At 34.5% G+C, this 72,089-nt stretch overlaps 4 protein-coding genes across 14 annotated transcripts in view; 1 reads left to right on the forward strand and 3 right to left on the reverse strand.

Annotated features, from left to right (window-relative positions):
- fzd4 (frizzled class receptor 4) overlaps positions 1–4,680 on the forward strand; it is a 12,820-nt gene extending 8,140 nt beyond the window's left edge. Inside the window, exon 2 of the mRNA NM_001305469.1 lies at positions 1–4,680. This exon is cut by the window's left edge and continues 745 nt beyond it. Within this exon, the coding sequence (NP_001292398.1) occupies positions 1–590 (590 nt within the window). The 3' untranslated portion in view covers positions 591–4,680.
- Positions 4,681–9,753: 5,073 nt separating this feature from the next.
- On the reverse strand, positions 9,754–52,784 carry cd80/86 (cluster of Differentiation 80/86). 9 transcript variants are annotated; one of them, XR_012390334.1, is made up of 11 exons: positions 52,591–52,784; positions 49,667–49,893; positions 40,507–40,580; positions 34,569–34,638; positions 27,844–27,887; positions 23,106–23,423; positions 20,815–21,099; positions 17,296–17,427; positions 17,166–17,199; positions 12,538–13,434; positions 12,268–12,471 (listed from the first exon to the last, which is right to left on the reverse strand). XR_012390334.1 is itself a non-coding variant. In XM_073922673.1 (10 exons), exons 4-10 carry the CDS (start codon positions 34,589–34,591, stop codon positions 13,413–13,415), a joined length of 858 nt encoding a protein of 285 aa, XP_073778774.1. In that variant the 5' UTR covers positions 34,592–34,638; positions 40,507–40,580; positions 49,667–49,893; positions 52,591–52,784; the 3' UTR covers positions 9,754–13,412.
- Positions 52,785–55,308: 2,524 nt separating this feature from the next.
- LOC103908881 (T-lymphocyte activation antigen CD80) lies at positions 55,309–64,613 on the reverse strand. The gene is made up of 4 exons (XM_073924106.1): positions 64,538–64,613; positions 62,798–62,844; positions 58,927–59,250; positions 55,309–56,698 (listed from the first exon to the last, which is right to left on the reverse strand). Exons 1-4 carry the CDS (start codon positions 64,570–64,572, stop codon positions 56,379–56,381), a joined length of 726 nt encoding a protein of 241 aa, XP_073780207.1. The 5' UTR covers positions 64,573–64,613; the 3' UTR covers positions 55,309–56,378.
- A 2,782-nt stretch (positions 64,614–67,395) lies between these two features.
- il1rap (interleukin 1 receptor accessory protein) overlaps positions 67,396–72,089 on the reverse strand; it is an 84,371-nt gene continuing 79,677 nt past the window's right edge. For all 3 annotated transcript variants that reach the window (XM_073924108.1, XM_073924107.1, XM_073924109.1), the window contains exon 13: positions 67,396–68,166. In XM_073924108.1, the coding sequence (XP_073780209.1) occupies positions 67,496–68,166 (671 nt within the window). In that variant the 3' untranslated portion in view covers positions 67,396–67,495. The remainder of the gene's footprint in view (positions 68,167–72,089) is intronic.

Raw genomic sequence — 72,089 nt, forward strand, 5'->3', positions numbered from 1 at the left:
ACAGCTCATACTTCCACATAGCAGCATGGGCGATTCCTGCCGTCAAGACTATCGTCATACTCATCATGCGATTAGTGGACGCTGACGACCTCGCAGGGATGTGTTATGTGGGAAACCAGAATCTTGATGCGCTCACTGGATTCGTTGTCGCACCGCTTTTTACATATCTGGTCATCGGAACGCTGTTTATTGCTGCCGGCTTGGTGGCGCTGTTTAAGATTCGCTCCAATTTACAAAAAGACGGAACGAAGACGGATAAACTAGAAAGACTGATGGTGAAAATTGGTGTTTTTTCTGTGCTATACACGGTGCCGGCTACTTGCGTCATTGCGTGCTACTTTTATGAAATCTCCAACTGGGCTGACTTTCGTCAGACAGCACGGGATTCGTACATGGCGGCGGAGATGCTGCGGATTTTTATGTCTTTGCTTGTTGGAATCACGTCAGGAATGTGGGTCTGGTCTGCAAAGACACTTCACACATGGCAGAGATGTTCCCACCGGCTTGTGCACACCGGCCGAAATAATCGCGTCAAACGGACTGCCAATGGCTGGGTCAAACCGGGCAAAGGAAACGAGACGGTTGTGTGACCTGCACCCGCAGATACTCTTGTCATGTAGCACTATCGTTCGCTCACTTTACGCAAAACGTTCTTAAAGATGATCTTACACTGGACGGTCCTGATGCAGCAGTTTTTTTTCGTGTAAATATGCACTATGCCTAACTTCAAACTCTCACTGAAGTGCCTTCGTTTGTACCGACAAGCTACTCAACCCAACCTGGTGCTGGATTCTGGGAAATGTAGTTTTTTTTTTGCTCCTCAGTGCCGTTTACCTCGCAATACGTGAACTCCTGTGACAGAACGCTTACGAAACCTGATCAAACTGCACAGCAAACATGAATTTCTCACTTCATGTTTTTGGCTTGTTCTCCAGTACAAAAGAGACAAAATCTAAATTAAATCTAATTATATTGTTTTCTTAAGTTACAAACGTACAACAAAAACTAAATATAAGATATTTGTACTAAAAAATATTTCAAGATGACTATCAAATTTTTTTTTGTTTGAAAAACATAGTAAACTTAAGTGAGTTTATGGATAAAACTATAATAAATATCAACATTTTTCAGGAAATAACTTATCGAAAATATCGAAAGTCATTTTGCTTTGAGTTTTTAACAACTATTAGATATTATACTAGAAAACAATTCAAGATAACAATTGATTAATTGCTTTCTGAAAAACATTAACTTAAGTGTGTTTATGGATAAAACAATAAAAGATATCTGACCTTTTTCTGAAAATTTTCTTAATATCGAAAGTCATTTTGCATTGAGTTTTTAACAACTATTAGATATGTGTAGTCAAACAATGTAAGTTAAATTCTTATGTATTGTTTTCTGAAAATCGTAGCAAACTTTAAAAAAAAAATACATATCTAGGACTCCAAGACTCTAAATTTTAAGTCGCCTTGCTTTTTTCTTTTCTTTTTGGAGTATTTAACAACAATTTTATATTAACAACGCAAAATGACATGGATAAAAAATGTTAAAACAAGTACAAATATCTGAAATTTAGCTTTTTAAACATTTATTCTATATTTATACTAGAAAATGAAGATGACTTAAGTCTGATATGTTTTTCATTTTAAGTCATCTTGCTTCATTATCAAAATGACTCAATATAAAGTTTTTTTCTGATAAATGTCAGATATTTGTTAATGTTTTAGCCATAAACTCGCTTGGGTTTGATAGGAAACAATGCATCTTAGGCAATTTTAATAATTTTCTAGTACAAATATAGTACAGTTGGTCTTAAAAAAAGCAAAATAAGCCATTTTAGTTTTTTTCTTTCTGAAAATTGTCAGATATTTGTTACTGTTTTAGCCATGAACTCACTTAAGTTTGATAGTAAACAATGCATCTTAGGCAGTCTTACTTAATTATCTAGTACAAATATAGTACAGTTGTTTGTAAAAAATAATAATAATTATTATTAGTTTTATAATATTAGTTTAGCCATATTAGTTTTTTTTCTTGAAAAATGTCAGCTATTTGTTATTGTTTTAGCCATTAACTCACTTAAATGCATTGTTTTTGAACATGTATCAAACCTAAGTGAGTTCATGATTAAATATAATACAAACATGCTATAGTTGTTCAAAAAAGCTAAATTACTTAAGTTTTTTCAAAAAAATGTCATATATTTGTAATTGTTTTAAGCATAAACTCACTTAAGATGCAGTTTTCAAACATGTATCAAAATTAAGCGAACTCATGATTAAATCAAGAACAAATATAGTATAGTTGTAAAAAAAGCTAAATTAGTAAATATGAAGTTTTTTTCCTGAAAAATGATATTGTGAAACAATATCAAATGAGATTTGATATTGTTTCAACCATAAACTCACTTAAGATGCAATGTTTTTAAACATGTAACAAACTTAAGCAAGTTCATAATAAATCTAGTACAAATGTAGTTTAAAAAAAGCAAAATGACTCGATATTAAGGTTTTTTACTGAAAAAATGTCAGACATTTGCTATCGTTTTAACTATAAACTCATTTAAGATGCAGTTTTCAAAAATGTATTAAACTTAAGTGAGTTCATGATTAAAATAAGTGCACATATAGTAGCAAAAAAGCTAAATTAGTCAATACTATTATTTTTTTTCCTGAAAAATGTCAGATATTAGTTATTGTTTAAACCATAAACTCACTTAAGATGCATTATTTTTAAACATGTATCAAACTTAAGCGAGTTCATAACTAAATCTAGTACAAATATAGTATAGTTGTTAAAAAAAGATAAATGACTTGCAATATTTTGTTTATTTTTTTCTGAAAAATGGCAGATATTTGTTATCGTTTTAACCATAAACTCACTTAAGATGCATTACTTTCAAACATGTATAAAACTTAGGCGAGTTCATGATTAAGTCTAGTACAAATATAGTATAGTTGTTTTAAGAAGCAAAATTAGGCAATATTAAATCTTTCTCTCAAAAAATGTTAGATATTTGTTAATGTTTTAGACATAAACTCACTTAAGTTTGATAGAAAACAAGGCATCTTAAGTCATCATACTTCATTTCTACTGCAAATATAGTACAGTTGTTTTAAATAAGCTAAATTAGTAAATACTAAGATTTTTCCTGAAAAGTTACTTATGTTTGTTAATGTTTTAGCCATAAACTCACTTAAGATGCATTGTTTTGAACATGTATCAAACTCAAGTGAGTTCAGGATTAAATATAATACAAATACATTATAGTTGTTAAAAAAGCAAAATTAGTAAACATTAAGTTTTTTTTCTGAAAATTGTCAGATATTTGTTACTGTTTTAACCATAAACTCACTTAAGATGCATTGTTTTCAAGTATCAAATTTAAGCGAGTTCATGTTTAAATCTAGTACAAATATAGTATAGTTGTTAAAAAAGCTAAATTAGTAAATATTAAGTTTATTTTTTCCTGAAAATTTTCATATATTTGTTATTGTTTTAGCCATAAACTCACTTAAATGCATTGTTTTTAAACATATATCAAACTTAAGCGAGTTCATGATTAAATCTAGTACAAATATAGTATAGTTGTTAAAAAAGCAAAATATGCCAATATTAACTTTTTTTCTGAAAAATGTCAGATATTTGTTATTGTTTTATCCATAAATTCACTTAAGATGCATCGTTTTCAAACAAGTATCAATTTTAAGCGAGTTCATGATTAAATCTAGTACAAATAAAGTATAGTTGTTGAGAAAGCTAAATTAGTAAATATTAAGTTTATTTTTTCCTAACATTGTTCATATATTTGTTATTGTTTTAGCCATAAACTCACTTAAGATGCATCGTTTTTAAACAAGTATCAAACTTAAGCGAGTTCATGATAAAAACGAGTACAAATATCAGACATTTTTCAGAAAACAAGACTTAATCTCTGGACATTCTGCTTTGAGTATTTTACAAACATTAGATATTTGTTCCCGGAAACAAGGCAAAAATACTGGGTAAGAAAATAATTGGCAGTGCTGGTTTACACTTAATGTTGGAAATGTTTTATTATTTTTATTGTGAAATGAGAATGTGAGCAGGTTGAAATGCAAGAGAAGTATATGTAGAGGTTGCTTAATAACAAGCCACTGCAGTTCTACTGTTTTAAGATGCCTCAAACTTGTGCAAATTTCCAAATTGCCACAAAAAGTTGTCAAGAGCTAAAAAAAAAAGGCTTTATAAATGACTGCGCAGAGATTTCACTATAGTTGACCTTTAATATTTAGTTATTTTTGATATGACAAAGTTATGATGCTTGTTTTGTTGTGTTTTTGTTTGCGCTGTCAGACACACTTTCACTCTGAATATGACACATGACAATCACTGAGCGGGCCTCCATAGGGGCTCCCGTAGGGTCGCTGAATGTACTGACCGAAGAAAAAAAGGTTTTATTTTTATACACGAACAATTGAAGAAGTGCCTCACATGCCGGTGGTACAGTCCTGGATTTCATGAAGGACTTCTGGATCGATTTGTACATAAACTGATGTTTGTTAGTTGTTGTTTTTGTGTTATGAAATGCTAATTTATCTTTGTAAAAAAAAAACTAAGGAAGTGAACAAAAATGAATTTATTTAAGAATGCTTTTGTATCGAATGACAAAAATTAAACGTTGAAAACAAGTTTCAAGAGCTGTTGTGCATCTTTTGTTCAATTTTAATAATCCCTCTGTAGGTTTACATCTTCAAACGCCTTGTGACCCGAGTAAATCTGTATTATGTGGCCGGGAATTAAAGGATTGTTTTGAGCATTAGGTAGCAAATCTCTCAAACTTTTTAGGTCGTTTTAAAATCCCTCCACCCAGAAGTGATTTGCACAAACAAAAAAATATATAATAAATTTCCTCCGGTCCAACTTCCCCTCTCGGGGTCACCACACCCGTCCCAGCCCGGCTCTTGTTAAGAGAGTGTCATAAGGTTTCATGGTTAGTTAAAATGTTTTAACGGTCTGACAAAACCACCATGATTAAGCAGTAAAACACTAAACACAGATATACATTATTAACGTGGGGATTTTTACGACCTCATTTCATGACCCATAACAGTTGGGTAAACTCTTAGCTTTGAGTAAGCACAGGCATTAATCTTATGACTGGATTAAAATGTGGTAAACGGTCAAATCAGGCAATTAATAATAGGATGCTGCTCCCTGCTGGTCATTTGAAGCACTGCCATTGCATTAAATAAGAGTAAAACATTTGTTTAAATCCGTGCAATCCTATAAAATCATTCAATTTTTACCATTTTCCTCAGAAGCAGTCAAGTAATATTTGGGAGGCTTGAATTGACTTCATAATTCCTAACTAAAAGCACTGACTTTGATAAAGCCTGTTATAATGAGGTTAGAAAGACTTAAGTTATGAAAGCAAAATTGTGACATTGGATCTCAAAACAAGTCTTATGATGCATGAGTATATTTTTGGCAACAGATAAAATACATTATATACAGTGCTCAGCATAATTGAGTATACACCATTTTGAAAATGTATATTTTTCTACATTTCTCAGTGAATTTGGGTAATATATGAAGAGTTCCGATGCAAAAAACTTAAATTTCCATCACATATGAATTTTTTTTCAGCCTCCTTTATTTATGTTGAGATATTTCACTTTTAAAACCAGGAAAATTACTTATTCTTTGCCAAAAAGCAATATTACTGAATATACACACAGGAGTCGGATAAAAATGCTCATTTCAGAGAAATATTTCAGATGGCATTTAGAGGTTTTTGCATCTAAACTCTTCATATATTGATGCATTTGACCCAAACAGATTTATTAAACAGATATATTTATTAAAATAATAGTTTAGTCGCAGAACATTTTTAGAAATGGAAAGATAATATATTTAAATTCATGCAAAATATTGCAAAATTACAAACTACAACATTTCAACAAAATTGTATATGTTTTTTTTTCTCTTGATTTATGCTATTTTAAACATTTTATTAATGTTTAACATATAAATTTGGGCTACTCACTTTTGAACTGTAATCATAAGTTATTTTGTTAGATTAGGTCCAGATTTGGCTTTAGTACTGACTAATCTAATGTATATGCACAAATATTGTTAAATAGTAATTATAGAAAATATTCATTTAAATGAGAGATTTGTGGGGGTGTATTCATATATGCTAAGCACTGTTAAAATTATATATATTTTTCCTTTATGGTAAATATCATTAGGATATTAAGTGGTCAGGGTCACACATATACATATATACATACATACATACATATACATACATATACATATACATACATATACATATAAATATACACATATATATATATATATATATATATATATATATATATATATATATATACACATACATACATACATACATACATACATACATACATACATACATACATACATACATACATACATACATACATACATACATACACACACACACACACACACACACACACACACACACACACACACACACACACACACACACACACACACACACACACACACACACACACACACACACACACACACACACACACACACACACACACACACACACACACATATATATATATACATATCTCAGGGTTGAACGCTAAGAATTTTTTCTATATGATTCAGATATTTACTTGCCATGGCAAACTTTTCACTGGCCCCACCCAAAAACAAAGAGAAGTAAATAGCTATTTTAGCCACATATTTTAAATAATGTGTAAAAAATAATGTCTGTGAATCTAGAATTTAAACATTTTTAAAAAGTTAATAAATGTATAATGAGCAAAAAGTGTTATGCAAACAAAAAGTGTATTATGGAAAATGTGCAGGTATTTTATAGCAGTTTGAAATTACTTAACAAAAGGTGGCTGACATGCCAAACTGATGGCAAATTGTGCAAAACATCACTTCATTTTTTTCGTTGTGTTGTTCCCACATTAATGTCTGCTTCCAAGATGCTACAAACAGACATTTTCTTTTACCCTTATAGTTTGATTTTGCCACCATGTTGCCGTCACATCACTGTACTGGTTGTTACCAGATTACGGGGAAAAAAAGGAGCATGCTCACGACGTCAATTCAGATAAGAAACCGAAAAGCAATACGGTGTTTACGACATCACAGAGAAGGTAGCGCGCACCCTGTCAAACAACCCAACAGCTGAGCGGGACTGCAAAATAAACCAAGAAACTCTGACCAATGAGAGGAGAGTTTACTCACACGTGTTTTAGCTATTTTGGTCCGTTTAGAAAATTTGCAGTGTGAATGCGCACCAAGAACAAAGAGCAACAATGTAGCAATTTTAATCCCTGTTTCGGATCAAATGAATCGATTCACAGGTGTGAAAGCACCCTTAATCAGCATATCATCATCTCAAAAACATTGCAAGAATCAGATGCTTTGTTTCCAGTGAAGATTTAGAGAAACTTGTTCATGATTTTATCAGCAGCAGGATGGATTACTGTAACGGCCTCCTCACGGGCCTTCCCAAAAAGACAGTCAGACAGTTACAGCTCATCCAGGATTCTGACCAGAAGCAGGAAATCAGAGCACATCACACCTGTCCTCAGGTCTTTACACTGGCTCCCAGTTACATTCAAAATGGAGTGTAGAGAATTACTACTTGTCTTTAAATCACTAAAAGGCCTAGGATCTCAATACATTACAGATATGCTCACTGAATACAAACCTAACAGATCACTCAGATCACTAGGATCAAATAAACTAGAAACTCCAAGAGTTCTGTCAAAGCAGGGTGAATTGGCCTTCAGCTACTAACAGCGCCAACATTAGACACATTCAAATCAAGAAAACCCATCTGTTTAGCTATGCCTTTACTGAATGAGCACTGTGCTACGTCTGACAGATCGCACATTTATATCTTTTTTTTTGCTTTTTCATTCTTTTATAAACTGTTTAACACATTTTAACCTGTTTTAAAAAAAAATTATTCTTTGTTGTTTTTATTTTCTTTCACGCGTTATATTTATTCCTGTTTATGTAAAGCACTTTAAATTACCATTGTGTATGAAATGTGCTATATAACCCCTTCTTAATCAGTCCAAAATATCACTCTCAGAAAAAAAATATTTAATCGTAATTAAAAATGAATAATAATCATTTAAAAAATCATTGACATCATATACGTCATTAACACAAACCCTAATTCACAAAACCCAGTGTGAAGACACATTGCGGTGAATGATTAAGGTTATTAAATAAACAAATAAGTAAAACCCGTGAGATTGGAGGTAAGTTAGTTACAGTAGGTTAACATTAAATGTACAATTCTGAGTGATCACAAAACACTGAAATTAATTCCTTTTATGTCATAGATTTTTTTTTTGTGTAACTTAGTGTGAAAACGTTTATTATGAAACATGCTAGCGGAGTTAGCAAACAGCGGATTAATTACATTGTTCAGATACAATTATTTGTAAACATTTACTTACAGAAATCTCTTGGAAATGATCTGGACACTCAAGAGCAGGCAAAGTAGTGTCATCTCAAGTGGATTCATCTGTCATTTGACTACTAACACACTAATATTGCTGATAGTTAAACTTGTAAACAGCGTTAAAAAAATACCGTCGACGTAAATTAGCCAAAGCCCGTTTACGTGTTGCAAACGCCAAGTTGTTGTTGATGCCATGCGCTAATTAACATATTAATGACGTCATCACGCCGCATCGACTCTTCATTTTTGATAAAATCAAATGGCAATGATGCTTTAAATTATAGTGTTTGTAAAAATAATATATGAAACACGAATATATTTGTATTGTATAAATAATATAATTATTATATAATGTAAAATACACGTTTGGTCTGAGCTATTAACATTTATTTCCTTCAAAAACTAAAATAAAAAGCTGCGTGACATAATTAATTTTATAATTATGATCATAATATAAAATATATTGCAAATGTATACAATATATTACAAATGTATTCAATTTGCTGATAAACGACTTGATATAATACAGAATAATACATAATACAAATGAAACATTACCTCACAAAATCACTAAAAACACATGGTAAACATATGTATATATATTTATATCACCCAAATGACGAAGTATTCTTGTCAAAACCTGGATAAACCCTGCTGAAAAAACAGCTTAAAACAGCCTAATCTGGTTGGCTGCTTTAAGCTGGTTGACCAGCCTGGTTTTAGAGGGGTTTTGGCCACTTCCAAGCTGGTTTCCAGCCTGGTCTTAGCTGGTCAGGTTGGAAAATGACCAGCTAAAACCACCGTGACCAGCCTGTGACATTGCTGTTTTTGGCTGGGCTCCCAGCCTGGCTAGGCTGGTCAATCTGGTTTTAGCTGGCCATCTCCCAGCCTGACCAGCTAAGACCAGGCTGGAAATGGCTGGAAACCAGCTTGGAAGTGGCCAAAACCCCTCTAAAACCAGCCTGGTTGACCAGCCAAGCAGCCTATGCTGGTTTAAGCAGTTTTTGTTTAGTAGGGAAAGTAGCAGTAAAAACGTATACTGGGTTATTTTGATAATTTTATTAGACGTGAGCTCCCTCTACTGGTTAAAACTGACAAAACTACACATCCTGAGTGGAAATGATTTAGTTAAAAATAATATTTAGATAAAATCTTCTAAATTTCAAGCAACTTAATCAAATAAACCAGCTTTACTGATCTAAATAACCTCTGACTTTGAGATGCAAGTAATGAAATCAGTCAGGGAACATCAATAAAAACAAAACGCATCATTTATTTCAACTTTATTAAGAAAGACAATAATTTAGTCATAAATTACAAAAAAGTAAACCGTACATTCAATATCAAGCAGTCAGAAAGCAAAGTGCATAAGATATTTCCAAACTGGAAACAGTTTAGACATTTAAAACTCTGTTTACTCTCACCCTGAGAACTTATTGACAGTACAAAAACATTAAGAAACGCAGCATAAATGTCAGTAAATGTTAAAAAAGATTGAGCATCATAAAGCAGGGTGGGAATATTACAGTAAACATGAGATATTTATGCAAATGACCAGCGTTTTATGTAACAAATGCAGGATTTGATTTCTGTCTATTATGTTCTTTTGCTCGTAATGAGAACTGGCTTTAAAAAAAATAAAGCTTTAAATGAAGCATCGGCTTCTAGAAGCATTGCATAGAAATGACCATTTTGACATCACATTCGTAAAATGAACATAGGCAACAGTCATCAAAACCATCATGGTTAGTTTATCAACCATACAACTGGCCCACGTCAGAATATATTCACTTTCATTCTGACTTTAATAACAGTCTAAGCCTGAATGGAAACATTCCCAATGGTTTGGAAAAGAAGAAATTGCACAATTATAACACTTTAGTCTTAAAGAGACAGTACAGCCAAATATGAACAATTTACTCACACTGTAAAAACAATAATAAATCAGTGAACTAGGATACTTCTGTATTTTGTGAATCATATTTTTAAATTTATCTTCATTTATCCTCATCTTGATGTTTAAAAGTGACTTTTATTGACAGTTTTAATAGTTTGAAGTGATATATTGTTAGATATATGGAGGGTAGGTGTGGCACGGTGGCTCAGTGGTCAGCACTGTTGCCTCACAGCAAGAAGGCTGCTGTTTTGAGTCCCCGCTGAGTCAGTTTGCATGTTCTGCCAATCTACTCCCAGTGCTTTGGTTTCCCCTACAGTCCAAACACATGTGCTACAGGTGAAATGGATGAACTAAATTGGCTGTAGTGTGTGAGTGTGTGTGTGTGTGTGTGTGTGTATGTCTTTTTTTCTCTAGCACTTTTATAATGTTGATTGAGTCTCCTCTCATATGGAGAATAAAGTCAAATGCATTGCTCAGTTGTGAGTTTCTCACAGACTTCAACAGAATGTCAAAATCTTGATGATTCTGTTGGTCTCGTCTATCAAATCTGAGCTATTTTGTGATTTATATTGGATTCGAGTCAGGGAATTGGCTTGGCCATTCTACAGCTTGATATTCTTTCTCTGAAAGCATTTGAGAGTCTCCTTGGCTGTGTTTTGGATCATTGTCATTGTGAAATGTCCACCCTGGTTTCATCTTCATCCTCCTGCTAATGTAGATGTTGGACTGAAGCAGCTGATATTCATTTACACTGAGGAAGGGCAGAGGCTTGCTGAAGAACTACTGAGAAAAATCATCTGTTGTCTGGGCTTTCACTGCCTAACTACACCTCCCTTTCTTCATGTGTTCAATACGTTTTCCTTGCATCAATTCATTCTATTATGCATAACTTAATTTTTAAACAAATTAGATTTGTTTACTTTGCATATGTGGATTGTTTTGTTTGCTATTAACATCTAGATGCAAATGATGGTATGTTCAATACTTATTTTCCCCATTGTAAAAATACAGTATATTAAAAGATACAATATATTGTTTCAAACTACTGAAATGTCAATAAAAGTCCATTTGTAAATAAGCTGAAATAACGTGTGAATCACAACATACAAAACCTTTTAATAAACTTCTTATCTAACTTTATTCTGTTGAACACAAAAGAAGATATTTTGAAGAATGTTGGACCTCAAAATTGACTTCCATAGTAGAAAAAGAAGATACTAAGGAAGTCAGTGATCACCGGTAATAACTTATTTAACACAAGGTGATATTCAGATCTAAAACAAGTGAGAGATGCAAAAACTGTAAGTTATTTTTCATCTTTGGGTGAACTGTCCCTTTAAATAATCACATATTGGCTACGGGAGATTGTGGATTATATGAAGCGATTTCTAGCCATTAAACTTGTCTGAATAAGTTTGAGAATATTAAACAGCACCGTTTCCACACCATAAAACCTGAAACGTCTGTGAATTTGAGCCTAGATGAAACAAACTCACAACTGACCCAAATATGAATGTTTAAAAAAAACAAACTCCCAATTGTTGGGAATTAAAAATCCCCATATTTGAAACACTCAACTCACTGTTGAAGCCAAAATTATTAGCCTTCCTGTGACATTTTAATTCTTTTTCAAATATTTCCTTTAGTTAACGGAAAGAATATTGTACCATCAAATTATTAAACATACTAGTTTTAATATCTCATCTCTAATAACTATATATAACAAATATATTTTGAAAGATAGTACAGTAGTACTGGGACAACAGTGGTTTGTTCTGTAAATTCGAAATTGAAAGAAAAAAAATCCTTAAAGGAACTAAAAATATTGACCAAAGCAGGTTTTACTCTTTTTTTATTCCAGCCAAATGAAAAGAAATAAGAAAAATGATTTATCAACTTTTAATACTTTTTAAGACCCCGCGGACACCCTGACTTCTCATTAAAATTTACACTCTGATGGGTAGCATATTGCGTCATCAAAATATGCTACCTACTTTTTGAATAAGATGTAGGACAATCTGACAAGGTAGGACGGTAACACTTTATTTTGATGGTCCATTTGAGTATTAGTAGACTGTCTGCTTAATATCTGTTGATACTGCTCCTACAACAGATGTTTAACTGACTATAAGAAACTTTGCAAGTACATGTCAACTTATACTAACACCAACCCTACCCCCAACCTAACAGTCTACTTCTAATGTTATGAGAATTAGTTGGCATGTAGATGCAATGTAACTGAAATTTAACAAACGGACCATCAAAATTAAGTGTAACCAGTACAAATGGACACCGGCTCAAAGTCTTGATCTTTTCCTGTGTCTATCATACTGTCCTATATATAAAAAAGCTCAATCCCCCCAATAAAATAATTATAAAAAAAAGACATCTTTCAGCTGTTTATAAAATACTCAAAAAATATCCTTGCAGAGTTTAACATCACTTAAGAAATGTTTTAAAAACTTCACAGGAGGACTAATGATTTTGTCTTCAACTCTATGTGAGATCTTGGGAGCAGTAACTACACTGAAAACAAATGATGCATTGGATTTGTTAAACTTTTTAAGGTAAGTGGTTGCAAACTATTTATATAGGCTGAATGTAAACAAACAAATTAAGTTAAACATGACTAAATTTAATTAGTTTGTTTAAATTCAGCCCATATAAATAGTTTGCAAACACTTACCTTAGAAAAAATGTAGTAAATCCAATGCTTTATTTGTTTTCAGTGTCACTCTTCAGAGAAAGTTTGACTATTTTAAAGAAACATCGACAACATAAATCTGAAATGTGTGCAAAATTTGCACCTGGACAGAAATAAACTCACTGCTGCCTCAAACCATGTGACTGAAAGGCAGAAGGTAGATGTTGTTTTGTTCATCTGGACGTCTGTCAGGGCCTGCCGGCGAACACAGCAGTGAAACCGTGTTTTTACTCAGCCTGACTGAGTTTGTCTCGGTGCTGAAGCTCTTCTGCTTTTTCTCTTCTTCCAGCAGCTGAAAGTCCGCTGGCATCTCCTCGGTTAACACATCACGTCTCAGACACTCTGTCGCTGTGAATGGCAGTCGCTAGTTAGAAATACAGGAATTTCATTGGTTATTCTTGACACTAATGGTACATGACATCACTTGAGTCTTAAAGCAGAAGTTCATCCCAAAAATGCAGTATATCTTAATTCATTCATTCATTTTCTTTTCAGCTTAGTCCCTTTATTAATCTGAGGTCGCCACAGCGGAATGAACCGCCAACTTATCCAGTATATGTTTTACGCAGCGGATGCCCTTCCAGCTGCAACCCATCACTGGGAAACACATACACACCTATTCACAGATACACTCATACAAGTCCACACAAAAATGCCAACTGACCCAGCAGGGGCTTGAACCAGCGACCTTCTTGCTGTGAGGCGAACGTGCTACATATTGCGTCACCGCATCGCCAGTATATCTTAATAATATATAATTATTAAGTATTAACATAATATAATATAATATAATATAATATAATATAATATAATATAATATAATATAATATAATATTATATAATATAATATAACATAATGTAATATAATATAATATAATATAATATAATATAATATAATATAATATAATATAATATAATATAATATAATATAATATAATATAATATAATTAGTGCTGCTGAGGGGCTTTTTCTATTCAAAACATTCTCAAGATTTAATTAATTAATATAATATAATAGAAAATACTGTGAAAAAAACAACAAATTATTCATTTATTCATTTTCTTTTCGGCTTAGTCCCTTTATACTTCTGCGGTCGCATATGTTTTACGCAGCGGATGCCCTTCTAGCTGCAACCCATCACTGGGAAACACCCATACACTCTCATTTCCACACATACACTGCGTACGAATTAGCTTAACCAATTCACCTATAGCACATGTCTTTGGACTTGTGGGAAAAACCAGAGCACAGGGAGGAAACCCAGGGACTTGGGGAGAACATGCAAACTCCACACATAAATGCTAACTGACCCAAGCTGGGGCTCGAACCAGCGACTGTGACTGAGACGATTGTGCTATACCCACCGTGCTGCCCCACAAACAAATTAATTAATTTATTACTTAATTAAATTGATTGATTAGTCAACGCCTACAAGTAATAATAAAAAAAGAACTACAAAAAATGTAATTCATTTGTTTGTTTTTTGTTTATTTTCACAGTATTTTCTATTATATTTTTCTACTGTGGAATAACTTATTTCTGTTTTGGAATAACAGTTTTTTTTTTAAGTAAAAACTGCTAAGCTCATTAATATTAGCACCCTTCAGATATGTGTTTAAATAGCTATTAAACAAACCACTGTTATTTATTCATTTATTAGTTTTATTTACTACTTTTATTATTTGTAGGTGTTGACTAGCTTAATTTTTTTGTAAATTCTATTTTCCTTTTTTTTTTCTTTTTTTTTGGTAAATTTGTCTAAATAGAGTTTTTTTTATTTCAGTCAAATTAAATTAAAATGAGAAAAAAATGCATTGACAACTAATTTGTTAAATTTTATAATAAGCTTACTACAAATTACTTTAAAAAAAGATACATCTCTTGGAAGTCTTTTTTGGATTTACAATTTATAGTTATATGTCACTAAACTACTTCTGGATTTGTTCAGCAAAGATTTGATGAAAATTGCGTATTTTACAAACAGTTGGTCAAAATAACAAAAAAGGTGCCGTGTTTTCAGTGTGTATTGATTTTTAGACAACATAATACTAATGTTTTAACTTCTGAGGAATTAAGACATCAATGTGTGGTGGAATAACGCAGATTTTTTATCACAACAAATGAAAACAATTGTTATTCTGACCAATTGTCATGTCCTAAAAATGTTATTATTATGTCATATTATGTTATTATGTATTTTAAATTTAGAGAAAATTGTATAAGAATTTTATAGAAAAAAAACATTAATTTTACTGAAACCTACTCCTAATAGTTTTAAATTTTAATTAAAATTTATTTATAGAACACAATTAAACACAACTAATTATAAATAAATCCAGAGAAACAGAATTTTCAAGTGGCCTCTTATTTTTTTTCATAGCTATATATTACATTTTACTTCCTCTGAGTATATGCATTTATAATGATTTCATAATTTCCACAGTAATGTTTAACAAAGGAAGAAAACTTTTTTTTGCAAAATGTTCTATTACGTTTCTGTTTTGGAGAAAGAGTTGTTGGTTTTACTTTGGAATAATAGCTTTTTTATGTAACAACTGTAGTATCTTGCAAAATAGCTAGTAAAATATTATGTACTGTCCTAATGACACAGAAAATAAATTAGTTACAAGAAATTAGTTACAAAAAACTAATATGTTAAAAAAAAATGCATAAAAAAACTCAACGTCAGGGGAGGATTGGCCATCTGGCAATTCTGGCAAATACCAAGGGCCGGACCATTTGTTAAATGTGGGCTAATCAGTTCTTTTTATTTTATTTATTTTTTATATGTATTGTTTTTACATGCAGATAGCTTTTATCTCTTGCAAGACCTAAATAGTATGATGATGATGATGATGATGATATTAATAATAATAATAATGTTATTTTTATTAATAACAACAATAACAATAATAATAATAATAATAATAATAATAATAATAATAATAATAATATTTTAATAATAATAATAATAAAAATATTTTAATAATAATAATAATAGTAATAATAATAATAACAATATTAATATCAATAATAAGAATAATAATAATAACAACAATAATAACGATATTAATAACAATGATAATATAATAATATTAATAATAATGTTATTATGAATAATATTATTATTAATAATAATGCTATTATGAATAATAATAATAACAATAATAATAATAATAATAATAATAATAATAATAACAATATTAATAGCAATAATAATAATATTAATAATAATAATAACATTAATAACAAAGATAATATTAATAATAATAACAATAATAATAATAATGATAATAATAATGATAATAATGTTATTATGAATAATAATATTAATAATAATAATGCTATTATGAATAATAATAATAATGATAATAATAATTTTTAATAACAATAATAATAATAATAATAATAATAACATTAATAGCAATAATAATAATAATAATAAGAATAATAGTAATAACAATAATAATAATAATAACAATATTAATAACAATGATAATAATATTAACAGTAATAATAATAATAATAATAATAATAATAATAATAATGTTATTAATAATAATAAGAATAATGTTAATAATAATAATGTTATTTATTAATAATAATAATAATAATAATATTAACAGTAACAATAATAATAATAATGTTAATAATAATAGTAAACATAATAATAATAATGTTAATAATAATAATGTTATTTATTATTAATAATAATAATAATAATAATAATAATAATAATAATAATAATAATAATAAATGTTTGAGAGGGGCCTGGAATCTGGCAAGAATGTCTAACAAACATTAAATGCAACACAAACAAACTACCTAAGATGGACCATAAAAAAAGTCCAGCCCTGCTCACCGCTTACAATACTTGAGAAGTATTTGATTAATAATTAAAATGGAGAGCGAATCATTTTGTCAATAACTGTATATGTGAGCGTCAGCCTATTTTATGATAACTGCATGGGAAAACATGGACTCATAATCCCGCCTGATTTATCATAAATGTAAAGTAACGTCATTTTTGGGTGAAGTATTGCTTTGAAAGTGATATGAGACAATGAGAAGATACCTACTCCAAAGGAATATGAGCACCGTCCACCTGATGATCTGCAAAGAGATCATAAAAAGCATGATCAGAAGATGTTTGATGAAGATTTGAAGATGTTTTGGTGATTTCTGATCAATCAGTGTGTGTTTGTATACCTGCGCGATATGGTTGTGGTCTTTGTCTTCTACAGAAGAGCATCATGAAGAAGGCAAGAACTAACAGCATGACAAACACAAGCACAAACACAATGGCCACAATCACCTTCAGAGGAAAAGATTCAGCTTCACCTGAAAAAACAAAACAAAACACAGAGCTTTTGAAAGAGACCTACTGTATTATGCCCCTTTTTAACAAGATGTAAAACAAGTCTCTGGTGTACCTAGAGTGTGTATGTGAAGTTTTAGCTTTAAAATAGCACACGGATAATGTTTTCTAACTCTCTCAAACTGCCCCTTTTAGGCTTTGATCCAAATTGTGGCGTTTTGGTGACTGTCGCTTTAAATTCAAATGAGATTGTTCAAAACAGGGCGGAGCTACACATGCCTATGTGTCAGTATAGTGGCATATTCAAAAACAAGACTAAAGTCACTAGTGGGCGGGGCTTTCCTCCTCTGATGACACGTACAAAGGGAGAATGAAAGTGTTTCTGCAGACAGTTTTTAATCAAGTGTGATTATACAAAAATAAAATAAATACATTTTTACTATTAGAAGCCGCTTATACTCACAGATTGTTGCCACACAACTATGTTTAAACGCCTTATAAAAGTGATTTTCTCATAATAGCTCCACTTTAAGTTTCCCCCTTCATGTTTTCCCTTAAACTGGAAACTGTAATGCTGAGTTCACACCAGACGTGGTTAAGTCAATGCAAAGACGCAAATAGACATCCTGCAGCGTGATTCGTGTGAATGGAGCAGCTCTAAGTACATCATTTGGGCGAATGAAGTGGCACGAGTTGAGAGTTTGACGCGTATTTCAGGCGTATTTCATCGCTTGAGTTGGAAAACCTGAACTTCAGTGGACATTCGTGCCGCAATAACTAACTATGAGCGTGTTTTTGTAGGGGTGTGATTATGACTGTCTGTTGTTGGTGTCCTGAGGGGAAATCCTGCTGCTGAGACCGGACAACAGCTCATCAAACTGAGCTCGGCTCAGTCTGAAGCCCTGCTGAAATCCTCTATCATCCAGGTACAGTTTCTTGAGGAGTTTATGAGCTCACAGAGCTGGCTGCACCTCTAAAAGGTAGACTCTAGTGGACTCAGACACGGCGCCGAACGAATCTATGCTGTTTTTCAGCCTTCCTAAAGCACATAAACACAGCTATTGTCTCAATAAAATCCATGTTAGTCATTTAGCAATGAAGCTACAGTTACCGGTCAGACAGAAGCCCCGCCCATGATGCGAATCTGCATCTATTATGAAGTGAATTTCACAAGCAAATTAAGCGACTTTGACACGAATGAAGCGAGTACAGGGTAGATACAAAAATCAGAGATTGAAAATTTAATAGCTTACCCATTTTTAAGACTCTTTGCATACATTTTAAGACCTCATCACCACATCAGGTTTCACCCAGGAACATTGCCAACATTTTAACTTGCAGTTTATTCACTAAATACTGATTGCAAGAAACGAATCCTAAACTAAAACTGTATTCATATACTAAATAAAAATGTTAATCCAGCAGGTGGCGCCTTTACAACAGCAGGAATAACAGTGTTTCCCTGGTTACTGCAGTAAACAAAGCAGGTGATGTCAAATCTAGCAGGATTTGTTTGATTTTATAAACTACACAGCATTCAAAGATTAAATTCAGGCAAACTTTAGCGTACTGATACCAAATTTAATACCTTGTAACATACCATTTTAAACTTTTTAATACTTTTTAAGGGCCTTAAATTTCTCTAAATTGATTTACCAATTTGTAAAACTTTTTAAGACCCTGCGGACACCCTGGAGTAAACTCATACTTTACATGTATGGTGTAAACACGGCATAAGGAAGTCCATGGAAAATTTGAGGGGGAAACATGTACGTATAAATAAATAAATAAATAAATAACATTTGCAATGTAAAATAAATAGAACAAAAAAAAAACTATTATTATTTAAAAAAAAGAAAACAATACTAAAGTGGAATTGTGAAAAATATTGTGAAAAAAAGATTAATAAAGAGCTCCTGTTATGGGTTTTTGAAAATGAGCTTCCATGTAGTGTGCAACACAGCACTAAGTGAATGAAAACATCCAGCTGAGGTTTAAATCCAAAAGTGCAGCATGTTTAAAAGTATTGATTCATTAACGAAATAGTCAACTCAGAGTCGAATAAATGAATCGAGTTGGGTTCGGATCTTTTGCTTGAACGCATCGACATTGATACGGTACATCATCAAATATGTAGTTCTAGATCCGGTAAAATGTGAATTTGCCTTTCCCTTCAGACACTAGCGGAGCGTGGGGGATCACAAGACTGAACACGAGGCGAAGATAAAGTAAAGGGTTAAAGCTGATTTTCACAACAACACCACAGTATAACCAACCGTGTGCTGTGTTTGTTGCTGTCATTTTTCTGATGATTGATACAATAACCTACACTGCAGCGTGGGATTCGTCGGCCGTTTGCTATTAAAGGAAAGAGCAGCAAAGACTATTATGTATGGGATTTTGTCAGACTTTGACAGGAACTTTGTGAGTAACTTTTAAAGTCCAAATGGACCAGTTTCTTCTTCCTCCGGATCAGAACATGAAAGTGTAATTAAAAGTGTTGTCTCCTTGATTTCTGTAGTTTGCAAAATATCTGTTTATTTGTGTGTTATAAGTTGTAATCGCCCCGCGCGGCTTGTAATCACTTATTTATTATAGATCAGTGCTTGTAATGCATTTCTCAGGTTAAACCTTCAAGGGACTATTCACATATTGCATCTAAAACAATTCTGAAAATGTGACGCGTGCTTCTTCCTTTATCAATTTAAATGCGCTTCTGAACTCGCGATCCTCTGCCGTTTGTCTTTGCGATAGCCAGCATCAGCTGTTCTTACACATGTGCTGCTCTATCAGTTTTCAAAATAGTTCAACCTTTGCCACTGTGTGGATTAATACTGAATGTGTCGTTGTTATTACCTGGGATTAGGGTTAAGAGTACAGTAATATGGTGGTTTTTACCTGCATTGCTTTATTGCATTCCTGCATTGGGCTCTCACATACTCTCTGCTACTACATAGCCGTGGTGGGCATTTCTTTCAATCTCACGCTGAATGCAGTCAACCAATCGTAACAGATTGGGTCATCGGACCAATCAGAGCAGATTAGCTTTGCACTAAGAAGGGGTTTTGGGAACGAATCATACGGGAGTCGTTGGGATAATCAGGTAAAATAAATGCATATTATAAGACAACTAGAGTGTTTTTTGACCTTGCCTGCATATCAGCCTGTTGTTGAAGACCCCCAAAACCAAAATATGACCTTTTATAATGCATAATAGGGGCTCTTTAAACAATAAAATATATTTTTTTAAACCAGTCACACTTTATTTTAACGTACACAATGCATTAGCTAAAAATGTAGCTCAATCAACTCCCAATTTGCTGATTATTAATAGTTATTAGGGTAGTAGTTGTGTTTAGGTGTTGAGTAGGATCGGAGATGTAAAATATGATCATACTTTAAACACTTACATATAGTGATGGTGTGGGAATCAGAGCCTCCTATGTCACAGCTGACATTGATGGGATGCTCGCAGGTGTAGTTGATGGTCTGGTTGACACTCCATGTTTTGGATGTTGAATTTTCTGCAGTCTCGTTTTGAAGGACTCTTATTCTGCTCTGGTTGAGCCCCAGCCATTTAACGTCACTCACCGGGTACCCGCCCGCTGCCGAGCAGCTCATCTGACAGCTCCGCCCCTTTTTAGCACCGTCATTCTCGCTGCATTCGGACTTCAATTCAGGAGTGGTGAATTCGGCTTTAAAAAGCAGAGAAAACAGCAGAATAAGTGACATTTAAGAGATCTGCAGAGGTTTCCAACCTAGTGTTTCACTTCCCTATAAAGCGCGGTACATATGTCTGAGTCAGCAGTGAGTTTCCAACAAGCACACGCAAGCGTGCCCCCGCAGACAGACGTGCGTATGCCAATAAAACAAGTACTCATTCGTGAATATATATAAATATATGCAAATTATACTTCAGATCTTAATCGTACTAAAATACACTTGAGGGATATGCATCACTGACAGCCGAATTCATATAGAGAATTGCATTTGAGTAAGTTTTAAGGGGTGGAGAAATAAAGGAAGTAAACGAAAAGGAGAAGTGTATTTTTTTATATGTAATGCTTTTAATGTTTCAGTATGATTATTTACTCATGCACTTCTCAGACATAATTCTAATTTACTATGTACAAGTTTGGCAAAATGTGTTAGCATTCTTCAAATGCATTCAAATATGTCCTATTATTATTATTAATTTTATATCAATAATTGTATTTCAAGTGCTACACTGACAAAAAAAAGATTAATTGGATTTACTTAATTTTTAAGATAAGTAGTTGTGTAGCGGAGGTCAGCTAGTGAAGTGTTGTGCTGGTAAACCTCACTCCTCTGAACTCCTCTGACCTCCTTGTTGGAGCAACTGACTCCCATGCAAAGAGTCTCCGAATCGATTACCACTCGAAATGGGTTGGGTGGGGGTTACATTAGTATCGTGACCCAGATATGAGTGAGTTTTAGGGGGGTGAGTGTAGCAAAGGCCAGCTAGAGATGTGCTGTGCAGGTAAACCTCACTCCTCTGACCTCTTACAAAAGGTGCTCTAGCAACAAACGCTGGAGGCAATTCTCTTTAGCCTCCTTGTTATCCAACGAGTTGCCGGTTCAATCCCAGCTCAAAGCGGGTTGGGGGGTGTAGGACCAGCAATGTTACGGCTCCTTGTAAGTGGAGCCAACTCCCATTCAGAGAGAGGACGGTTCAATCCCAGCAAGGAGCTTGTTGGGAGGTGTAGGACCAGTAGGGTTGCATTGGTGCTGTGACCCGGATGGGAGTGAGGTAACAGAGGCCAGCTAGTTGTTGTGCAGGTGAACCTCACTCCTCTGACCTCGAAAGGAGCTTTAGCGACAGACGCTAGAAGCCATGGTCTTTAGCCTCCTTGTTAGAGCAACTGACACCCATGCAAAGAGTTGCTGGTTCGATCCTAGCTTGGAGCGGGTTGGGTGGTGTAGGACCGCCGGGGCTACACTGGTGCTGTGACCAGTATGGGAGTAAGGGTAGCGAAGGCCAGGTAGTAAATTGCTGTGCAGATAAACCTCACTCCTCTGACCTCTAAAGGTGCTCTAATGGCAGACGATAGATGCCATGGTCTTTAGACTCCTTGTTAGAGCAACCAACTCCATGTGCAGAGTCGCCAGTTTGATCTCAGCTCACAGCGAGTTGGTTGGTGTAGGACAAGCAAGGTTACATTTGGGCCGTGACCCAGATGGGAGTCAGATTTAGGGTCAAAAAGTTGTTGCAAAAAAAAAAAAAAAGTAAAAATTGTGTTGTTTCAGCTCATTTTAAGTGAAGCTTAATTTTAAAGTAATTTCGAGAGGAGCAATCGATCAATTTCCCCACGCCCAAAGAGGGGAGCCCTGGGCCCAAGGATCCCCTGAGCTCAGGGCTCTCTCCCGGGACAGCACACCTAACAAGCTATGTATAAATCATGAGCTAAGTGTGAACTCTTGAAATAAGTAGATTGAACAAACAGATTTACTCAATATTTTTTTAAAGTTACTAATCTCTGTTTACAGTGTTGTTTTGCATTTTTATAAAAGTGTCCGTAAGTAGTTTGCTGAACGTTTATTGTGTTATTTAAAAAAATGCAAAAAGTTAAAACTAATTAATCTGCATTTATCGCTGTTGTTGATTTCTAAAGGTAAAATTAAGTCAGCATGTCAAGCTTTTAAGTCAAAATTAAGTCATCTGTTCACAATGTTTTCATACCTGTGACTTTGAGATTGATCTGGAATATATCACGACTGCTTGTTGAGGAAAAAACAACACATTTATATGATCCTTCATCAGAAAGTTTGATGTTTGTCATCTCCATGCTGAGCTCCGCTTGGTTCACTTCTGTTCTGTCCTGGTACTCTGGAGACACTGGTAGCTTCTTGCCATTATTAAAACCATTTATGAACAGAGGCTGATTTCCAAGTTTCTGAATGTACAATCTGTAAACAGGAATACTGAGGTTCCAAGGACATCTGAAGGTAACACTGCGACCTACAACAGCCGAGATGTTTTTCGGTTTATTGTTGTCACCTTCACAAACACAAGAAAGAAAGAGGCACATTTCATTAATAGCAAATAACATTCATTACTGTATACAGATGGATCTTAGTGTAAACCATAGTACTCAAACTCCATTCCCAGAGAGCCGCAGCTCTGCACAGTTTTGCTTCAACCCTAGTAAATCACAGCAGATCCAACTCATCAAGGTGTTCCAGACTACCAGACACTATTAAGCAGGTGTGAGTTGAACATGGTTGGAGCTAAACCATGCAGAGCTGCGGCCCTCCAGGAATTGAGTTTGAGATCATTGGTGTAAACACTAGCATACTATTTTAAAAACAGCATATAATGAAGAATAAAATAAGAATTATTTCCTGTTTTCACCTGGGTGAAATGAAAGATAATGTATATTTATATAATGCACACCACACACAGTAAAAAACATCAATACTACAAAATAATTATACTATATTTATGCAACCATTTCTAAAATAAAAACAAAAAAACTTAATTACATTCCTAAAAATCTGAATTTTATAATCACTCATTTTAGAAATGTCCAATTAAATTAAAATAAAGTTTTTTAAAGGTTAGTATCAGATATCTTTAAGCTAGTGCGCTCCAAAAGAGTGACTAAATTTGCGTTTAGAAGATATAAACCTGATATAAACATGTAAAGCTTGTAGTTTTTGTCACTTCCGCCTAAATGGATCAATAGTTTTATTCACATCACCTCGCTTTTCAGTTTCTCATTACATTATAACCAATCAAATGCTCTTTAGTATCTGACATGCCCCGCCCCTTCTTCTCATTTGCTTTTCATTTGATGTGCTTGAGCTGAACTACTCTTACTGGCAGATCGCTGATAAAACAACACACTATTGTTTTATTTTTTTAATGTTAAGAATTCTACTCCATGCCTCAGTTTCAGTTGAGATTACGTCAAACAATCCAATTAAAAATCACATTTTGGAGCTCTAGGAACATTAATATTTTTAAAATCACTCATTTGAGAGTTTCCAGAATTTCAAAATCATGTCTATTAGACATTTTGCAATTCTGAAACGGCTCTTTAAAAAACTTTTAGAATAAAAACTCTAGTTTTAGGAAAAATATTCAATTCTATTTATTAAAGTAGAGGCTCAGTGGTTAGCACTGTGGCCTCACAGCAAGAAGGTCGCTGGTTTGAGTCCCGGTTAGTTGGCATTTCTTTGTGGAGTTTGCATGTTCTCTCCATGTTGGTGTGAGTTTCCTCCAGGTGCTCTAGTTTCCTCCACAGTCCAAACACATGCGCTATAGGGGAATAGGTTAACTAAATTGGCCATAGTGTGTGTGTGTGTGTGTGTGTTTATGTGTGTGTGTATGAGTGTTTCCCAGTACTGGGTTATGGCTGAAAGGTCATTTTAAGGTCAATATTATTACCCCGTTTAAGCTATATTTTTTCAATAGTCTACAGAACAAACCATCGTTATACAATAACTTGCCTAATTACTCTAACCTGCCTAATTAACCTAATTAACCTAGTTAAGCCTTTAATGTCACTTTAAGCTGTATAGAAGTGTCTTGAAGAATATCTAGTCTAATATTATTTACTGTCATCATGACAAAGATAAAATAAATCAGTTAAAAAAATAAACAGGGGGGCTTATAACTCAGGGGGGCGAATAATTCTGACTTCAACTGTATGTGCATCAAATAAAGTTTACAAATGTGACTTAATATACACATGATATGTCTAATTTAAAGTTTCAAATAATAATTCAGAAAACAAGCTGTCAAAACATTGCTGAAATAATGCTCCACTGTCATTCAGTAAAATCAATTTTTAAACAAAATATTACAACACTGTAAAAGATATCCGTAAATTAGCAGTAGTTTTCTATATTTTGTGATTCATGTTATTATTCCTCCTAGTTTATTTCTGCTTTTGATTTGCATTATGGCACTTTGATCTTTCCAACAGCATCTTTTAACATTGATAAGTTGTAAAAAGTGACTTTTATTGTCATTTTTATTAGTTTGCAGTGCCATATTGTCTGGGTTGGTGTTGTATATTAAGCAACAAAAACCTGCCAGCGTCAGGACTCCTGGCTGATCGGCTGGTTCTATCTGTTCTGTTTGTATTAGCCACATGTTCCTTTGTTTGTGCTGCTGACTGTTTCTCTCCACCCCCTCGTTCTCATAATTTTAGTTGATTTGCTTCACCTGTCTTTGCTTACTTTCTCCTCATCAGCTCCCCTATTTATTCTCTTGGTTTCTGCTGTTCAGTGTCAGATGGTTGTGTGCTTCTGACCCTGCAACATCAAATATAGGTAACCTGAATGTTTTAGTTAACCTTTTTCTGTTTGACTCCATGCAGGACTCTCTCCTTACCTTCCCAGCCTTTCTGTCTAGTTCCTGGCTTGCCCGAAGTTTTTGCTCTTGTGCTGCCTGAATTTATGATGTCCTGGACACTGGCGTGGTTCTGACAATTACACCTGCCTCTGTTTCTACTGGCCAGTCTATTTTTTTTTTGTTCCTGGTTATTTCCAGTCATTCTCTTCCCCTCAACTATTCCAGCAAAGTCTGCAAGTGTGTTTTTATTTTATTTTTTTTTTGCCATTTTTCGTTTATTTTTTGAACTATAATAGTTTTTGTTCTTTCTTGATCAGGCTGAGAGGACTGCTTGCTGAAGAGCATTTTTTTTTTTCCATTTGTCGAAGTGAGGTTTTTCTGTATTTTTCCCCTGAGACTGAGACATTGCCTTTAAAAGATTTTTTTTTTTTTTCAATTTTGCATTCTGGCTTATGAACTGATCTGTTAGAATTTTTACCTTCTACAATAAATCATTGTCTTCACCTGCATTTGGGTTTTTTCTGTTTACTGGCCCTGACAGCCAGTACATTTAATTAACAGATTTCAAGAGTTCACACTTAGCTGATAATCAAAGCATATTTGGCATGCTGTCCCGGGAGAGAGCCCTGAGCTTGTACTATCCTCGAGCCTGGGGCTCCCTCCCGTTAGAAGGGCGAGAGGGGAATTCGAGGTCAGGTAGATCTCGAGAACTCCCCTGCTTGTCACCGTGAGAAGTGTAAACTCAGGTTGTATTGGGTGATAATTTGTTTTAGTCGATTGGCTATGGTTTATGTTTTTGGACGGTGGGAGGAAACCGGGGAACCCGGGGAAAACCCACGCGAACACGGGGAGAACATACAAACTCCGCACAGAAACACCAACCGGCCCGATGGGTTGGACTGTCGGTTTTCTTGCTGTGAGGCAACAGTGCTAGCCACTGGGCCACCGTGTCGCCCGATCAGAAAAAGTGGGAGGATGTAGGGGTGGAAAGGGGCGGAGCTTCAAGACGAAGATAACTGGAGTGAAAAACTCAGGTTATTTATAATGCTTCCGTAATCATCTAATAGGGCTGATTACGGAGCTAACACGGAGCCAGCCGTGTTGATTATAAGCACGTGATCCTCTCGAAATTAGTTTATGAATAAACCACACTTATATCTCAAACTACTTAAATGCCAATATGAAAGCCACTCTGTTTATTTTCCACATCAAAATTCAACAGAGCAGAGAAAAACATCCCATAATGCAAATCGCTATCGTAAATAAACAGAAAACATACACTACGGAACTTGTTCATTGACAAAGTGTTTCTCAACCACATTCCTGGAGGACTACCAGCACTGCATGTTTTAGATGTCTTTGTCTGTCACACCCATTACAGCTCAGTCTCTGCTACTGAGCTAATGATCTGAATCCGATGTGCTTGGTTAAGGACACATGGAAAATGTGCAGAGCTGGTGCTCCTCCAGGAATGTGGTTGAGAAACACTAAATTAATATATCTTTTACAAATGAGTAAACCCTGTGGTGGTAAACCCTACATATATTGGATAGTAGCAAAGTATACACATTTCACATGACAACTAATGAGTATTTTGGGGCCAAACTGTGATCTTAGATTCTATTAATCTGTCAGTATTATTAAATATGATTTTGTTTTGCTATATAAACTGTTTAATTTAACTGAAAAACCCCATTTACCCATAATAGATCTTTCTAGGAATATTTTTAATCATATTTCTTGTCTTTATTCCATTATCATAGATTTCTGTGGTATGCCCCATGTGTGTATAATTGTGTGTGTGTGTGGGTGTGTGTGTTTCAATCAGGGTGCTTCTCTGTGACTTATCTCAGCGGTTTAACAGTCCTTTTCTTACTGTCCGAGTTTTACTTCCTTGTTCTTTTAACATTTTTTGCTATAGGGAGGTGAATCCCCCACCTACACTCATTTCTAGTAACCCAGCCCTAAATCCACACTCATCCACAAAGCTTTTCTTTCCATCTTCACCAAACCAGAAGCTTTAAGACGTTCAATATGCGTGCAGCTTTATAGCTACTGACCATTGCAAGTTAAATGTGAAATGCGCAAAGATCAAACAGTCAGAAGGTCTGCTTACCTAGCGTAGTGGACACAGGAACCAAAGTCACGACCAGGGCCAAGCTGTCAAAAACACACAGGAGTGAACAATTACACACAGTCATGTGCATTAGCATATTGAAAATTTCCCATGACTCATGTATTGTGCTTTAAAAAAATAGATGCAAAATCAAGGCCTCGTTGCAAGCTGATTGCCTGATCTGCATAAAGTGTTTGATAACAGTATATTCACTGTAAAACCCAAAAAGTTAAGGTAACTCAAACCATTTGAGGAAACAGATTGCAACAAACCATTTAAGTTCAAAAACTAATCCTAAAGAGTACTGTGAACTTAATCCATTTGAGTAAATGAAGCAATTTGAGCAAGTAAAATCCAATAAATGAAGAGAACTCAAATTAACTGAGTACTGCAAAACCCAATAAGTTAAGGCAACTCAAACCGTTTGAGGAAACCGATTGCTACACACCATTTGAGTTAAAAACTAATCTATATGAGTGCTGTAAACTTACTCCAGTTAAGTTGAAGTTATGAGGCATTTAGTTAACTCATTACCTTCAACACTGAGTTGAAAACTCTTTTCAAATGAGTAGAATTACCTTTTAGTAAATTTTAAGTTAACTACACTTATTTCATTTGATAAAGTTGTGTTTTGCAGTGTAGTTATGAAGAACATTTCATGGAACCTTTTGATTTGACAAAAGCTCTTTAGATTTTTAAGAAGTTTTAGAATTTCAAATGCACTTCTAAGAGCTTTTAGAATATTGAAATCTTAGTTTTTAGAACTTTTAGAATTTTGTAATTCCTTTTAAAGAGTTCTTAAAACTTAAATGTTTTTTGGAACTTTTAAATTCGAATTCTAAATGACACTTTTAAGGTAGCTGCTTTTAGAATTTTCATTTAAGATATTTTAAAATTACTCATTAGAACTTCTACATTTTAATTTAAGAGACTTTAAAATTACTTTTTTTAGAACTTCTACATTTTAATTTTAAATTAAAATCTGTTTTTAGAAGTTTAACATTTCTCCTTTGAAAGCTTTTTAGAATTTTTTTTAGAAAAATATAAAAAATTAAAATATGAAAATTTAATAATATAACATTTAGATTTTTAAAATTCCTCTTTTTAAAGTTTTCTAAATTTTTAAATCACTTGTTTTTTCAGCTCTTTTAGCTTTTAAATGTAAATTTTTTGTAGAACTTCAAATTTTAAATTTTAATTGAAATATGATTTTTGAATTTTATAATGTCTGCTTTAAAAGCTTTTCAGAGTTAAAATGTTTGTTATAGATTTTAAATAAAAATATACAGCTAAATCCACATGTTTTAAATAGCTGAGATTATTTCTTTTAAGAGATATTAAAAAGCACTGTCCTTAGAATGCTTAGATTTTAAATAAAATGTTATTTTAAATTTCTTTAATATTTTAGAATGCCTTTTTTACTTTTAGAACTCAATCCATTGTGTTTTAATTTTTTTTAGAACTTTTAAATAAAAAAAATGTAATTGCATTTTTTTAAAGTAGCTGGTTTAAGAATTTTATTTTAAGAGACTCTATAAAGTCACTCTTTTTAAAGCATTTAGAATCTTAAAATTACTCTTTTTAAACTTTTCAGAATTCAAAAATCACCATTTTATGAGTTTTACAATTTTAGAACGGCTTTTATGCACTATTAGAAGTCACTTTTAAAAGTAAAATGTTTTTAGAACTTCTACATTTTAATTTAAAATTAAAATATGGTTTTAAAATGTTTACATTTCTGCTTTTTATAGAGCTATTAAATTGAAAATTTAATCCAATTTCTTTGAAAGTTTTTGCATTTAGATTTTTTTATTTGAAGAGACTTGAAAAATCACTCTTTTACTGCTTTTAGATCCTTGAAATTCATCTATTTATCATTTTCAGAATTCTGAAAAAAATGCACAAAAAGCACACACATCACTTTAAATGGGCAAACATATATTTTCAGAAAGGCAGCAACACCAAAACTCCAAAGAGTTCTAAAATCACTATTTTAAGTTTTACAATTTTAAAATTGCTTTTCTAGAACTTTTATAATTGATAAGTGTCTCCTTTAAGAGCTTTAAAATTGAAATGTGTTTTTAGAATTTGTTTCCAGAGAGCTTTTTTTTTTACCTTTTTTTGAATATTTAGAACTGTGAAATTTCTTTTTTTATTGTTTTAAATCACTCTTTTATTTATAGTTCTAAAATAGCTGCTTTTAAAATTATAAATTGTCTCCTTTAAGACTTTTTAAAATGTTTTTTTAGATGTTTTAATTAAATTAATGTTTTTTTAAATAACTTTAAGAATTTAAAAATGCCGTCTTTTAAAACTTATTTTTAAAGAGACAGTTCACTCTAAAAGGTTATAATCATTAACTCGAGTAGATAAAAAACTGTACGTGTTTTTTTCTGCTGCTGCAAATTAAAATACATTTTGATGAAAGTGTGCAACCAAACAATTGCTGCTGGAAGCATAGACTTCCAGCAAATATAGAAAAGCCTTGGAAGTCGGCAGGGACCAGCAATTGTTTCTTTTACAAACACTGTAAAATTACTTGTGTGTGTGTGTGTGTGTGTGTGTGTGTGTGTGTGTGTGTGTGTGTGTGTGTGTGTGTGTGTGTGTGTGTGTGTGTGTGTGTGTGTGTGTATGTGTGTGTGTGTGTGTGTGTGTGTCCATGTATTCATATGTGTGTGCTTGTGTTCCTCATGTTGTGGAGACAAATTGTCCTCAAAGTGGGGATTTTTTATTTTGTCCACATGAGTAAAATCCCACAGAATTAACTATTTTGAAGATGTAAAAACGCTGATTGTTTCCTGTGAGGGTTGGTTTAGGGGTAGAGTTGTGGTATGGGGGAAAGAATATAACCTTTGTTCAGTATAAAAATCATTACGTCTATGGGAAATCCCCATAAAAATAGCTGTGTGTGTGTTTAATGAGGAATCGCACTGATTTGGAAAGCAATCTGTAAAGTATTCAGTAGTAATCTGTTAATTTTTGGGTGAACTATCCCTTTAATGATGCAATTGAGGTATACGTTGGTTTTTTTATTCGCACCTTTGTTCAGTGACCACTTGTGATTTGCTCCCTATATGGTACTTTGAATACTGGGTCTGAAATAGCATGCAAGTATGACTTGAAACAACATTAACACTATTCATTTGACTGTGAACAATGTAATACTTTGATAGTCATAGATTGTACTATTAGGAATTTGCAAATAATGACATTATTAAACAGAAAGCCCCAATGTGTGAATATAAAACCAACTTCACCTCAATACAAAATAATGCATGTTGTTCAGAAGTCAATGCATGTGTTTATTTAATCCATTTCACTTCCTCAAACGTAAACCTACAGTCTAGAAACTAATACGATCAGTATTATTAAGAGGATGTCAGCGGTATGCATCATGCACGTCTGAATATTAAGTGTTTTGTTTCTTTATTAGCATTATGAAATGACGCAAAAATCAACGTCAATGCAGTGAAATGTTGAACTGAAACAGAAGGTCTGTGTGTACGACTTCGGTTTAAAGGAAATAATCAGTCCTCTACTACACTAGCGTCCTGATGTGACCTTTAAAAGTGCAACAAACTCCCTTACATCGATGCAAAAGGTGCTCACTTTTCAGCTTAGAAATATGCCTGAAGCAAAAAGATTTCCTTGTGCTCGTGGACGGATCTAAAAATAAGCCGAAATGCAAACACAAGCTCACCAGACACACTTCAACATCAACTTCCCCCTTAGTTTTATATTCACACATTCGTTCAGTGACAACTTGTTACATGCTCTCTATGTGATACTTTAAATATTGGGCCTGCAATTACATGTAAGACTGACTTCTAATCAACATTAGCACCATTTAATTCACTGTAAACAATGTGCTTTGATAGTCATTAGCTGCTAATATAACTTAAAAACAACATAAGCACTATTTATTTGACTGTAAACAATGTGCTTTGATAGCTATTGGCTGCTAATATGACTTGAAATAAACATTAGCATTATTTATTTGGCTATAAACAATGTACTTTAATAGCCATTGGCTGCTAATATGACTTGAAAACAACATTAGCACTATTATTTAAATGTAAACAATGTGCTTGATAGCGGTTGCCTGCTAATATAACTTGAAATTAACTATAATTTGGCTATAACAATGTGCTCTAATAGCCATTGGCTGCTATTATGACGTGAAAACAACTATAGCACTATTTATTTGGCTGTAAACAATGTACTTTGTTAGCCATTGGCTGCTAATATGACTTAAAATAAACATTAGCCCTATTTATTTGGCTATAAACAATGTACTTGAATAGCCATTGGCTCCTAATATGACTTGAAAACAACATTAACAGTATTTATTTGACTGTAAACAATGTGCTTGATAGCGGTTGGCTGCTCATATGACTTGAAATCAACATTAGCATTATTTATTTGGCCATAAACAATGTACTTTAATAGCCATTGGCTGCTAATATGACTTGAAATCAACATTAGCACTATTATTTAAATGTAAACAATGTGCTTGATAGCGGTTGCCTGCTAATATAACTTGAAATTAACTAGCACCATTTATTAGACCAAAAACAATGTGCTTTGATAGTCATTGGCTGCTAATATGACATGAAATCAACTAAAGCACTATTAATTTGGCTATAACAATGTGCTCTAATAGCCATTGGCTGCTATTATGACATGAAAACAACTATAGCACTATTTATTTGGCTGTAAACAATGTACTTTGTTAGCCATTGGCTGCTAATATGACTTAAAATAAACATTAGCCCTATTTATTTGGCTATAAACAATGTACTTGAATAGCCATTGGCTCCTAATATGACTTGAAAACAACATTAACAGTATTTATTTGACTGTAAACAATGTGCTTGATAGCGGTTGGCTGCTCATATGACTTGAAATCAACATTAGCATTATTTATTTGGCCATAAACAATGTACTTTAATAGCCATTGGCTGCTAATATGACTTGAAAACAACATTAGCACTATTATTTAAATGTAAACAATGTGCTTGATAGCGGTTGCCTGCTAATATAACTTGAAATTAACTATAGCACCATTTATTAGACCAAAAACAATGTGCTTTGATAGTCATTGGCTGCTAATATGACATGAAATCAACTAAAGCACTATTAATTTGGCTATAACAATGTGCTCTAATAGCCATTGGCTGCTATTATGACGTGAAAACAACTATAGCACTATTTATTTAGCTGTAAACAATGTACTTTGTTAGCCATTGGCTGCTAATATGACTTAAAATAAACATTAGCACTATTTATTTGGCTATAAGCAATGTACTTGATAGCGGTTGGCTGCTCAAATGACTTGAAAACAACATTAGCATTATTTATTTGGCTATAAACAATGTATTTTAACAGTCATTGGCTGCTAATATGACTTGAAAAAAACATTAGCACTATTATTTGAATGTAAACAATGTGCTTGATAGCGGTTGCCTGCTAATATAACTTGAAATTAACTATAGCACCATTTATTAGACCAAAAACAATGTGCTTTGATAGTCATTGGCTGCTAATATGAATTGAAATCAACATTAGCACTATTTATTTGACTACAAACAATGTACTTTAATAGCCATTGGCTGCTAATATGACTTGAAATCAACATTAGCACTATTATTTGAATGTAAACAATGTGCTTGATAGCGGTTGCCTGCTAATATAACTTGAAATTAACTATAGCACCATTTATTAGACCAAAAACAATGTGCTTTGATAGTCATTGGCTGCTAATATGACTTGAAATCAACTAAAGCACTATTAATTTGGCTATAACAATGTGCTCTAATAGCCATTGGCTGCTATTATGACGTGAAAACAACTATAGCACTATTTATTTAGCTGTAAACAATGTACTTTGTTAGCCATTGGCTGCTAATATGACTTAAAATAAACATTAGCACTATTTATTTGGCTATAAGCAATGTACTTTAATAGCCATTGGCAGCTAATATGACTTGAAAACAACATTAACAGTATTTATTTGACTGTAAACAATGTGCTTGATAGCGGTTGGCTGCTCATATGACTTGAAATCAACATTAGCATTATTTAATTGGCTATAAACAATGTACTTTAATAGCCATTGGCTGCTAATATGACTTGAAATCAACATTAGCACTATTATTTGAATGTAAACAATGTGCTTGATAGCGGTTGCCTGCTAATATAACTTGAAATTAACTATAGCACCATTTATTAGACCAAAAACAATGTGCTTTGATAGTCATTGGCTGCTAATATGACATGAAATCAACTATAGCACTATTAATTTGGCTATAACAATGTGCTCTAATAGCTATTGGCTGCTATTATGACATGAAATCAACATTAGCACTACTTAATTCACAGTAAGCAATGTACTGTGATAGTCATTGGCTGCTAATATGATTTTACTCTTCAAACTTTGCTATAAATACTTGTCTGAACCAGCATTATTAAGGAGCAAGTCCCAATGTGTGATTATAAAACCTCAGTGTTCGACAAACAACTGATCCGTCATCCATAGAAAGATACCATTTTGTACACCAGAAGCTGCTAAGGTCACAAACTAAACTCACGTTTCTCTCAAAAACACGTGCCAGTGACTGGATTTAAAGACGTTAGATCATCAGGATTGTCTTCAATCCTGCACACAATGCTGTATCTGTGGCTGAGAGTGTGTATTTAAAGTTTTAAACAGCTGAAAGACTTACAGAAAGCAGGCTGTGTTCTCCATCTTCTCCTCATCTGTCTGTGTTTGATGTATGAAAGAGGAACATACGTCTAGAAAGGGAGAAAGAAGGTGATGTCATGCCGTTTTCATATCGATACTGAGGGAAATCCCATGGGACACACCCACTGACACACACACCTAAACTGTTTCTCGAGTAATACTCTGAGTGAAAGGAAACTGATTGTAGAGAGTCGACAGACAGCGTGACCGTCAACAAACTCCTATGTTAAGAACCATTAACCAACAATAAGCAATACTGTATGTGTTTATCTCTGTCAGTAGTTAATAGTAGTAAGAAGTTCATAAAAGAGTAGTTAATTAGTAAAACAATGATTAATTATTCAGTTATCTCTGGTTTACGCTGTAAAATATAAGCGTAGATTAGCAGTTTTTCCCTATTTTGTGATTTATGTTTACATTTTTTTATTTCCCCCTGTTTATTTATGCATTATGAGATCTTGATCTTTCTTCACGACACCTTTTAACCTTGATTAGTTTGAAAAAGTGACTTTTATTCATGTTTTTAATAGTTTGCAGTGCTGTTATGTTACGTTACGTTACGTTATGTTATGTTATGTTATATGTTATGTTATGTTATGTTATGTTATGTTACGTTACGTTATATGTTATGTTATGTTATATGTTATGTTATGTTATGTTATGTTATATGTTATGTTATATGTTATGTTATGTTATGTTATGTTATATGTTATGTTATGTTATGTTATGTTATATGTTATGTTATGTTATATGTTATGTTATGTTATGTTATGTTATATGTTATGTTATATGTTATGTTATGTTATGTTATGTTATATGTTATGTTATGTTATGTTATGTTATATGTTATGTTATGTTATATGTTATGTTATGTTATGTTATGTTATGTTATGTTACGTTACGTTATATGTTATGTTATGTTATATGTTATGTTATGTTATGTTATATGTTATGTTATGTTATGTTATATGTTATGTTATATGTTATGTTATGTTATGTTATGTTATATGTTATGTTATATGTTATGTTATATGTTATGTTATGTTATGTTATGTTATATGTTATGTTATATGTTATGTTATATGTTATGTTATGTTATATGTTATGTTATATGTTATGTTATATGTTATGTTATGTTATGTTATGTTATATGTTATGTTATGTTATGTTATGTTATATGTTATGTTATGTTATGTTATGTTATGTTATGTTATGTTATGTTATGTTACGTTACGTTATTTTATATGTTATGTTATGTTATTTTACAGACTTATTTCTCTATCAATTTTTATTTCTTATACATTGTATTGTCCCAAACTACAAAAACGTCAATAAAAGTCACTGCAGAGTTGAAGTTTTGAACATGTTAAGTCGACAGAGCAGAGATCAACATCCCTTAATGTAATGCACAACTGAAAAAAAAACAAAATATAGAAACTGTTCATTAATTTTAATGCTAATAATGTTAATTATGAAATAATGTTAGCAGAAGGAGTTTTGGGTTTAGTAATTAGTGCCGTCAATCAGTTAATCACAATTAATTGCATACAAAATAAAAGTTGCCATGTGTGTACATAATTTTAAGTGTTTACTGTAAAAATGTTTGTGATTTTAATGGTAAAAAACTGTAAAGATGCTATGGTAAAAATCTGTAACCTGGTTATTAGTAAGTTTCACACATATATATTCACACACTTCACTATTTATGACAAAATATGGTAATTTACTGTTAAAATTGTGTAATTAGCTGCAGATTTTTTTTTACCGTAAATCTGTACAGTGTCCTCTGTAGTTTTATTACACTGTAAATAAAATTGCTGGGTTGTCGTAACCCAATGTTGGGTCAAAGGTGGACAGTCAACGGTAGGTGAATTTTTTTTTCCTATTAAATTTAAATTACACTTTCGGTTTATCCATTTTTGACCCAACACTAAGTAACAACAATCCAGCATTTTTTACAGTGTATATACAGTACATAAACTAAACACACACAAACACATACACAACAAAGTTATAGAAACAATCAAATGTGTAATTCTAATATTTGAATATATATATTGGGCTTAAAATGACTATACATTTGCATACAGTGCATGTGGAAAGTATTTATTGCGCTTCACCTTTTCCACATTTTTTGTGTTACAGTCTTATTCCAAAATAGATTAAATTCAATTATTTCCTCAACATTCTACACACAATCCCCCATAATGACAATGTGGAAAAAGAGTTTTTGAAATTGTTGCAAATTTATTAAAAATAAATAAGCTGCAAAATCAGATGGACGTCAGGATTCACAGCCTTTGCTCAACACTTTGTTGATGCACCTTTGGCAGCGATTACAGCCTCAAGTCTTTTTGTATATGATGCCACAAGCTTGGCACACCTGTCTTTGGGAATTTTTGCACATTCCTCTTTGCAGTACCTCTCAAGCTCTATCAGGTTGGATGGGAAGCAACGGTGTACAGCCATTTTCAGATCTCTCCAGAGATGTTCAATAGGATTTAGGCCCAGGTTCTGGTTGGGTCACTCAAGGATATTCACTGTGGTGAAGCCACACTATTGATATTTTGGCGGTGTGCTTTGGGTCATTATCCTGCTGGAAGATAAACCGTCGCCCCAGTCTGAGGTCAAGAGCACTCTGCAGCAGGTCTTCATTCAGGATGTCTCTGTACATTGCTGCATTCATCTTTCCCTCTATCCTGACTAGTCTTCCAGTTCCTGCTGCTGAAAAACATCCCCACAGCATGATGCCAACACCACCATGCTTCACTGTAGGGATGGTATTAGCCTGGTGATGAACGCTGCCTGGTTTTTTTTCCAGACGTAGCGCAGAACCACCAAAGAGTTCAATTTTAGTCTCATCAGACCAGAGAGTTTTGTTTCTTATGGTCTGAAAGTCCTTCAGATGCCTTTTGGCAAATTCCAAGCGGGGGGTGGCTCCCGTCTGGCCACTCTACCATACAGGCCTGATTGGTGGATTGCTGCACAGATAGTTGTCCCTCTGTAAGGTTCTCCTCTCTCCACAGAAAAAACACTGGAGCTCAGACAGAGTGACTATCGGGTTATTGATCACCTCCCTGACTAAGGCCCTTCTCCCCTGATCAATCAGCTTAGATGGCCGGCCAGCTCTAGGAAGAGTCCTGGTGGTTCAAACATCCTCCACTTACTGCTGATGGAGGCCACTGTGCTCATTGGAACTTTCAGAGTAGCAGCTTCCCCAGCCTTGTGCCTCCTGTCTTGGAGGTCTACAGACAATCCCTTTGTCTTCATGCTTGGTTTGTGCTTTGACATGCACTGTCAACCCTGGGACCTTATAAAGACAGGTGTATGCCTTTTCAAATCATGTCCAATCAGCTGAATTGACCACAGGTGAACTCCAATGAAGCTGCTGAAACATCTCAAGAATGATCAGTGCAAACAGAATGTAGCTGAGCTCAATTTACAGCTTCATGCCAAAGGCTGTGAATACTGATGTACATCTGATCTTTCAGGTTTTTTATTTTTTAATAAATTTGCAACAATTTCAAAAACTCTTTCCTCACATTGTCATTATGGGGGATTGTGTGTAGAATGTTGAGGAAATAAATTAATTTAATCCATTTTGGAATAAGGCTGTAACACAAAAACGTGGAAAAAGTAAAGCGCTATCAATACTTTCCGGACGCACTGTATATATTTGATTGTACATGTGTGCACATTTGTAGATCTAAATATAAATACAGTTTAATTTTGCACATGATTAGTTATGACTAATAATAACACTATTAATACTGTTAGTACAAACACAGGTATAACGCAACCCCAACCACTTAAAACTTGTTATTTAAATTCAATTGAGAAAAGTTTTAAGGGTGTCACGGTAGTGCAGTGGGTAGCACAATCGCCTCACAGCAAGAAGGTTGCTGGTTCGAGCCCCAGCTTTTATTATTTATTAACTAACTAAACTGGTTGTAACGATTCATGACAGAGGAAACTAAACAGCACAAACCAAACCATTGCGTTATGACAACCTAGCATTTTTTAAGAGTGTAGCGTGTGTTCAGTGCTTTGTTTTCATTAAGTTCGAGTTATGACCACTCAGGAAATTGTTAAAAAACTAGTTGCACCAGCTAGACCAAAAGTAAAAATCTAAACTAAAGACGTCCGCTTCACTGCACTGCATTTACTAACAAACTAAACTGGTTGTAACAGTTCATTAGATAAAACTAAAGTACACTATATGGATAAACCAAACCGCTGCTTTACAACAACCTAGCTTTGTTAGAGTGTGATTACGGTGCTTTATTATTACAGATGCCATAAATAGAGTTAACTTGTTAACAAAGGTTCAGCAGTGAGACCACTTTTGCCTCCTTTACCAATCACCTACTGTACTCCCTAAAACCTTTTTAAGGCAGACCAACCCTCCAGCACTGCTCTCGTTCTCTCGAACCCGCCCTCCCTCTCTCTACTTACTAGCTTCTCATTAACAACCCTCATAACCCTCTCTTCCCTTCTACACTCTCAGAAATAAAGGTACAGGAGCTGTCACCGTTTCAAAAGGTACACATTTGTACTTGAATGATCCATATTGGTACCTCAAAAGTATATGTTAGTACATTTTAAGAGGAACAGAATTTTTTTTTATTTAATAATGATATTTGTAGGAGTTATTAACCTGTAATGGATAGAATATTACAGGGAATGGTTGGGAACAGAGAGAGGGGAAGGGCTGGCAAAGAACCTCGAGTCGGGAATCAAACTCGGGTCGCCATGAGCACCATGGTTCTATATGTTGACGCACTTAACCACTAGGCTATAGGCGCCAACCACATTTGTACTTTTTAGGTACTACTAATATGTACCCTTGAGGTATTAATATATATCTTTTAGGTACAACTGCGTACCTATTGAAAAGGTACCACCCCAGTGACAGCTCGCATACCTTTATTTCTAGAAGTGTAGGTTGAATTGGGGGGGGTCAAATCACTCTACCAAAATATCACAGAGAGTCTCTGGGCATCATCGTAGGATGCCCGATCAACCTGTTCACTGTTTATCCTCTTACTCCCTTTACCCTTCATGCCACTGTTCTCACCATCCATTTCATCCCTACAATAAAGTCTAGCTCAATGTGTGGCGTGCCAATGGTGATGGAATCTAAACAAAGCTAAGCTAGAGCATTCAAACTAAACCAATCTATTGCAGTTGGATTATAATAGAGTTTAAAAGCTTTACAGCTGGCATTTTAATTAACACTAAACTAAAAACTGCTGCTTTAACACAACGAAAACAAAAGTTTCATTTTTACTGCCGAAAGCAGCATTTGACTAATGTAGAAGAATCTAAACTCATGCAAATGATCTACAAAGACCATTCGGATAAACTTACTTTGTTGCTGCCTTATATTTAATTAAATTGAATTTAATTTAATCAAATTAACGTTCCTAGTCATCTCAACATCTTCAAACTAAACATATTAAACTGTGTAGAACTTAAAAAATGCAGTTGAAGCCTGATTAACTTACTAAAATGAGTTAAAGTAACATAAAAAACATTTGTCGTCGTGACTTTTTGTGTATCATTTTAATTACAGTTTACAAAATAAACTACAATTTGGGCTCGTACAATGAAACCAAATGCTTTACAAATAATCTACATATAACCGAAACTGTTGTCAGATCTCCCATTAAACTCCAACAGAAAGCAAAAGAAACAGACAAACTTATTATTATAAATCAAACCCCACCAAAAGTCTGACACGCTTCACGCCACACAATCAAAGACTGAAGAAACCAAAACCACTAAACTGCAAGTCAGACCGTGCCGCAGGTAAAAGTGTGTGAAAATGTCTGTTAAGGATGAAAAACAGGAGTAATAAGATGAAGAGATGTGTTAGGAGAATAAGGAGGGAGAAATAAAAATAAGAGAGCACTTACTGAAAGTTGTTTGTCCTCAAATGAGCTCCAGATGAAATGAAACACCCTCAACTGAACAGTTCCTTAATATGAAACTGAGTGAGCGAGACAGAGAGAGAGAGTGAGAGAGAGAGAGAGGAAGTGTATTTATTAACTCAGATCATGTTTCAGAGAATCTCTACACAGCAATGAACACAAAGCTGTTTAACAATATCACATAGCAGACTTTAAAACAAACTAAACTGTGTGAAAGTGAAGTGCACTTAAAAGGGGAATTTCTCCAGACGAGCTGCTTTTGAGGAATGTTGGAAACCAGACCCACTGGCTTTCTTTTGGATGAAATACTTTGGATACTTATGGAATAGTTTGGTTCTTCGACATACAGTATATATCTTATGTGTGTTTGAGCTAAGGAAAAACTCCATACAGAGAGTGAATGATGCGGAAATGAAAGTAAATGCTTTACACTGTCAACTGAACTGAGCTAAAGTTAGTATTGAGTAAAGCTAGACTGAACTTGTTGTTTTCCGGTGCAAATCTGTAAACATTTTTAGATATTTTAGATATCAGACTTTAGAGAAACTGTGATTTTTTTGTATACTCTTATGTGAAAAATAATGTAAAAAAAATGTTTGGACATTTTTACAATTTTAATGAGGAAGCATTGTTTTGGAGTAGAGGAAAGGGATACAGTATGTACCCTTATACATAAATAAATGAATTAATTAATATTTAACAAATATAAAAAAGTGTATATAACTATAAATAAATAAATACAAACAAAAACAAACAAATGAATTTATAAATAAATAAAAACACATAAAATAAATAATTAAATAGATGATAATAATAATAATAATAATTCAAATATTATAAAAATGAATAAAAATAAGTAAAAAAAACAAAAAAATTATTAATATAAACAAATTAAAAACAAACAAAAACAAACAAACAAATAAAATATATAAATAAATAAAAACATATAAATATAAATAAATATACAACATATATAAATATAAAAAAACTAATAAATAACAACAAATTAATAAATGGTACATAATAATAATAAATAAAATTAAATGAAATATATAAATAAAATAAACAAATAAATAAAATATATTAAAATATATAAATAACAATAAATAACAAAAAATAAACAAATACATTGTAAATAATTTTAAAAAATAAACAAAAATAAATTGAAAGAATTAAAATGAATGAATACAAATAAAACAAACAAACAAATAAAACATATTTAAATAAAAAAATAATAATTAATTAATAAAAATAAATGTAAAGTGTAAAAAAATATTTTTGTTGAGATAAAGGAATTAACTTATTAGTTTTCACTAATTTAAGTGGATTGCACTTTGCCAGCCCCCCAACCCCCAATGTATTAAAACATTATTTCAACATCAAATAAATATAATACAATTAATATAAATTTAAATAAATAAAAATAAACAAAAACAAACATTCATTCATTCATTTTTTTTCAGCTTAGTGCCTTTATTAATCCGGGGTTGCCACAGCGGAACGAACCGCCAACTTATCCAGCACATTTTTACGCAGCGGATGCCCTTCTAGCCGCAAACCATCTCTGGGAAACATCCACACACTCATTCATACACACACTCATACACTACGGACAATTTAGCCAACCCAATTCACCTGTACCACATGTCTTTGGACTGTGGGGGAAACTGGAGCAACCGGAGGAAATCCACGCGAACGCAGGAAGAACATGCAAAACACAGAAACGCCAACTGAGCCGAGGATCGAACCAGCGACCTTCTTGCTGTGAGGCGACAGCATTACCTACTTCGCCACTATGTCGCCTATTATATTTTTTTAATCCAGAGAAAGTCTTTTACCTTGGTTTGCATTAAACTTAAGATACTTATATCCAAAAATGACTTACAATCAGTGATGGGGAAAGTTACTTTTAAAAGTAATGCATTACAATATTGAGTTACTCCTCAAAAAGATAACTAGCTGCATGATGTGTTGTTACTTTTGAGTTATCATTGAGTTACTTTTCCTTACCTGGCAGAGGCTTTACCACTATCAGAATTTGCAGGGGCTTTCTTTTAAATTAAGGAGCTCTGATGTTGCCACATGTGAATATCAGCTTCAGAAGTCATTTACAATAACTCACTTAATCAAACAACAACTACAGCGTCACTAGGGAAATCCCGTATGAAATGTAAATAAATGTGTGTGAGATGGCTTAAGTAAGATATGACGTTACATGACATGCCTGAGCAATGATTGTTTATTTTCTTAGATACCGAGCAAACAGCGTGGATATGAAAACATTCCTTCTCATCATATCGCATTTTCACAAGAACTGCGACACCCACACATTACTGACAGCTGATGTGACATATTGTTTCTATATTAAGGAGCAAGTTTGAAGGGATAGTTCACCCCATCAAAAATGTTATGAGAAAATGTCGAATGAGAGTGTATGGGTGTTTCCCAGTACTGGGTTGCAGCTGGAAGGGCATCAGCTGTGTAAAACATATGTTGGATAAGTTGGCAGTTCATTCCGCTGTGACAACCCCTGATGAATAAAGGGACTAAGCCGAAAAGAAAATGAATGAATGAGTGAATGAACAGACTACTGCTACTGTCTAATGAGCTGATGTGCTTTTTTAAATACTCACTTGCAAGTCACTTACAGTAAAAACACCTGCTAAATGAATAAATGGAAATAGACCGCTATAGTAAAAACTTCAGTTTCATTTTCCCGTTTATATTTAAGGTCTCCGATTTCAAGTTTATTATTTCAGCATTTCAAGGTTAATTTGACTGGCATCTAAACACACCTGAGATGTTACAGTAATGCCATGAATTTAGACTCACCCACTGTACACTTTCTGTTCATCTGTCTTTTACGGGATGTGTGTTAGTGTGATTCTACTTCCTGCTTCATAATATCCAGGATATAATTGCAAATGTCACTGAGGAGGAATGTGGTCAGATGGAAACCTGTTCTAAACTGTGAATGTAAACTGCACTTTAAAAAACTGCTGTAAAATGTACAGTTTTACTGGCAAAGTTTACCAGTGTGCTGTAAATTAACAATTACAACTGTGCTGTAGTTAAAATATTAAATAAAAAGTGAAGATTGTAGTTTTACAGGACAATTGTATGCATTCATTTACATTGCGCTTGTAAATTTTACACTATTACTGGCAATTTTTATAGTATTACTGACCATTTTACAGTATTATTGGCAATTTTACAGTATTATTGGCAATTTTTACAGTATTACTGGCAATTTTACAGTATTATTGGCCATTTTACAGTATTATTGGCATTTTACAGTATTATTGGCAATTTTTACAGTATTACTGGCAATCTTACAGTATTATTGGCCATTTTAAAGTATTATTGGCCATATTTACAGTATTATTGGCCATTTTACAGTATTATTGACAATTTCTACAGTATTATTGGCAATTTAACAGTATAATTGGCTATTTTTACTGTATTAATGGCCATTTTACAGTATTATTGGCCATTTTACAAAACAATTGGCAATTTTTACTGTATTAATGGCCATTTTACAGTATTATTGAACATTTTACAGTATTATTGGCAATTTTTACAGTATTATTGGCAATTTTACAGTATTATTGGCCATTTTACAGTATTATTGGCAATTTTTATTGTATTACTGGTCATTTTATAGTATTATTTGGAATTTTACAGTATTACTGGCCATTTTACAATATTATTGGCCATTTTTACAGTATTTCTGACCATTTTACAACATTATTGGCAATTTTTACAGTATTTCTGAGTATTTTACAATATTATTCACAATTTTTACAGTATTACTGACTATTTTACAGTATTATTGGCAATTTTTACAATATTACTAACATTTTTAATGTATTACTGACAATTTTTACAGTATTATTGGCAATTACTACTGTAATACTGGCAATTTATACAGTATTACTGGCAATTGTCATAGTATTACTGGCAATTTTTACAGTATTACTGCCAATTCTAATGATATTACTGGCAATTTTAAGGTATTACTGGCAATTTTTACAGTATTACTCTCACTTTTAAAAAGTATTATTGGCATTTTTTTTACAGTATTACTGGCAATTTCTATGATATTACTGGCAATTTTATAGTATTACTGGGAATTTTTATCATATTACTGGAAATTTTATAGCATTACTGGCAATTTTTATGATATTACTGTAAATTTTATAGTATTACTGGCAATTTTTATGATATTACTGTCAATTTTATAGTATTACTAGCAATTTTTATGGTATTACTCTCAAATTCTACAGTATTATTGGAAATTTTCACAGTATTACTCTCAATTTTTACAGTATTATGGACAATTTTTACAGTATTACTGGTGATTTTTACAGTATTATTGTCCATTTTTATAGTATTACTGGCGATTTTTATAGTATTACTGGCTATTTTTACAGTATTACTGGCAAAATGTATAAGCACACTGTACATAACAATTACAACTGTGCTGAAGTTAATATAATACATAAACGTGAACATTGTAGTTTAAATTAACAATTACAACTGTGTTGCATTCTTACAGTACAAGTGTAATTGTTAATTTATGGTGCGCTTGTAAATTTTATAATATTACTCCCAATTTTTACTGTATTACTGGCCATCTTTACAGTATAACTGGCAATTTATACAGTATTACTGGCAAAATGTACAAGTACGCTGCAAATTAACAATTACAACATTGTGAACATTGTGGTTTTACAGCACAGTTGTAATTATTAATTTACAGTGTATTTGTAAATTTTAAAGTATTACTAGCAGGTTTTACAGTATTACTGGCAAAATTTACAGGCACATTGTTAATTAACAATTACAACTGTGCTGTAGTTTTACAGCAGACTTGTATTTGTTAATTCACAGTTTGATTGTACATTTTACAATATTACTTAAAATTTTTACAGATATTACTGGTAATTTTTACAGTATTACTGGCAAAATTTACAAGCGCACTTTAAATTAACAATTACAACTGTGTTGTAGTTAAAATAATAAATAAAAAGTGAACATTGTAGTTTTACTGCACCGTTGTAATTCTTAATTTACAGTGCGCTTGTGAATTTTACAGTATTTCTGGCAGTTTTTACAGTATTACTGCATTTTTATAGTATTACTGGCAACCAAAATTGCAGTAATATTTTCAATTTTACATTTAGCAATTTAACTGTATTAGCATTTTTTTGTTGTTGGACTAAAGCTGCTGTGTGTTGACAACATTTGTGGATTTATTAGCATTGAAAACGATTGATCTTCATGTTCAATAACAATATCTGAAGAATATACTTACTTATTTTCCATATATAAATCTGTTATAAGATAAATGATATATGCAAATTACGTATATGAGTTTTTATTATATATAAGTTCACATTTGGATTTCAAATATATGTCAAATTTGCAGTGCATATTTCAAAATGGCCCTTTACATATATAAAATTAGAGCTAATATGCATAATACATAATCTGTACTGGTTACAGTATGATGTCGGCCCTTTTTTCTTAAATGGGTCTCTTGTGATAAAAATTATCCAAAAAACTTTTTTTAATAAATGATCAGGGACATACAATATTGCAAATAATGTTACTTACAGATTTCTGTTTTATCCACAATTTTTTTTTCTGATTTATCGACAACTTTCAAGTCAAACTGATACAAGAACTGATACTGATATAAAAACAACAACTGATACTTCTTCAGAAATTATATATAGAAAACTTACATTTGGATATAGGACTTTTAAGTGACAATATATTTTCATCCATTCATTTCAGACAATGCTTCACGTTTATTACCTATATCCACATTTGTCGCTCTAAAAAGGCTGGCTTTTACAGATTGGTATCTTATAAAAACTTAGTTCTGGAATTTTTTAGCTTACTTACTGTACACCATTTCACACGGCAGCTCTTGGGCACTGTTCTGTTTTTTTGTAATAAGTCAGGAATCACAGGGAGGCAGCTTCCCACAATAGAAAATCGATAGAGTTGGATTGTTTTTTCCCTGGTGTGGGTGTGGCCTAAACACACTGTCTTTATACTATATTTATGCACTGCTTTTAACCCATTTAAGTGCATACAAATATTGGTGTGTAGTGAACATTCGCTGAAGAACATTTACATTGTAAACACACAGATGTTGGTATTGGTGGTTTACAAGGACTCTTAATAGGTATAATGTATTTTATACAGTGAAATGCTAACTTTTGTGTGTAAACAGTGTTACTGGGAAAATTTACAAGAGCACTGTAAATCAACAATTACAATTGTTCTTTAGTTTTACAGTACAATTATGATTTTTAATTTACTGTGCGCTTGTAAATTTTACAGTATTACTAGCCATTTTTACAGTATTACCAACCATTTCACCACATTACTGGCCATTTTTATAGTATAACTAGCAATTTTTAGGGTATTATAGTACACTCGTAATTATTAATTTACAGTGTGCTTGTAAATTTTACAGTAAAACTGGCAGTTTTCTACGATATTACTTGCCATTTTTACTGTATTACTAGCCAGTTTTACGGCATCACTGGCAATTTTACAGTATTACAGTATTATAGTACAATCATAATTATTAATTTACAGTGTGCTTGTAAATTTTACAGTAAAACTGGCAGTTTTTATGGTATTTCTTGCCATTTTTACAGTATTACTGGCCATTTTTAGGGTATTACTGGCAATGTTTACAGTATTACAGTATTACAATCTTAATTATTAATTTACAGTGAGCTTTTAAATTTTACAGTATTACTGGGTATTTTTACAGTATTACTGGCAATTTTTACAGTATAACAGCTGAGAATTACAAGCACAGTGGAAATTAATAAATACAAGCTGTAGATTTGCAGTATTGCAATTTTTACAGTATTACTGACAATTTTTACAGTTTAACTGCTGGAATTTACAAGCACAGTGTAAATGAATAATTACAAGCTGTACATTTACAGTATTACTGGTAATTTTTATGGTATTACTGGTTATTTTTACAGTATTACTGGCAATTTTACAGTATTACAGCTGAAATTTAAATGCACAGTGGAAATGAATAATTACAAGCTGTACATTTACATTATTACTGGCTAGTTTTATGGTATCACTTGCAATTTTTACAATGTTACAGTATTATAGTACAATTGTAATTATTAATTTACAGTGTGCTTGTAAATTTTACAGTAAAACTGGCAATTTTTACGGTATTTCTGGCCATTTTTACAGTATTACTGAATAGTTTTACGATATCACTGGCAATTTGTACAGTGTTACAGTAATATAGAACAATTGTAATTATTAATTCACAGTGTGCTTGTAAATTTTACAGTAATACTGGCAATTTTTACGGTATTACTGGCCATTTTCACAGAATTACTAGCAATTTTTAGGGTATTACTGGCTATGTTTACAGTATTACAGTATTATAGTACAATCTTAATTATTAATTTATAGTGTACTTGTAAATTTTACAGTAATACTGGCAATTTTTACAGTATTACTGCTGAAATTTACAAGCACAGTGTAAATGAATAATTACAAGCTGAACATTTACAGTATTACTGGCAATTTTTATGGTATTACTGGTGATTTTCACAGTATTACTGGTAATTTTACAGTATTACTGCTGAAATTTAAATGCACAGTAGAAATAAATTATTACAAGCTGAACATTTACATTATTACTGGCTAGTTTTACGGTATCACTTGCAATTTTTACAGTGTTACAGTATTATAGTACAATTGTAATTATTAATTTACAGTGTGCTTGTAAATTTTACAGTAAAACTAGCAATTTTTTACGGTATTACTGGCCATTTTTACAGTATTACTGGACAGTTTTATGATATCACTGGCAATTTTTACAGTGTTACAGTATTATAGAACAATTGTAATTATTAATTCACAGTGTGCTTGTAAATTTGACAGTAAAACTGGCAGTTTTAACGGTATTACTGGCCAGTTTTACGGTACCACTGGCAATTCTTAAAGTTTACAGTATTATAGAACAATCGTAATTAATGATTTACAGTGTGCTTGTAAATTTTACAGTAATACTGGCAATTTTTATGGTATTACTGGCCATTTTCACAGAATTACTAGCAATTTTTAGGGTATTACTGGCCATTTTTACAGAATTACTAGCAATTTTTAGGGTATTACTGGCCATTTTTACAGAATTACTAGCAATTTTTAGGGTATTACTGGCTATGTTTACAGTATTACAGTATTATAGTACAATCTTAATTATTAATTTGTGGTTGTAAATTTTACAGTATTACTGGCAATTTTTACAGTATTACTGCTGAAATTTACATGCAAAGTGGAAATGAATAATTACAAGCTGTAGAATTACAGTATTACTGGCAAATTTTACGCTATCACAACACAATTGTAATTGTTAAAAGAAAGGATTATACTTTCTTTCACTTTTTTTCTTGCCACTTTTGTCCTCTTTCCCTGCAAGTTTTTTTTTTTGCATTATTTTGCTCGTATAAATTGTATATAATTTGTCTTTTGTGGTTATTTGTTGTTATCTATGTTATTTTTCTGTTATTACAATTTATATACTACAATTTTAAGACTATCTTTGATTTTAGTATAATAAAGTCTCTTTTTGACTGTATTTTGGTTGATGCATGGTCTTCTACCCTCATATTACACAAAATTGTCACAATAAATGTTACTTACTTCAGTCCCTAGATTAACACCAAGAAATTAGAACATTCACTGTGGATGTTTCTGAAATGTCTGCAAACATATTATGGTGTTGTTATGCTTTAGAAGAGTCACAAACTCACATACAGCAGCTTTAAATACTTAACTGGATAACCAGCTTATCCAGCTTCAATTCTCAATACATTGTCATATAGTTGAGCTAGTGGTTAAAATGGTTGTCAAGGCATTGGTATGTTGTTGCTAAGGTATTCCAGGTGGTTCCCTGGCTGGCAGCTAGGTGTTTTCTTACTGTCTAATGAGAAAGGATTCCTCCTCTGAACATCTGAATGTCTGCTATCTAGATCTTTATCTTGAAGTGTAAACAACAACAATAGCACACTTACCGTAGTAAACACCACTAATAGACTGCTTCTCTCTACTGTACAGGAAGTAGAAGTGTGTTTACCAATAGTCAAACACTGTACGGTGGATCTCCACCTTTCACATGATTAGTCAGAGGCAGCAGGACGACGAGCTTTACTGGAACACACTCAAATGTTAGGGCATTTCCAGATCACTTCTTCTCAGCGCACTTCTTTTCCTTTTGTTGGTCGATAACTTTCTCTTCTGGCTGCGGCTCACTCCTGACGCTCGGCTCTTGCTTCCCTCAATTCCACAGTGTGGTCTCCATAGCTGACATTTAGACACAACCTGGGTTTATGACTCATTTTGCTTGACACACACACACACACACACACACACACACACACACACACACACACACACACACACACACACACACACACTCTCTCTCTCACACACATACACACTATTTCTCTCTCTCTCACACACACACAAACACAATATTTCTCTCTCACACACACTTACTCTCTCATTCACACAAACACTCGCGTGCACTCGCATTTTTCTGTCAAACACCCCCCCCCCTCCCCATCCTATCCCTTCTAGCTCTCTCTCTCTCTCTCACACACACACACACAAACTTTCTCATACACACAAACACCCTCATGAACACAATATCTCTATCTCTCTCTCTTACACACACACACACACACACACACACAAACTTTCTCATACACACAAACACCCTCATGAACACAATATCTCTATCTCTCTCTCTTACACACACACACACACACACACACACAAACACAAACTTTCTCATACACACAAACACCCTCATGAACACAATATCTCTATCTCTCTCTCTTACACACACACACACACACACACACACAAACTTTCTCATACACACAAACACCCTCATGAACACAATATCTCTATCTCTCTCTCTTACACACACACACACACACACACACACAGACTCAATCTTTCTCACACACAATCCATAAGGGTGTGCCCTGCCACCTTTCTCACAAACTCATTTCGGCAGCTTGTATCTGATGTCTTGACCCAAAGCTCATGACCATAGGTGAGAGTAGGAAGGAGTAGGAGTAGATTGACCAGTAAATCGAGAGCTTGGCCTTTCGGCTCAGCTCCTTCTTTACCACAACGGATCGGTACATCCACCACATCACTGCTGCCGCTGCACCAGTCCACCTGTCAATCTCACACTCCATCATTCCCTCACTCGCGAACAAAACCACAAGATACTTAAACTCCTCCACCTGGGGTAAGGACTTTCCTCCAACCTGAAGATAGCAAACCACCTCAAGTCAGAGGGATTTTTATATAATTATTATTATTAATAATAATAATAATAATAATAATTTATATTAGAGTGATTTCTGAAGGATCATGTGACTTTAAAGACTGGAGTAATGCAGCTGAAAATTCATCTTTAAATCACTATAATAAATGATTAAATTAAATTATAAACTACTTTTGAACAGTTATTTTAGTGTGCAATAATATTTCACAATTGTACAATGTGTACTGTATTTGTGATTAAATAAATGCTGCCTTGGTGAGCAGGAGAAGCTTATTTTAAAACATTTAAAATCCTACTTACCCTAAACTTTTGACCAGTAGTGTACTTTTTTCCTAGAGAGGCTAGAAAAATCCTGACGTTTATTATTATTATTTTTATTATTATGTTTGAATTTTGTATTTTTTAAATGGTCAACTTCTGACTGAGGAAAGTTGAATGTGCTGGCCAGGGGTTTCCGAAAACCATCGTTAGCCAAATAAGGTCGTTTTCCACCGAACATTTGCAAACTGCAGCTGTAGTTATAAACATAGTTCCTGGCTGTGTTCTATTCCCAGTTTTCCACCCCTATGCCCTATTCATTTAGAACATTCTAATATTTAAACTTTGAATGACTGAAAATAAAAAAGCATTAAAGTGATCACTCTTAGGTGTTTTTTTCTTTTAAAGTATTTTACAGTTCAGTTTTAGAGATCTCCCTTCGCAGTGCACTATGAAAACATTGATGTCATTTTGAACACAGCCCACAATCAGTGGCTCATGACGAAAGCTATAGGTGACCTATTATTTAAAAGCGGAATTTATGTTACGTCTCCAAAGCTTGTGAAAACAAAAAACATAGCATACGTTATCGCCTGTTGGTTAGAACACTTCTAAAGTGGTTTACATGTGTCAAACTGTAAAATCAAATAAATAAACAAACAATATCCTATCTAATAATAATAATAATCTTCATTATCATCATCATTATTATTACTAATATTATTATTAAATTAGTTTGTTTAATAATAATAATAATAATCCTCATTATCATCATCATTAATATTACTAATAATAATCCTCATTATCATCATCATTAATATTACTAATATTATAATTAAATTAGTTTGTTTAATAATAATAAAAATAAAAATAATAACAATCCTCATTATCATCATCATTAATATTACTAATATTATTATTAGATTAGTTTGTTTAATAATAATAATAATAATAATAATAATAATAATCCTCATTATCATCATCATTAATATTACTAATATTATTATTAATTAATAAACATGCATTTTAAAAATAGGTATTGTTTTCATATTTCTTTTTTCGAAATCTTTAGGAAATATTTTTGGTACAACTGTTTATGATGACCATCCGACAAGCTAATCCAGCTAAAAATTGTGTTTAAAAAGTTAATAAAATTCAGCATTTAAATATCTTAATTAAACATAAACTGAGGTGAGTAACTGCAAAAAGGCCAAATGTTTGAGAGAAAAAAAAGAATCACCCCTTTGACCAGGCTGGCTACAGGGCTACAGGCCTACAGGCCTGTATACAGGCACACAGGCACACACGCACGCACGCACGCGCGCACACGCACACACACACACACACACACACACACACACACAATTTCAATCTCAATCTCCTTCTCTTTCTTCCACATACACACAAGCACTCTCTCTTTCACACACACTCATACACACCAGCAGTGATATCTATCCTCTCCATTTCTGACATCATGAATCTTCTAGGGAAATCCTTCCTGATCTCCTTCATATGTCCCTCCGACATGCCTTCATACTGAAAATGGAAGAGTAGAGGGATTTTTGGGAGTGTCATATATGGCCAACACACAAACAAACACACTGATCTCTGAACACGAGCGGAGACTGATCTCACAGAATGCGCGTTTTTATTTTTTTAAAAATAAGTTTTACTTCCTGATACACAATTAACATGACGTCAGACAGCACGGCTTTCCCGAGAACCGTAAAATAACACACCACATTCAAACACACACACCCTGTGGCATTTGTAAAGTTCAGTCAGTCCTGTAGTCCTCCTGGGAATAACTGCGCATGCGCTCGAGCGGACAGACTGAAACACTCCGTCCTCTAGTGGCAGAACAACATACCATACTTGCATTTGTGTACGGTCAAAATTAACAGTCCACTAGTGAAACGTGATTGTTTCTAAGTTATTTCCTAATGCTGATTAACTTTTTTTCAACACATTTTTTAGAACATAAATGTTTAAATAAGTAATTTGCCATGATGACAGTACACAATATTTTGGTTATAATGCATGATAGTATTCAGCTTAAAGTGGCATTTAAAGGCTTAACTAGGTTAATTAAGTTAATTACATTTACGTCAAGTACGTTATGTTAAGTACATTTTACAAATAACACTACTGAAAGTAGTATTACAGTAATTTTACTGTTTTATTATACACAGCAACTACTGGATAATTGTTGCCAGTGAGTTACTGTTAATTTGACAATTTTTTATTTTTTTTTACAATGTATGGAGAATTTAGTTCATCAATTCAACTATAGCACATGTGTTTGGACTGTGGGGGAAACCAGAGCACCCTGAGAAAACCCACACCAACATGGGGAGAACATGCAAATTCCACACAGAAATGCCAACTGGCCCAGCCGGGCAGGGGCGGACTGGGACAAAAAATTCAGCCCTGGCACTGTAGCCACACCAGCCCAGTGAGCCCACATTACCACACACACCGACTCAGCCCCACCCACGGACATGCACATTCACTTATATTGGTGTACAGATGGTAAAATAATATAAGCAGTACCATATGTAATGGATATTTACGGTCTATTTCGGTCTATCTCTGACAATTAGCTTGTGTTGCACTTACAGTTTGTTTGACATTTTTAGCAGATTTTGATTACATCCGCTTAACCTCTGATTGGGTCAGCCCATCTGGAAACCAGCCAGCTATAATAATAATAATAATAATAATAATAATAATAATAGTAATAATAATAATAATACTATTATCATCATCATCATCATCATATTCACATCTTGCAAGAGATAAAAGCTGCGTGCATGTAAAAACAATACATATTAAAAAAATAATAATAAAATAAAACACCTACAGGCCCACATTTAAAAAATGGTCCGTCCCTTCTGGCATTTGCCAGAATTGCCAGATTCCCAATCCGCCCCTGCAGTTGGGACTCGAACCAGCAACCTTTTTGCTGTGAGGCCACAGTGCTAACCATGCTGATGCCTGGGTGATGAATGATACACATAACTATGCCCATGATTACACATTTAATTTTCAGTTAATTAAAACCATAGAAGTAGACATTTTACTTGCATTTAATATGCATTTTGGTCCACAACAATGTATCTGCCAAAGATTCAAACAGAAGTGAAGAAAGACCAGCTCTGCACAAGAAAACTTTACTATATAAACATAACATGAATTGAATTGAAAGCAGAAAATGAACTGATGGAAAAATGATTTTATTGAATAATCTTGTGAAAAATTTAACACAAAAAGAAATTAATTGAACAATTAAACCACATTCAACAGCAATGGAAATTAATGTGATGTTTAATATGCAAAGACAGCAGTATAAGGCATTAAATTAAAAGTAATATAATATGTATGATCAATAAATGAATTAATAATAAAAAAAGAGTGTTACACTTTAAAATGTATTTGGACAAATAGCTCTTGGGTTTAAAAAAAGTGTAATTTAAATGTAATTAAAAGAATTAACCCATATCTGACCCATATTTGACATATATATATATATATATATATATATATATATATATATATATATATATATATATATATATATATATATATATATATATATATATATATATATATTATATGACAGTAAATAATATTTTAATAGATATTTCTCAAGGCACTTCTATACAGCTTAAAGTGACATTTAAAGGCTTAACTAGGTTAATTAGGTTAACATTGTATAACGATGGTTTGTTCTGTAGACTATTGAAAAAATATATAGCTTAAAGGGGCTAATAATATTGACCTTAAAAGGGATTTAAAAAAAATTAAAACTGCTTTTATTCTTGCCGAAATAAAACAAATAATTGATATTTAAAAAATATATTATCAGACATACTGTGAAAATTTCCTGAATCTGTTAAACATCATTTGGGAAATACTTAAAAAAAGAAAAAAAAATTAAAAGGGGGCTAATTATTCTGACTTCAAATATATATATATATATATATATATATATATATATATATATATATATATATATATATATATATATATATATATATATATATATATATATATATATATATATATATATATATATATATATATGTCAATATATATATATTTGTCTATATATATATATATCCAAATTTTTGTAATTTAATTTTCTTTTTTTTTTTGGATAATATATAACATATTTAACACAGTATGTTGATAGTTTTCACAAATTAATTCCATTAATTTTGAGACGCTGCTTACTGCAGAGGCACTTGGACTCCAAAGGGGGAATTATTTCCTACAATAATCAGATGATATGGCATGATGTGTGCACTTATTTGTGCTCACAAACCATTCAAGTTTCCTCCATTTCCCAGGTGAGTGAAGTTATATAGATATACACCATCTCTATAAATGTATTTGTTTTATTTAAGATCATTTATCATTAATATTTTTCTTTAGAGCTGTAAGGAACTCCAGAATCTGACAGATTGATTAGCTGTAAGCTATAAAACAGTCATCTGCAGGGGCATAGCAACCGGGGGGCTATGTCCCCCTCACTTTTAGAGACAGACCGTTTAGAAACAAGTAATTAAAAATCCAAAAAACTTTTGGATTTCAGTTTTAAAATGGCCACTATGCCCCTGGTCATCTGAAACGTTGTCATACAGTCAGGGCCGGTGCGTCCTAGGGCGACAGAATAAAGAGGGCGGCGTCTACGACACCTCTCTTATCACCCGCGTCCTCAGTTATATCCGCGTATAGGGCGGCAGAAAAGAGAGGGCAGCATGATCTTCCTTTGCCTAGAGCGGCAGTTCAGCTTACAGTGCTCCGGCAATGCATACAGTGTTATGCCTGAATTTCATGAGTATCCTTGCATTTACAAACACAGAATATATATATTTGGAAGTAATTCGCATTTTTCTGCTATCAGGGATCTTTGCTCTTGTGTGGTCACCCCCGGTCGGTGCGATGACACGCAAACAAAATGGTAACGGTTGGCCGTGCCTACTTGTAGCTTCATTTGCGATCTTCAGAAACCTATGGGTGACGTCACCAATACTACGTCCATATCTTTTAGTCTATGGTTTTAATGCGTTCACTCATCCCACCCCTAACCCCAACCCCCAGTGACATCACTAGTAGAAGAAGTGCAGCAAGGAGAAGCGAGAGCTCAAGCTCCTCCTTGCTGGAGCTCAGCTCTGCCCATGTGGCTCTGCAGTGAGTACCACGTGTTAATTTCTGCTCAAAATCACAAACAAAACAAATCAAATCCCATAGCTGACTTGCATATAGTGATGGTTTGGGAAACAGCGCCCCCTATTTCACAGCTGACATTGTCCGGACGCTCGCAGGTGTACTTGATGGTTTGGTTGACGCTCCATGTTTTGGATGCAGGATCTTCCGAAGAGCTGTCGTCAAGGACGATCATCATACTCTGGTTAAGCCCTGCCCATATGACATCACTACGTGGGTACCCGCCCCCAGCCCCGCAGCTCACCTGACAGCTCCACCCCTTTTCGGGATTGTGCTCGCCGCACTCGGCCTCCACAGATGGAGTGCTGAATTCAGCTATAAAAACAGGACAAGTGAAATAGTTTAGTAACTTATGATTTAGTAAATATTTAGAGTTTCAGATGTAAACAACAAAAGGCAATAATTGATGTTGTTTGACTCCAAATGGGGTATATGCACACAGACTTTTAATGTCAGTCCACCAGCACCAGGGCTACCGATGAATTGTTATCCCATACAAAATCGTTGCATTTAGGATCTGATTTCTTTAAGAAACAGTGATCATCACTGTCAGGCTGAGATACTGTACGATATCAAGTCGAGTAAAGAGGTCGAGCCTTCTCATTTAAGGCTCCTAAACTCTGCAATAGCCTTCCTGATAATGTCCGAGGCTCAGACACCCTCACCCAGTTCAAAACTAGATTAATTAGATCTTTTCAGTAAAGCATACACTCACACAAAGCGATGTGATGCATGAATGTGCTACACACATCTGGTTTATATACACAATGAACAGCAGCTACGCTAATTATTCCCTTTATTCTCTATTTACACCTGGGGATACTCATTCTGAGGCCCGCAAAGATTATGCAGCACCACTGAAGCGATCCAAGACCAGCGACGAGATGATCCCAAAGTTTCCACAATCCCGGACCAGGCCGTATCCTGAGCAGCTGCTGTGGTGGTCATGGAGGAGTAGAGAGCTTGAGTCTGTTTCCTGTGACGCTCCAGGAACAGACGAGACTTCGCTGACGTCCAGCGTTCTCCAGCCCCAAGTGCCTAGACTGCAGCTCTGCACAAGACATTTGGCCAGTTGAGAAATTGTTGTGCCCAACTGAGCCTGGTTTCTCTTGAGATTTTTTAATTTTTCACTTTCGCCAATTGGTGGAGTTTTTTCCTCGCCGCTGTCCCCACTGGCTTGCATGATTCGGGACCTGTAGAGCTGTGCATTGATGGATTTACTCTTCAGTGTTTGAAATTTCAGCAGTGAAAATTAAACCACACTGAACTGAACTAAACTGAACTCCAACTCTGAAAACTGGACTGACACGGTTTTAAATCACTATAATCGTGAAGCTGCTTTGACACAATCTACACTGTAAAAGCGCTATACAAATGAGAATGAATTAAATTGAAATTGAATATAAAGTGGGTATCAGACCAAACAAGAAGCGCTACATTAAATTATATTTTTTCGCACCATGTCTTTAAATTATGGAAATTATTTTACATAAATAAAAAGTATTTTCAATGGAGTTTCTGCGCTAGCCTGCTGCTACTGACGGCTCCTGTGTTTAAAAGGTCTTTTGTCTCTTTTTTTTTGCTTTAACAACCAAATGGATGCTTAAGTCTATTTAGCTGATTAAATTTAAATTACATTACAACATTGATGCTGTAAAAGCAACCATTTGAAATTGAAAATAGTCACATTAAGATTTCACCGGAAGTTTATCAATGGTTAAAAAACACTAGCTGTGCATATAGCCCATTGAATTACCGTTAAATTCACACTTACGAGCTGAAAAAGAGTCGTCTTTGTATCATACCTATGACCATGAGATAGATGCTGGATATTTGAGGACTGGTTGTTGAGTGAAAAACAATACATTCATACGACCCTTCATCAGACACTATGACATCTCTTATCTTTAGACTCCTTGTTAGAGCAACCAACTCCATGTGCAGAGTCGCCAGTTTGATCTCAGCTTAGAGCGGGTTGGTTGGTGTAGCACAAGCAAGGTTACATTTGGGCCGTGACCCAGATGGGAGTCAGATTTAGGGTCAAAAAATTAAGTAAAAAAAAAAACCCTTAAGAATTGTGTTGTTTCAGCTCATTTTAAGTGAAGCTTAATTTTAAAGTAATTTCGAGAGGAGCAATCGATCAATTTCCCCACGCCCAAAGAGGGGAGCCCTGGGCCCAAGGATCCCCTCTCTCCCGGGACAACACACCAAACAAGCTATGTATAAATCATGAGCTAAGTGTGAACTCTTGAAATAAGTAGATTGAACAAACAGCAAACCTAATTTTTTTTTGTACATTAGGTTTACTCAACTTTTGTAGAGTAAGGTTACTAATCACTGTTCACAGTGTTGTTTTGCATTTTTATAAAAGTATGTGTAAGTAGTTTTCTGGACGTTTCTTGTTTTATTCAGAAAAAAAATGCAAAAAGTAAAAACTAATTAATCTGCATTTATCGCTGTTGTTGATTTCTAAAGGTAAAATTAACTCAGCATGTCAAGCTTTCAAGTCAGAATTAAGTCATCTGTTCACAATGTTTTCATACCTGTGACTTTGAGATTGATCTGGAATATACCAGGACTGCTTGTTGAGGAAAAAACAAAACATTCATATGATCCTTCATCAGAAAGTTTGATGTTTGTCATCTCCATGCTGAGCTCCGCTTGGTTCACTTCTGTTCTGTCCTGGTACTCTGGAGACACTGCTAGCTTCTTGCCATTATTAAAACCATTGATGAACAGAGGCTTCTGAAGTTTTCCAAGTTTCTGAATGTACAATCTGTAAACAGGAATACTGAGGTTCCAAGGACATCTGAAGGTAACACTGCGACCTACAACAGCCGAGATGTTTTTCGGTTGACTGTTGTCACCTTCACAATAACAAGAAAGAAAGAGGGACATTTCATTAATAGCAAATAACATTCATTACTGTATACAGATGGACATCAGTGTAAACCATAGTACTCAAACTCCATTCCCAGAGAGCCGCAGCTCTGCACAGTTTTGCTTCAACCCTAGTAAAACCCAGCAGATCCAACTCATCAAGGTGTTCCAGACTACCAGACACTATTAAGCAGGTGTGAGTTGAACGTGGTTGGAGCTAAACTATGCAGAGCTGCGGCCCTCCAGGAATTGAGTTTGAGATCACTGGTGTAAACACTAGCATACTATTTTAAAAACAGCATATAATGAGGGATAAAATAAGTATTACATTTACATTTACATTTACATTTAGTCATTTAGCAGACGCTTTTATCCAAAGCGACTTACAAATGAGGACAAGGAAGCAATTTACACAACCAAGAGCAACAATGAATAAGTACTAAAGGCAAGTTTCAGGTCTGTAAAGTCTAAGAAGGGAAGTGTTAGTAGTTTTTTTTTTTTTTTTTTTTTTTTTGTACAATTAGTGTGATATTCAAAGAGGCAATTGCAGCTTAGGAAGTGAAGTGGAGACTAAATAGTTGAGTTTTTAGTCGTTTCTTGAAAATAGCGAGTGACTCTGCTGTTCTGATGCAGTTAGGGAGTTCATTCCACCAACTGGGCAGATTGAGCGTGAGCGTTCGCGAAAGTGATTTTTTCCCTCTTTGGGATGGAACCACGAGGCGACGTTCATTCACAGAACGCAAGTTTCTGGAGGGCACATAGATCTGCAGAAGTGAGTGCAGATAAGAAGGTGCTAGGCCAGAAGTCACTTTGTAGGCAAACATCAGAGTTTTGAATTTGATGCGAGCAGCAACTGGCAGCCAGTGCAAACGGACTAGCAGCGGAGTGACATGTGCTCGTTTAGGTTCATTGAAGACAACTCGTGCTGCTGCATTCTGGAGCAGTTGAAGAGGCTTGATAGAGTTAGCTGGAAGCCCAGCTAGTAGAGAGTTGCAGTAATCCAGTTTGGAGAGAACAAGAGCTTGAACAAGGAGTTGAGCTGCATGTTCAGATAAGAAGGGTCGGATCTTTCTGATGTTATAGAGTGCAAATCTGCACGATCGAGCAGTTCTAGAAATGTGGTCAGAGAAGTTTAGTTGGTCATCAATCGTTACTCCAAGGCTTTTCACCATTTTGGATGCAGTAATGGTTGCCCCATCCATCTGGATTGAAAAGTTATGGTGTAGAGTCGGGTTGGCAGAAACTACAAGCATTTCCGTTTTTGCGAGGTTCAGCTGAAGATGATGATCTTTCATCCAGTGTGAAATATCCAACAGGCAGGCTGAGATACGAGCTGGAACCGAGGGATCATCAGGATGAAAAGAGAGGTATAGCTGGGTGTCATCAGCATAGCAGTGGTAGGAGAATCCATGTCTCTGGATGACTGGTCCTAGAGATGATGTGTAGATGGAGAAGAGAAGTGGCCCAAGAACAGAGCCTTGAGGTACCCCAGTGTTTAGATGCTGTAGGTTGGACACCTCTCCTCTCCAAGACACCCTGAATGACCTGTCAGAGAGGTAAGATCTAAACCATTGTATAACAGTGCCCGCAACGCCCAGTGACTCAAGCGTAGATAGCAGGATCTGGTGGTTGACAGTGTCAAAAGCAGCTGACAAGTCCAGCAAAATGAGGACTGATGATTTAGAGTCTGCTTTAGCCAGTCTGAGATCCTCCACGACCGAGAGCAGGGCAGTCTCAGTTGAGTGGCCTTTCTTAAAGCCGGATTGCTTGTTGTCCATGAGATTGTTTTGAGTAAGAAAGTCCAGGACTTGATTGAACACTACTTTCTCCAGAATCTTGGCCATGAATGGAAGCAGGGATACTGGTCTGTAGTTTTCAAGTAGCGTATGGTCCAGGTTGGGTTTCTTTAGCAGTGGGGTTACCCTAGCCTGCTTAAATGTAGTGGGGAATAAACCAGAGTCAAGAGATGTGTTAATTATGTGAGTCAGTGTTGGTATGACTGCAGGAGAGATGGCTTGCAAGAGATGAGAGGGAATGGGATCGAGTGGACAGGTGGTTGCATGGCTAGATAGCACAAGTTTGGACACCTCAGACTCAGAGAGCTGAGAAAAAGAGGTGAGTGTGTGTGGTGTTGGTGTTGTATCTTGCGTGTTTGTTGTAGGTGCAGCAAATTGAGCACTGATTATTTCCTGTTTTCACCTGGGTGAAATGAAAGATAATGTATATTTATATAATGCACACCACACACAGTAAAAAACATCAATACTACAAAATAATTATACTATATTTATGCAACCAATTCTAAAAAAAAAAAAAAAAAAAACTAATTACGTTCCAAAAAATCTGAATTTAATAATCACACATTTTAGAAATGTCCAATTAAATTAAAATAAAATTTTTAAAGGTTAGTATCAGATATCTTTAAGCTAGTACGCTCCAAAACAGTGAATAAATTTGCGTTTAGAAGATATAAACCTGATATAAACATGTAAAGCTTGTAGTTTGTCACTTCTGCCTAAATGAGGACAACTGAACGTAACACTGCGACCCAAAACAGCCACACACAAGGCAGAAACAACTCATAATTAAAAAGCATTTTTGATAACTTAACCGTTTATCTGATTACTACAATAAGCTGTACTTCAGTGAGCACACTACACTCTCACTTTCACTGAGGCAGCACTTTCTCAAAAGGTTCATGTTTGTACTTAAAATGTGCATATTGGTACATCAGAGGTATAGTATAGTAATTTTAAGGGGTATATTTTTGAACCTTAAATAGTAACACTCACCGGCCACTTATTTAGGTTCACCTTCCTAGTACTGGGTTGGACCCCCATTTGCCTTCAGAACTGCTTTAATCCTTTATATATATATATATATATATATATATATATATATATATATATATATATATATATATATATATATATATATATATATATATATATATATATATATATATAAGTTTTATTTCGGCTAGAATAAAAGCAGTTTTTAATTTTTTTAAAAGCCATTTCAAGGACAATATTATTAGCCCCTTTAAGCTGTATTTTTTTCCGGATAGTCTACAGAACAGACCACTGTTAAACAATAACTTGCCTAATTACCCTAACCTGCCTAGTTAACCTAATTACCCTAGTTAAGCCTTTAAATGTCACTTTACGCTGAGAAGTGTCTTGAAGAATTTCTAGTCAAATATTATTTACTGTCATCATGACAAAGATAAAATAAATCAGTTATTAGAGATGAGTTATTAAAACTATTATGTTTAGAAATGTGCTGGAAAAAAATCTGCTCTCCGTTAAACTGAAATTGGGGAAAAAATAAACAGGGGAGCTAATAATTCAGGGAGACTAATAATTCTGACTTCAACTGTGTGTGTGTGTGTGTGTGTGTGTGTGTATACTATATATACTATAAACTGTATATAGTTTAACAAAATGACTTCTGATGACATTTTCATTTAAGCAGACTAAATGTACTTTGGGAAAAATTGCTTGGTAAATGATTGGACACATTAGTCCCTCTTACCATGTGAAGCTGAAACCAGAACCAAGGTCAAGAAGACCAAGGCCAATCTGTCAAAGACACACAAGAATTAATCACGATTATGTGCATTAGCATACTCCTCTTAATAAACCCCATGACCCTTTATAGTGCAATATTGCTGTTTGAATTAAGCACAAAATTCACACCAAATCACCTAGCTGATGTGCTCTGAATGCCACTTATACTTAATTTCAAACTTAATTTCAAAACACACACTGTAAAAATACTCAGTAATTAACAGTTTCTGTAATTTGGTATTCCCAAGTTTTTCTTCTTTTCATTTATGGTTATAAATTGTATGCTCAATCTTTGCTATGTCAATTTTTGATGCTCTGGGCACAATACTCCCGGCCGCAATAAGGAGCAAGGACTGTATGGCATGATTTGCTGATATTTTCAGACCAGAGCATCTGTCTTTTTCAGGGCTCTATTTTTATGATCTAGGCTCAAAGTCTAAAGCGCATTGCGCTTAACCTGCATTAAACCAATCAGAGTCTCATCTCACATTCCCTTCAAGAGCCAGCTGTGTCACACCATGGTGCATTTACTAGGTACATGGCGACTTTGTAAGTGTAAAAACTGAACACTTCACTAGCAGGAAAACAGTTAAACAGAGCATCTACAGCGCGAGGATAAAGAACCAGCCTCATACATTCAGCTCTTTACTCCTTTACTTTGGTGGAGCACGGAATAGGTGTTGTACTCACTCCACTGAAGACATCCATTAGCCTACATATTTAATTTTCTTTGTTAAGCGCAAAGATTTGTGCCAAAACTAGTTTTAAATTCAGTTCTAATTTCCAGCTAAGGAATAAATGAACAATAATAATTATATTCAAAAGGTATGTCCAAACACACATCCCATTTCTATGACCACATATGGCATATACTCTCCAAAACCGACATCTGGACAAATCTAAACTTGTTTTTATAAAAACAAATATAAATATGCATAATTATTACTGATAAATGCTTCTACTAAAAATAATATTATACAAATGTAAACTGTCATGAATAAACAGACTACAAAAGAGCTGGATTCCAAACCTCTCGATGTTAAGGAGGAGGTCGTAGTGTTTTTTTGTTATGTTGAAAATAATGATTTTTGAAACATTTTAATCATTTAATTGTTTTCATCTGTAAAGATATTTGTGTATTCCTGTACATTCTTTGTGTTTTAAGCAATGTGTAAGCGTTTGGACCTATGCGCTCTGTGCTGGATTACACAATTAATCAACAATTAATCAAACAAAATATTCTCACTAATAAACACAAAAAACAGCACAACACAATGCATTAAAAAACTAAAACTGCTTTCCTTAGATATCATAACTGAATAAAAGTCATTTATACATAAACTACATTAATCTGTATGCCACATATACATTAATTTGACTTACTGTAATCTGACTTTATATAACTATAAAAATAAGATAGAAACATGATAAATTTGGTTTATATATATATATATATATATATATATATATATATATATATATATATATATATATATATATATATATATATATATATATATATATATATATTAGTCTTTTTTACAATTCAGGAAATATGTCTGACAATAAATGACTTCCTGATGCAATATTATAATAAAACACACATAAACACAATAATAACATTGACTTCATACGTCAATCATACTTCAAAGTGTATTTCAGTGTTATTTAAAAAACATAAAGCATTTCACACACAGTATTTTACCTGTATCTGTAATAGCAGCGCTGTTTTAAACTCATGCTGACAGATGTGAGTGAGCAGCAGAAACACCTACAGTCTCCAGACTGGCCTCTTCATGTTTTTTTTTTTTTTTTTTTTTTTTTTACAAGCATCAAACAGGAAATATGTACGCCCTTTTTTTAAAATGGAAATATCTTAGTAAACAACCTTTGCAAAAAAAAAAAAAGGCATGGCAGTCAGTAGCTTTAAAGCTGGTATAAAAGTAAACAAATTACACAAAAAAAAAAAGACAATCGATGGCAGGCAAATATTTAGAACATTTAGCAATAGACGCACCATCAAATTTATTAAAGATAATTTTTTACAAAGGAGGAATTTTAGCATTTATGAGTAAAAAAAACTGCCATTCAGAATGAATAAAGTTGGCAAAAAGTGCAGTGTTTGGTTTATTGCTCATAACAAATGATATCCCTCTCACTTAGCTGTATTACTAAATTAGTTTTGACAGAAAAATATGAATTAGTAATATGGCTTTTGCAAAATGTCTTGACAATCAGAAAACAGATCAGGCGGTGCATAATGTTTTGGGGTCCTCAACTCAATGCTATTTGCAGGGCACTTCTCTTTGTGTTGTCAGTGTTTTTTTATTTGCATGTGTTTTTTTAACTTTTTTTTTTTACTGACAAAAGTCTTGTTGTCTATTCAAGTTTTAGGAACAGCAAATAATAAGTGGACTTCTAGTTGATCATTTGGTATCAGAAGTGTCTTATATGAAAGGTAAAGGCGTCTAGATTACACTTATTTTACCATAATAAAATCTGATCATGCCTTGATTATTAATGATTTGATTAGGACAGTAAGGTCTGACTCTGCTTAGACTAAAGTCTCATCACTGAACAGAAATAATGTCCAGTATAGAATATAAAGTCCTGCTGCAGTGGAGACAGAATGAATATTGTGTCTGACTCCATCATGAGCTTGGAGGACTGCATCCATACATCTCTGACATGACTCAAATCACTCATTAATAAAGTCATCTGGAACGGCAGAGAAAGCGTTCCTGCAGGACTCCCAGAGTTCATCAAGATTTTTTGTGTTCATCTTCAACGCCTCCTCCTTCATCTTACCCCAGACATGCTCAATAATGTTCATGTCTGGTGACTGGGCTGGCCAATCCTTGAGCACCTTGACCTTCTTTGCTTTCAGGAGCTTTGATGTGGAGGCTGAAGTATGAGGAGCGCTATCCTGCTGGAGAATTGTCCCTCTCCTGTGGTTTGTAATGTAATGGGCAGCACAAATGTCTTGATACCTCAGGCTGTTGATGTTGCAGATCTCTCGCACGCCCCCATACTGAATGCAACCCCAAACCATGATTTCTCCTTCACCAAACTTGACTGATTTCTCTGAGAATCTTGGCTCCATGCTGGTTCCAGTAGGTTTTCTGCAGTGTTTGTGATGATTGGGATGCAGATCAACAGATGATTCAGCAGAAAAATCTGACGCTTTAGCAAATGACCAACTAGAAGTCAAGTTATTATGTGTTGCTCTTAAACTGAGACAGACGACAAGACTTTTATTTCAGGTATTGAATATTACAATATTATAATTAATAATACACTTCTGGTAGCAGTTTTTTAGCTCGTCAGAATAAAAGTGAAAGAAATGTTACTTGTTCAATTGTCATTTCTGGTGAAAATTCCTGCTTGGGTTAAACTTCCAAACCGTTAAATCTGTGATTGTGAAAGACAGTATACACACAGTGCAGTGACAGTCACAAAACCTCAAAACAAAAGATTCATCCACACTCAGGATGAACAACATCTAAAGATGACTATCAGGTCAAAGGTCAGCCACTGGACAACGGCACCAGTGAGCTCACATCACACCAGCTGTTGGTGGAGTGGAGAGACCATGATACAGCCAATTCAGTGGATGAGGATGATTAGGAGGCCATGATGGGTAAGATGATGTGTTTAAATGAGTTACACCCCTACTCTTTGCGAGAAGTGCCATGGGAGGTGAAGAGGGTTGTGAGTGCTTATGATCGCCCAAAGGTTGGTGACTTATTTGGCAGAGGTGTTCAGGCTGAGGCGAAGTATGGTGGCGCCAAATGAAGACTGGAGGACGGGGGGTTGTTTGGGTGACCACACGTGGGCCCCCCGCATCCACTACACCACTGCAGAGCTTATTGCCATGGTCACCATGAGGTGTCGTCCCATTGGCTTCTACAGGCTAATGCAAATGAGTGTTCCACTGAGCAGCAAAGACTCCGCCCCAAATTAAATGACTTTCTTTAAAACTCACACAGATCGCGCAGACACGCCCCTTTTGCTATATTGCAAGGTAGGGGGGGGAGATGAATTGGGAGGGTGGGCTGTGGCAGTGTCGGCGGCGTTGTTAAGGCTGAGGTGAGGTATGATCGTGCCAAATGAAGATCGGGGGGAGGGGGTAGTGGATGACCATGACCACGGTGGCCCGCAGGCGTGCCCTTTGGGCTTGTCTGCTACACCACTGCAGAGCTCATTGCCATGGTCAACCTTAAGGTGTCATCCCATTGGCTACTACAGGCTGATGCAAATGAGTGTTCAACTGAGCAGCCAAGGCTCCGCCCCAAATTCGATGACTTTCTTGAAATCTCATACGGATCATGCAGACACACGCCTTCTGCTCACGATCGCGTCAGGCCCACCTTCAGACACGCCCACTCTCAAGCGTTGACGCTGAAGCCCCGTGTGAATGGAGCGTCACGACTAGCTCTGATTGCGAATTTTTACTGCGTCGATTGATGAAACAATGTATTTGCAACTTGCGCATTACAAATAAATTATTATGCAATAAACTGCAGCAAATGCAAACAAGACTCAGGTCAAAGGTCAATCTGGCGTTTTTAATATTGTTTATTGAATTAATATGTTAAATAAGTATAATTACACGGGTCATTGGGAACATTCACTGGTTGGTGTGTCCAGCAGTGTGTGCTTGTCAACAGTGTGTGGTTTGCAGGTTGTTTTCTATTGGTTCACAAGGGCAGAGCTCGTTGCCATGGTCACCATGAGGCATTGTCCCATTGGCTACTACAGGCTGATGCAAATGAGTGTTCCACTGAGCAGCCAAGACTCCGCCCCAAATTCGATGACTTTCTTGAAAACTCACACAGATCGCACAGACACGCCCCTTTTGCTCACAGCCATGCCCATTTCTGTCACGCATGCCCAGATGCTTCATTACGACTCGCTCTGATTGTGAATTTTTATTGCGCCGATTGACCATCTGTGCTTGCGTGAACTTCGTAGCCATCGCTGCCAAATCCGAATGTGACGAAGTGCTGTCAATGAGTCTCTTTCCCATCGACAGAGGACGCAAAGGCAAGGCGAGCCGCAGAAGTTTCCAGAAGCGAGAGTTTGTGTGTTCGGAGCGCGAGTCGTGCCAGCGGATGGAGGTGGAGTTGTTGCGCAGTTCTGCGATGTCGCTGCAGGGGGCGCTGAGCGTGCGGCGCCGGACGGTGATGATGGGAGCGCGGGATGTGTGGTGGAGATACAAACACAGACGGCACTCCAGCAGACTGACGCTTTTCTCACACAGACAGTCTGAGCTCAGCACCACCAGCAGCCTCCGACACGCCTGCATACACCCGAGCACCGACTCCAGCAGCGCTGAGACACAGAGACACACACATAGACACAATCCGATTAGGTATTTACGACATGCCTGTCTACCCTGATGTTTTTCCAGAGATATTTCTGTATTTTAGCATTCTATTCAACCGTTATTCTCATACAGTGGGAAAAATAAGTATTAACACGTGATGTTTTTTACTGGGAATAATATTTCTAAAGGAGCTGTTGACCTCTCGTTTTCACAGTCCTCAACAGAAATGTCAATGATGTCTCTGTCGGTCTCGTTTATCAAATCTGAGCTTTATTTTGGATTCTCTAGTGCAGGGGTGTCAAACTCAATTCCTGGAGGGCCGAAACCCTGCACAGTTTAGTTCCAACCCTGCTCCAACACACTTACCTGCAGGTTTCAAACAAGCCTGAAGGATTCAATTAGTTTGATCAGGTGTGTTTAATTAAGGTTGGAACTAAACTGTGCAGAGCTGCGGCCCTTTTGGAACTGAGTTTGACACCTGTGCTCTATTGGATTCACATCAGGTGATTGGCTGGGCCATTTCACAGCTTGATTTTCTTACTCTGAAAGCATCTGAGAGCAGGGGCGGACTGGGACAAAAAATCAGCCCTGGCACTGAAGCCACACCAGCCCACATTACGACACCGACATAGTCCCACCGAAGGGGGACTTGTCGGCTTAGTCCCTTTCTTAATCTATATTAATCTTTATAATGCCGGGGTCGCCACAGCTATATATTCTATTCCTTTTGGGGCTATTGTTATTACTTAATTGTATTAATGTGTATTCTGTGTTTCCGCAGGGTCTTAAAAAGTCTTAAAAAAAAAAAAAACTAAATATTAGGCCTTAAATAGTCTTAAATTCACTGAATTCAGTTTATAACAGCTGTTACATTATTTTCAGCAAATTCTCCAAATTAAATTCCCTAATCATGGAAGGAAAACTAAAGCAACACATCCCTTTACATGATCTTCCATTAATGCAAAAACTATTTACCAAAGTTACCAGACCATTAAAAAAAATCATTGGTGTTTAGCCTTGTATAAGTCTAAAATTTTATTCATAGTGGTCTTAAAAGGGTCTTGAAATGTTTTAAATTTGATTTCATGAAACCTGCAGAAACCCTGGTATGGGGTATATGCCGAAGCATGCTAATAGGACTTTTAATTTGCCAGTAACCTGGGTTAAGCGCTTCCGGCGAATTGAATGGCAATGCAAAATCCGGTGCGTTTAAGGACTGTTTTCTTTAAAAATCAGCGATCTCCACTGGCTGAGTGATATCCGATATAAAGTGGGTCTCAGATTGTGCAAGAAGCACTGCATTACATTACATTTTCCCCGTCATATCTTTATAATATGAGCATTTATTTTACCCCAGTATATTTAATGGAGCTTCTGCGTTAGCCTGCCGATTATGACGGGCGCGTGCGAGTAAACAGCTTTTTGTCTCGTTTTACGCTTGAGCAACCAAATAAATGCAAAAGTTTATTTAACTAAATGTATTTTAATGACATTACAACATCGATGCTGTATAAGGAACCGTATAAAATGGGAAAAAATATTCACAATAAAAGGTCACCGGAAGTGTATCAGCATGGGAACAGCTCTAGCTTGGCATATACCCTATTCAGATATTAAGAGCAGTCAGTAAGAAAACATTTTGCTGCAATCTTTACATCCTATAACTTCATATCAGTGCTGTGAGAAAGGATGCTACGGTTGGCCTAGCAGAGATAGGGAGGTATGTGGTAGAGGTAGAAAAAACAAAAAACATTACACATGGTACTTTGGGTTTGTAGTTAGCTCTAAAGTAGAGGAGAACACGACACAAAATGTAGTTATGTCTACATAGTTACATTTGAACTTAACAGTAGAATAGGCCATGATTATTATAATTTATTCTTTAGGTCACCTATAATTGTTTCATGGGCACGTATTCAAAACTAGAATGAGTCAAAGTGTCCATTTGTGCGTAAAGGTGTGTGTGTATCTGTGTGCAGGGGCGGACTGGCCATCTGGCAATTCTGGCAAATGCCAGAAGGGCCGGACCAATTTTTAAATGTGGGCCGGTCAGTTTTTTTTTTATTTTTATGTGCAGGCAGCTTTTATCTCTTGCTAGGTGTGATATTATGATGATGATAAATAAAAAACATAAATAATAAAAAAATAAAAATAAAAAAGAAGAAGAATATTAATAAATGTTAAGCATTTGGCCCAATCGGCGACTGCCGCCTAATTTCAAGATAGGCCGACCCAATCCGAGGTTACCTGGACATAATCAAAATCTGGCAAGAATGTCATATTATTTCACCATCTTTACACCAAAATAAATAGTGAATGTGCGTGTCCGTGGGTGGGGCTGTGTCGGTGTGGTAATGTGGGCTGGTGTGGCTACAGTGCCAGGGCTGAATTTTTGTCCCAGTCCGCCCCTGTCTGTGTGTGTGTGTGTGTGTGTGTGTGATACACATTCACAGGTTACTCCTATAATAAATAGCAGACAAATGGTATAAACAGACAGCATACGGACTCTACGAGATTCACATATTATTTTAATTTAGTCTTACTGTTTGTATAAATTTATTATAAACAGGTTGTTTTTGTTCCAGTCAAATACATTAAATGTTTAAATATCTATTACATATATGATACTGCTTATAATTTTTCACCATCAGGACACCAATTTAAGTATTACTGGCATGTCCTTCGGTGGGGCTATGTCGGTGTCGTGATGTGGGCTGGTGTGGCTACAGTGCCAGGGCTGATATTTTGTCCCAGTCCGCCCCTGATTGATGACACAGTTCACCCAGAAAGGAAACTAATTGTGTGATTATTTACTCCCACTTGTCCAAACCCTTGTTGAGTTTTTTTCTTCTCCTAAACACAAACTCAGACATTTTGAAGAATGTTGGAAACCCATAATAGACTTATTTGTTTTTCCTACTATGCAAGTCAATGTTACAAGTTTTCAGCATTCTTCAAAGTATCTTCTTTTGTGTTCAGGAGAATAAAGAAACTTAAAGAAAAATTTATTAATTATACACTTACCAGCCACTTTATTAGGTACACCTGTCCAACTGCTCGTTAACACAAATTTCTAATCAGCCAATCGCATGGCAGCAACTCAATGCATTTAGGCATGTAGACATGGTCAAGAGGATCTGCTGCAGTTCAAACTGACCTGAAACTGCTGATCTACTGGGAATTTTACGCACAACCATCTCTAGGGTTTACAGAGAATGGTCTGATAAAGAGGAAATATCCAGTGAGCGGCAGTTCTGTGGGCAAAAATGCCTTGTTGATGCCAGAGGTCAGAGGAGAATGGCCAGACTGGTTCCAGCTGATAGAAAGGCAACAGTAAGTCAAATAAGAGAAGAGCATCTGAAGAGCATCTCTGAACACACAACACATCCAACCTTGAGGCGGATGGGCTACAGCAGCAGAAGATCACACCGGGTGCCGCTCCTGTCAGCTAAGAACAGGAAACTGAGGCTACAATTCACACAGACTCACCAAAACTGGACAATAGAAGATTGGAGAAACGTTGCCTGCTCTGATGAGTCTCCATTTCTGCTGACACATTCAGATGGTCGGGTCAAAATTTGACATCAACAACATGAAATCATGCATCCATCCTGCCTTGTATCAACAGTTCAGGCTGGTGGTGGTGTGTAATGGTGTGGGGGAGATTTTCTTGGCACACTTTGGCTCCATTAGTACCAATTGAGCATCGTGTCAACGCCACAGCCTACCTGAGTATTGTTGCTGACCATGTCCATCCCTTTATGACCACAGTGTCTCCATCTTCTGATGGCTACTTCCAGCAGTACCTTGGCCACTTCCAGTGCGAATCATCTCAGATTGGTTTCTTCAACATGACAATGAGTTCACTGTTCTCAAATGGCCTCCACAGTCACCAGACCTCAATCCAATAGAGCACCTTTGGGATGTG

This window comes from Danio rerio, chromosome 15, assembly GCF_049306965.1.
Source record: "Danio rerio strain Tuebingen ecotype United States chromosome 15, GRCz12tu, whole genome shotgun sequence".
NCBI classification, from domain to species: domain Eukaryota; kingdom Metazoa; phylum Chordata; class Actinopteri; order Cypriniformes; family Danionidae; genus Danio; species Danio rerio.

Bases quoted from the DNA above. Each gene is read 5' to 3' on its own strand.
- cd80/86 (XM_073922671.1), bottom strand. From the start codon at position 34,591: ATGGAGAACACAGCCTGCTTTCT. The intron at 23,424-27,843 runs GTAAGCAGACCT...GTGTTTGTGAAG, and splicing joins TCCTGTGTCCACTACGCTAG to GTGACAACAATAAACCGAAA. The intron at 13,451-17,165 runs GTAGGTATCTTC...ATTTCTAACTAG, and splicing joins GGTGCTCATATTCCTTTGGA to CGACTGCCATTCACAGCGAC.
- LOC103908881 (XM_073924106.1), bottom strand. From the start codon at position 64,572: ATGAGTTTAAAACAGCGCTGCTATTACAGATACAG. The intron at 62,845-64,537 runs GTAAAATACTGT...TGTCTTTGACAG, and splicing joins CGCTGCTATTACAGATACAG to ATTGGCCTTGGTCTTCTTGA. The intron at 56,699-58,926 runs GTATGAAAACAT...CTGTTTTTATAG, and splicing joins GATCAATCTCAAAGTCACAG to CTGAATTCAGCACTCCATCT.